The 72089-nt window shown below is 33.7% G+C and overlaps 5 protein-coding genes across 9 annotated transcripts in view; 2 read left to right on the top strand and 3 right to left on the bottom strand.

Moving 5' to 3' along the window:
• The window catches only part of LOC126666978 (pectinesterase-like), a 2901-nt gene extending 1535 nt beyond the window's left edge, over window positions 1–1366 (bottom strand). The window contains exon 1 of the mRNA XM_050359920.2: window positions 1–1366. This exon is cut by the window's left edge and continues 264 nt beyond it. Within this exon, the coding sequence (XP_050215877.1) occupies window positions 1–754 (754 nt within the window). The 5' untranslated portion in view covers window positions 755–1366.
• Window positions 1367–1468: 102 nt separating this feature from the next.
• On the bottom strand, window positions 1469–6971 carry LOC126666977 (sucrose synthase). Of its 2 annotated transcripts, none has more exons than XM_050359918.2 (14): window positions 6863–6971; window positions 5776–5909; window positions 5184–5310; window positions 4935–5086; window positions 4488–4680; window positions 3989–4324; window positions 3801–3896; window positions 3551–3724; window positions 3345–3461; window positions 3089–3255; window positions 2776–3000; window positions 2128–2691; window positions 1866–2004; window positions 1469–1759 (listed from the first exon to the last, which is right to left on the bottom strand). In XM_050359918.2, exons 2-14 carry the CDS (start codon window positions 5871–5873, stop codon window positions 1730–1732), a joined length of 2418 nt encoding a protein of 805 aa, XP_050215875.1. In that variant the 5' UTR covers window positions 5874–5909; window positions 6863–6971; the 3' UTR covers window positions 1469–1729. The 2 variants fall into 2 exon arrangements, with proteins under 2 accessions (XP_050215875.1, XP_050215876.1); XM_050359919.2 differs by lacking the exon at window positions 6863–6971 and adding an exon at window positions 6013–6034.
• Window positions 6972–34095: 27124 nt separating this feature from the next.
• On the top strand, window positions 34096–40515 carry LOC126669753 (kinesin-like protein NACK2). 3 transcript variants are annotated; one of them, XM_050363302.2, is made up of 15 exons: window positions 34096–34428; window positions 34836–35113; window positions 35192–35281; window positions 35404–35504; window positions 35709–35822; window positions 35919–36000; window positions 36132–36199; window positions 36531–36590; window positions 36672–36796; window positions 37031–37229; window positions 37585–37719; window positions 37852–37941; window positions 38012–38935; window positions 39380–39684; window positions 39961–40515. In XM_050363302.2, exons 2-15 carry the CDS (start codon window positions 34867–34869, stop codon window positions 40286–40288), a joined length of 2868 nt encoding a protein of 955 aa, XP_050219259.1. In that variant the 5' UTR covers window positions 34096–34428; window positions 34836–34866; the 3' UTR covers window positions 40289–40515. The 3 variants fall into 3 exon arrangements, with proteins under 3 accessions (XP_050219259.1, XP_050219257.1, XP_050219258.1); XM_050363300.2 differs by having other exon boundaries at window positions 34825–35113; XM_050363301.2 differs by having other exon boundaries at window positions 34815–35113.
• A 721-nt stretch (window positions 40516–41236) lies between these two features.
• On the top strand, window positions 41237–43721 carry LOC126670415 (eukaryotic translation initiation factor 3 subunit K). The gene is made up of 8 exons (XM_050364130.2): window positions 41237–41542; window positions 41691–41747; window positions 41839–41889; window positions 42008–42070; window positions 42364–42414; window positions 42505–42571; window positions 42872–42954; window positions 43320–43721. Exons 1-8 carry the CDS (start codon window positions 41423–41425, stop codon window positions 43521–43523), a joined length of 696 nt encoding a protein of 231 aa, XP_050220087.1. The 5' UTR covers window positions 41237–41422; the 3' UTR covers window positions 43524–43721.
• A 15468-nt stretch (window positions 43722–59189) lies between these two features.
• Window positions 59190–69722, bottom strand: LOC126667592 (phosphoinositide phosphatase SAC3). Of its 2 annotated transcripts, none has more exons than XM_050360597.2 (16): window positions 69127–69722; window positions 68449–68653; window positions 68198–68363; window positions 67668–67890; window positions 66941–67017; window positions 65428–65615; window positions 65255–65352; window positions 64883–65016; window positions 64634–64762; window positions 64021–64384; window positions 63575–63696; window positions 63183–63296; window positions 62589–62765; window positions 62006–62176; window positions 61039–61150; window positions 59190–60028 (listed from the first exon to the last, which is right to left on the bottom strand). In XM_050360597.2, exons 1-16 carry the CDS (start codon window positions 69271–69273, stop codon window positions 59906–59908), a joined length of 2550 nt encoding a protein of 849 aa, XP_050216554.1. In that variant the 5' UTR covers window positions 69274–69722; the 3' UTR covers window positions 59190–59905. The 2 variants fall into 2 exon arrangements, with proteins under 2 accessions (XP_050216554.1, XP_050216553.1); XM_050360596.2 differs by having other exon boundaries at window positions 62589–62780; window positions 69127–69721.
• Between the last annotated feature and the right edge of the window lie 2367 nt (window positions 69723–72089).

Here is a 72089-nt window from a genome sequence, read left to right as displayed (position 1 = left end):
CCATCCGTGGATGAAACCTGTTTCTTGGAAACCACTTAACAAACTTCTTCCGTTCTTGAACAGTTTTTATATCCTCATCAGTTACACTCTCCATATATGTGATGATTGACAAACAATTACTAATCATACCAGTAATCGGACTAAACAAGTCTTGAATCTTGGACTTCAGACCTTTCTGATTCTTGAAATCGGATCGATCCAAATCAGAGAACCCGTCAATGCAAGTATGCTGATTAGTCATTGCTGCACTAAGCAGAGTCTTGAGATTAGATGCAGAAAAAACCTGAAGATCATCAGGTGCTTGTCCGAGTTCGTAACGGGTTTGATCCAACATCTCCAAGCAATCTCTTAACGCAATTTTTTCTTGAGAAATCAAATCTTGAAAACCAAGAAGGCCCGTTACATGTTTTCTTGCGGTGGCAACAGATTTCTCAGTTTCATTGATTGTAAATTCAAGAATGTGGCCAAAAGTTGCAGAATTCTTGGGAATTTGAATGGAAGATAGAGTTTTGAGGCATAATGAAGGGTATAGAGTTCTGGTACAGGCAAGGTTTACAATTAGATTTGGAGTTGAAGAATGTGTAAATTCTTGTTCTTGTACGTTTCCATTGGAAACAAGAGAGAAGCCTTTAAGGAATGACGCTAGGATTAGAATTGTTAGGGTGAAGAAGATTATAATGAGTGTAACAGTCTTTTTTGGGGTTATTGTTGTTGGATTCTCTGAGTTCTTGAAAATCTTGAAGATGAAAGCCATTTTTTCTTTTACTCTAGGTGCAAAAAGAAACCAATAGTGCAAGGAGGAGTTGAAAAGAAATAACCTTTTTAACTTCTTAAACGGTTAATTTAGTTTGAGCAAAGGGTTACGGCAATACCCTGAATTTATATGTTAGGGTTAAATAACTAGAAGTACTTAATTATTTTAATCAATTAGAAAAAATATCTTTTATTATTAAATCAATTAGGAATAACACTCTTCATTTTTAGATCAAATTAACCCTAAATTGGATCATTGTAGTCTCTGATCGCATTCACTTCTCCGGAAAAAATAATTGGTGTTCCGAATTATATAACATTGATACTTCAGTTCGGTGTTTTAAAATGCTTAAACTAAAAGGATGTGTTAAAGAGGAGAAGTGAAACACATAATGACACGTCATTAAAATGATGGCAATCTTGTAATATTACTATTTAAATGTGTAAATAAGTAATAAACGAATTTATAAAATTACCATCATTTTTATGATGTATCATTATGTGATAGGCTTAGTCTACGGATGACGTGGTAGACTGAGTCTATCTAACAATTTCTTATTAAAGAGGCATATGAGAAATTAGGATAATTATACCACACAACCGTTGCGCCATGCCATTCGCAAATGCTCATTGGCTTGATGTAAAAATAACGTGGCACAACGGTTGCATGGTATAAACACTCGAGAAATTAATATTGCAATAAAGAAAAAGTAAATGACCCAAAAAAAGACACAACCTTTACTGAAATTGAAGAGGCTCAATAGCCAAATTGCATAAAATGCTGCAAAAAGCAAATTGAAAAGGAAAAACAAAAGGAATGGAAAAAAAAGAAGATCAAATGAAGCAATGGAAAGCCTTGGTTTTTTAGCCAATCACAATTGTGAAATTGACAATATTTATTCTTCACAACTTCAAAACTTCCCACTTGAACCTTCAAAACTCACAAACCATCCAATGTTTCTCTCTTGGTTCAGATTTACTCAACGGTTAGAGGAACCGAGTCGGCCTGCAATTTTTCAGACACACAGATAAGTTGGAGTTGGCATTTGTAGTCAAACAATAAACAGAAATGCTTCAAAGTGGAGTACTGAATTGAGGTGACAAAAGCTTACCAGTTTCTTGTACTTCAAGGCATAGAACATCTCAATGTAACGCTTGCTCTCACGGCGGTCGAGTTTAGATACATGTTTCCAGAATCCATATACACCAGTGAGGGTCAATAGCCTCTGAGAATAGATTTTCCATGTGTACCTGTGAATTAAACCAAATAAAAATTCATCAGATCAACTCAAAAGAACAATGCTAGCAACAGAATCCTACGTTTCTGGATTTCATTTCTGTTTCCATAAACACTTCCAAATGCAGTAAGCTTACTTCTCCTGGATACGTTGCAGGCCTCCGTGGGAGATCTTGTCCCAGTGAGACGGGTCAACTTTGCTCTTCTCGAAGAATTCGACAAGGAGCTCGGCAGCCTGATCACCATGGTAAGGGTCGATATGGAATCCAGATTTTCCATGCACAATAATCTCAGCGGGGCCACCATTGCAAGTAGCAAAAGTTGGTAAACCACAGGACATGGCCTCAACAACAGTCAATCCAAAAGCCTCGTATATAGCAGGCTGAACGAACACTCCCTTGCCATCACAGATGTATCGGTAGAGTTCACCATTCCTCACCCGGTTCATTTGGGAAGAAATCCATCTGAACTGACCATTCAGATTATATTTCTCGATAAGACCGTGCATTTTTTTCATCTCAGCTTGCTCTTCAAGATCTTTAGACTCCTTTCTTCTATCGCCACCAACGACAACTAGGTTAGCCAATTCACGAAGCTTGGCATTCTTTCCATACCACTCTACAAGCCCACCTAAATTCTTAACTCTATCCAGCCTTGCCATGGTGAATATGATTGGCTTGTTGCGATCTTTTAGCACGCATCTGTAGAATAATAAAGCATCAGTAATGATCAACATGCATACTATCTTTTTGTCCAACAATTTTCTGAAAAAAACATTTACTCACAGGTGTTCTTTATTCTCAACAGGGCTGTAGAGAAGCTCTTCAATTTCCGGATGGAAAGCAGTCAACCTACGGTCTGTCTCTGTGTAGGGGTAGTAGATTTCCTCATCAGCTCCGGGGGAGACAATGTTGAACTTGGGATCAAACACATCTATACCGTGAACAACTCTATACAGTCCCGGAAGTGTAAAAGCCGTGTGGCTCTCGTATTGACCAACAGTGTCTTTGCTGCAATTGCGGAAAGGTACAATGTTAAATGGTGGATGCGCAATTGAGGCATTTCACGACATTCCGAGTAAAGAAATAGAAAATTCACCTTCCAGCGATTTCTTGGAAAGTACTAGTGATGATGAAATCTGTGTGATTCATGGCTATAAGATCTGCAGTAAACTGGCAAGAGAAATGGTACTTCTCGTCCATCGATTTCCAGTAGATGTCTGATTCCGGGTATTTAGTTTTTTCGAGAGCATGGGCAATGGTACACTACAAAAAGAAGTGGTTGTAATAGTTGAAGTAGGAAGAAACAAGTAGAAAAAAAATCATGATTTTATAATCAAGTTAAATCAACAAACCTCTGTAACACCTAATTTGTGCGCCAGCAGCGTAGCAACAATGTTGCCATCACTGTAATTCCCGATGATCAAATCAGGCTTGCCCTGAAACTCCTTGCTAATTTCAGTGGCAACATCCTGAGGGCAAAAGCAAAAGGTTACTATTATGTCAAAATTCATGATCTTCTATAACGAAGAAGATAATTATGTGAAAGTAAATGTTCAACCTCGGTGAAAGTCTCTAGATAGGGCCAGACTTCGAAACGCGAGATCCATTTACGGACAATTCCCTTTTCAGTTCTGAACGGAATACGAAGGATATCTGAATGCTCAGATCCATCGACTTTCTCTAGACGCTGACCACAGGTGGTTCCAACTGCATCAGGGAGAAGTCTAGTGATCTGCACACAGAACACACAGATTTGAGCAAAAAGATCATAAAACAGTAAATGATAGACATAAAATTCAACTCCGTACAATGAGAATACGGGGAATGATATCAAGTCCTTGTTGCTTAATACGCTGAAGCATTTCAGTCTCCAAGGCACGAACTTGATCCAAGATATAAACAACCTAATGAAATGAAATACGCTGAAAAAAGTTAGTTACACATTCAATCTAGACAATCAAATAGAAATGGTGGCAGACTATGCTCGTGAACTGACCTGGCCTCCAGTATCAGGATAACCCAAAACATTGTCCTGCGCAAAGTATCCGTGAGGCGACATAATCACAACATTGAAAACCATTGGGATTCTACCGAGGAAAGTTTCTAGAGTGCATGGGTCAGGAGCCTCAAGGAGATCCAAAAGAAGTTGGATCATTTCAAGAACGCGCTCAGCGGTGTTACCCCACCCTTTCTCCAAGCCAATTTCCTGGAATTTGCTCTCAAAGTCGGAGCAAGGAGTTGTGGCTGGCAATGTAATGAGATACTCCTCTGCCTTCCTCAGAACATATTGCAAGGAATCCAAGTTCTGAATTTTGTCATTCAGCATCATGTTCTGCACAAATGAACAAAACTACTTAGACCTTAGGAAAATATTTATTAGACCAACGTGGTCCAAATGATTTTAGCTCGTAACTGAGAAAAGTATTAGCTATTACTCAACAATTAGATTTATCCGAAAAGAAGTTCTGAAAATTGAATTATGATGGTGATAATACCTTCCCCTTGTGGCAGTGGACCTTCAAAAATTCAAGCAGAGGATGGAAGCTCTCCTTGTCATGAAACAATTTCGCGGAAAGGTGACGGTTGAGGAACTCAACACCATTTCCGATGTACTTCGAGAGTGTTGGGCGAGGGAAAGATGCATTGAATGGTTCAAAGTCCAACTCAAGCACAAAGTTGCCATTTTGACTGGGTAAGATCAAGCAACACTATCAGAACAACAAAATCTAGAGAACGAGAAAAAAAATATGACAAATTACGATATGCTGTAGGAGAACTTATGGAATCTAGTTTCAGCGTTTTGTTTCCATTTTCAGAAACGCTTCTGAAACCCCGAAACTCAATGTTCATAGCCTTTCTTATAAAAAAAAAATATAGTTTCCCTGTCTGACTTCAAATATTTTAAATTTGAGCAACATTACGATTTCTCAAGTCCGATTTACCTTGGGTCAACAAGTTCCTCCTTGAAGTGAAGATACTCGGCAACTTTCAACTCCTCAACAGCAAGAGCATGAACATTCACTCTGAGATACTCCCACACACCGGGCCTTGGGCGCACAGCAAGGGCAATCCATGGAGACACAACGATTGCTTCCTGTAACATAATTACACAAAATTAACTCGAAAATCGTCAAATAATTTTCATATACAGATCAAACAAACGGAAAATATGCAAGTATGATCAAGCTCACCTGAGCTGCTCTCAGAACTTCACCAAAAACACTCTCCAATAGTTTCTTTCTGCTATCTTCAGGAATTGCCTCAAATTCAGCAATGATCTGGTGGTGTTGAAGAATTCCTTTTCCCTTACCTTCAATTCTGAAATATATATAAATATAGTCTTAACATAAGTCACAATTCTATATAATTATAAACCACTCTATAAACATAAATCTTTTTTCTGATAAAAATTTTAAGCAAGATCTCTAGCTATATTAACGCCTAATTTTCTTAATTCATAGTTTAAAATACTAAAACTATATACCAAACTGTACAATTATTGAAATTGGCTAAAATTGCTTAATTTTTTTCAAAATTGAGACAGAATTACTGAAATTAAAAAAAAAATTGTCAGATTTGCAAAACCCCGAAAATATTGAATATTTTAGACGATTAGGTCCAATATTAATGCATACAACCTTTGAATTATACACTAAACACTTATTGAAAGAAACACAAAACAAAAACAAAGAAAGTGAATTTTATTATACATTAAATTTGTTCGAACACGAAAATGAAAATAACCGAAATACAGAATTCGACAAGTTTCCACAATTTTAATACCTTGTAAGTAAGGCCACAATCTCATTGCGGTTAGCAGCAAGTGTCTCGTCGAGACGTTCACGAATGCTGTGAACCCGAGTGATAGCTCGTTCAGCCATAGCTTCTTCTGATCAGAAAATTCTCAGCAAAAAAACCTTCAAGACAGTAAAAATAACAATAAGAAAAATTTAAGTAACACAAATATAATATAAAATCAACATAAAAACTCTAATATTTATAGATAACATGATTCATCACCTTAGAGTCAAAAAATAACACAGATCACATTGTTCTAGAAGACTCAAAATAGAAAAAAAAATCAAAACCTACCACCTCAACCGCCTCACTAATTTTTTATTAATTGAGTGTGTTCTTGAACTAAGATTACTGTCTAAAATAATGCAACATAAAAAATTTAAAGATCTCTCAGTCAGTAGCCACATGTCTGGCCATTTTTACAAGAAATATTGTCCAACAGAACCAGAAACTTGTGCAATTTAGTACAATATAATTAATGGGATTATCTATAATTACACCTGGTTACTTTTTAATTGCTTTTAATTTATAAAATATTATTATTGATTAAAAAGAAAAGTCTTCTCTGTAACAGGAATAAAGCAGAGGCTGAGAAAGAGAGTTCTACAAGAAACACATGATTATTCATACAAAGAATCAACAAAAAGTGGTGGGTGGAAAATTCTTTTGTGGAAAAAATTCAAGAAATTTTTTAAATTTGACTAAACAAAAAAATGGATAAGAATTCAGAACTAATTAAATAAACTTCTCCATCATTCTATAAAAGCTAGAATTTGACCTTTCAAAACCAGAACAGCTTTTCATTTAAAAACAACAGAGCAGGAAAAAAAAACAGCAGCATGACATTAAATAATTCATTTTTTTTAGAACTTTCAGCAGAATTACATGCAGATTAGTTCCTGGTCGTTAATTTATATGATCTGCATGATTTTCTCAGGATCAGCTTAAGCCATGTGCACGATCAAGAGAAACAAAAATTACTATAGACTAACAGATCTCTGTATAAGATCACTCAAGAACAAGAGAGGAAGAACTTAAAAAAAACAGAAGAAAATGAAAGAATTTAACTAACCAAACGCAAAAATGGAGAACAGAGAAGGGATACACAATGAAGTGTTGTGATTGAAAGAGTGGAATTGCTGAAAATTTATAGGAAAAAATGGGGTTGAAACAGAGTGGGGGAAATTATGGAAAAGGTAAAATGTAACAACCAAGAAATAATTAAAAAAAAAGGAAGCAGATAGGACCAGTTAATTGCACTGTAAAACTTTAATATCTTTTGTCTTAATATCTTTAATAAAGATTTTTTAAACAGGAGTGATTTAAGGGATCAATGAGGGTATCGTAATAATTTAGCGAGAAATTTTTAGGTAGACCATAGACCAAACCATTCATAATACAGCACCTCACTAAAATAATGACAATATTATAATAATTGTGCAATAAATGCATTCAAATTTAAATGGTGAGATTATGATATTGTCATCATTTTAATGAGGTGTTGCATTATAAATGGCTACGGATGACGTGTCAGACTCAGTTTATCTAAGAATTTCTCTAATTTAGTAACCAAAAAAACTCATTTCAAAATTTAAATTATATTCTAGTAATGAATGGTGTAAATTGATTCATTTTAGGAGAAATTTTTAGGTAGACTTAATCCACCGCAAACTAAAATTATTATATTATGACACATCATTGAAGTAGTGATATTATCGTAATTTTACAATTCCAATTATGAAAAAATTATAATAAATACGTAATAATGTGTTCAGATAATAATATAACAATTTGACATTATTTTAATGAGATGTTATAATATAATTGATTTAGTCTGCAAATATTATTACAATCTTACCATTATTTTGGTGAGATGTTATAATATAAGATTTACCCTGCAAATGACGTGATAGATTGAGCCTATTTAAAAATTTGACCAATCCGCGTCTTAAAACACTGAATTAAAGTCAAGAAAGTAGTGATCATCCAAAGCCCCAACCGAACAAAATCAACCTAACATAACGAGAAATGGAAGGTGTACATTATTGGCTTGCCCGAGCAAGCAATTTCCATTTTCAGCTACGAACTTGAAGATCAAGCTAACAATTAAAGCAAGCATTATTTTCTAGATTTTATATGGTATTGTAGGGACACTCAAAGATCTTAATGCAAAATTGGGTCACTATAATTAGTGAATCGATATTCAAATAAATTAGGATAACTCTAAAAATATTAATTTAAATTAACCCAATTAATTAAATCTTATGACAACGATATCAAGAAGGTGGCACCTGTTTTATTTTTTATTTTTGTTGCTTTCTTTAAATTTGCTGGGGCCTAGTCAGCCAACCAGCTCGTTAATTTTTATGCAATGTGACATTGGTACGTACTAGAAGAAAAACAATGTTTAATCCAATTATATACATTGGTCCGACATGTACCTCTACATAGTAGTAGTATTGTTCTAAGCAAGAGTGAGAAAAGAATAAAACTCACATAAGGATCTTGCAGGAATATGCGGCAAACCACTAAGTAACTATTGCACATAGAAGTGAGCACTTGTTTGGTTCGGTTTTATGACTGAACCAATTAAATTATTTTAGCTCTTTAACCGATTAAATTAGTCAGTTAATTTGAATAAACTCATAAAAGTATAAAAAATAATTACTATAATATAAATAATATTTGGTTAACTGTAACTAGACTGACTGAATTATCAAATTAATGGAAAATGAATCCGTTACTTAGATTAATTTCGGTTGATTTTTTTTCATCTCTAATTGTAAGTGTTGTTTGCTTACATAGCTAGAGCCCTACTAGTGCCACTGATGTATGTATATATGTATGTATAATATATACACACATTTTAAATATTTCAATATTTAATTTTTTTTAACTATCATATAAAAGGAACTAGTAAATCAATCACACTCTAACTGATATACAAAAAATGAATAATTTATATGGTTTGATCGATTGGATTTGTATTTTTGTGGTCGAACCGGCTAAACCGGCCAGTCCGATTGATTCTTAAAACTCTACACATAACAAATGAAACAAGCTAAAAAAATTGAAATAGCAAGAAATTGAAGCTTACCTTGTAAAAAAAACTTCAAGAGACTCGAAATGTAGCGTAACCAAAGCAAGATTAATAATAGACAAAACGAGAGAAATGCAAAGAAAGGAAGATAATTAGAAGAAATGGGGATGAAGATAATGGTAAAATACAAAGAAGTATTGAGTATTTATATACAGAGCTTGTGTGTATGAAGATGAAATTAATATTGAATATTAGTATCTCTGTATGTGTGAAGAAAAAGCATGATCGATGGACGATCATCATTATTATAATTCAACTTTCACCTTCCTGCGGTTTTATTCTTCCTTCCTAAAACCGCTTCCTTTCTTTCAACAGGGTCCCATTTTTCTATATAATTAAGCCATTCCTTTTCTTGTTTTTTTAATTCATTCATGCTCCATTTTCTTCAATGGAAATGTTTTTTTAAGCTCTAAAAACCACCATCCATTTGTTTAATTCATTTTTTAGGCAAAAATTTTAGGACATGATAGCCCTTTTTTGAATTGGTGGTTCTTAGGAAATTTGTAGGACTTTCTTAAGTTCGCATTCATCGTAAAATTGGCGTTATATGACAAAATTTATGTCTAATTCAGTATGTATCAATGGTTTTTATTTAGTGCAAACATCCGAGTTTCGTTACTTTTTATTTTAAATTTCTTTGGTTTATGTTACTATCGGTGAGCAATAGGTGAGCATTCGGTCAATTTAAATAAAATCTAGCCGAATTATCCAATTAGACAAATTATCTTTGCTCTATAGAAGAACTTATAAAATTACTTGAATTAACTAAAATTTAAAAGAATAAAGTTGATCTGATATGAATAGTTTGTTAATTTAGTTAAACCGATAGAACATAAAAAAAATATCTAAATATAAATTAGTAAAATGTTTGATTAATTGTAATGAATTGATGTTTTTTGTTAACCGTTCCAACCAAACTATCAAATTAATAGAAAACATTTAACCAACTGGTTATTAGATTAATTAAAAATCTTTAACCAAATGAACTACTAAATTAATCAAAATCCTTTAATAAAAATAAATCAATTATGTTGTGACCGGATTGGTTTCGATTCCGCTCAGTATATCAATCCGGGCACAATAGATTAGTTTAATTTAACTGAATTTACATCACCCATATTTATTTCCCCTCTTTGCTCTCTACTTGTTTAAATTGCCATTTTTCCATTTCCAAAGATAGATATTTGGAAGGAAGGAAATAAGATGACAGGTAGCTTTTTTTGACGGGTGTTAAGGTCTGGCTGGTCTGGCCACCATCAGAAATTGGATGATAGGGGCCATTTTGTAATTAATGATTATAGACTATATTAATATAGACACTTAATTTGTTAAATGAGAAATACTTATGTAAATCTATTTCGACATATAAAATTATGTATCCTCCATTAAATATATAACACATAGTATAATTAAATGTAATTAATCAATTAATAGATATGATATTAATTAGTAAACTTTTAATTAAAATTAAATACTCTTCGTATATATAACGAACAATTTTTATAAATTTACGAGGCGAATTAGATTCACATAACTTTTTTTTATAAATAAATGCACATGCAAAAGTCTTTGATGGGCGGAGGTAGCTCCAGACGTTACGGTTGGGTGATACAAGCAGGGGAAAAGCTAAGATTCTAGTTTTATGACGTGGCAAATGATAATTGGTACGTTGCGTAAGGTGAGGTAACCGCAGAGTGATGTTTTTGATCGCATCAGAAAGCAGATTTTTATTTTAACTGATGGAATGGAATGGTGGGCTCGCATGACAAAAGTGCGGGACAGCGAAGTCTTCACTCCTCAGTTCCATTGGCTAGGATTTAACGTCTGACGTGGCACAGAAAACCGACAAAATATTTTTTTTACACTTATGCAATTTTTTAAAATAAACAAATAAATGGATAAGATTTAGTAGCTTGTTTAGTGCATAATTGCACAGACCTCACAAATTAGTCTTTGAATTAATTTGATACTTAATTTACTAAACAAAACAAAAGACAAAGGGGTGATTTTTGAAAGGTAAAAATATAATCATACTGAATTAAAATATTATTTCTCCATCTTAAATTAATAGACATAATTTAATTACAGTTAATCATTCAACAATATTTATTTTATTTTATTTTTTTATTTATAGTCTAAACTTTTCAAATTGCCAATTTAAATTAGTATGTTCTAATTTTCGATTTCGATTTTAGCCTTTTGTTTAGAATAGAGTGGAAACAATATTATATTCTTCATATAGCTTCATTTGTTCCAAATAAAAAATTACCATTAAAAATTTTAAATATAAAAATATTTTTGAAAATATTTTTCACCTCAATTTGAACAAATAGATACAATTAAAATTAAAAAATTAAAACATTGATTAAGATTGACGAGTTAGAAAATTTTATACAATTAAAAAGTATAAAAAATAATATATTTTTCAATGGTTCCGTCATTTTATAGTTATTATTTTTATCGTAAATTGCAGGTATTCAATTTTTATTGAATTTAAATCTTTTTGTTCATTATAATAGGAAAGTTTATGTTTAATGTTAATATTTACATAGTCAAGTTTTTAATTTTTTATATAAAACAAATTATTACATATAAAATGTATTAGTAGAGGAAAAACCGCTAAAGATACGAAAGCAGTATGAAGAAAAAAAACCTATTGGCCAACAGATTGTGGTTTTGAACAAGGTATTTTGTTGCATGCGATAGCTAAAGTTCCATCACATGCATTTCAAATATTATTTAGGCATTGGGATTAGAGTACGATTAGCATTTTTCTTCCTTGACTTATCCCCTCTAGGCTTTACCTAATCTAACATTTGCCAATTTGACTCAACTTGCTCGCACATTAGGGTAAAAGACAGGAAAATCAGGCATAGAATTCAACATGGAAAAATAAAAATATCCAAGCTATATTGTCGATTTGGAGTGAAAATTATTTTTATTTTTAATTTCTAATTTTCAAAAATTTATTTTAGTTTATATACTGTAAATTTAAGGGTTTTCCATAAAAAGTCATGATCTTTACACGAATTTTCATTTTAATCACGACTTTTAAAAATTGCCATATAAAACCACGACCTTTCATTTTTTTTTAAATCTATCACCGACTATTTTCCGGTGAATTTTACCTTTCATTTTTTTCAAATATGCCGGATTATGGCGCCCACGTCATCAAAAATACACCAAAAATTGATTTGGTGATAGATTTGAAAAAAAATGAAAGGTCGTGGTTTTATATGGCAACTTTTAAAAGTCGTGATTAAAATAAAAATTCGTGTAAAAATCGTGACTTTTTATAGAATTAATCCTAAATTTAATGGCAGATTAGACAACACAAATATTTTTATTGGGGGATGATGGATGGATGATAAATCGTCATTTGATTTTGACATTATTTTTTGTCTGAATATATATTTGGGCCCCTGAACTTGTACCCTTTTACCTATCTAACCCTTAAATTTAACGTCTCACCTATCGAGTCTCTGAACTTGTTAAATAATCCGATTTGACCCCTGAACTTGATAAATACGTAAACATTTAATTCCTCCGTACACAATTTCTTCTATAATGTTTCAGGTGACATGTGGACACGAAGGGGTTTAATATTTATGTATTTATTAAGTTTAAGTGTCAAATCAAATTATTTAACTATTTCAGAGGTTCGATAGGTGAGACGTTAAGTTTAGAGGTTAGATGGATAAAATGATACAAATTCAGGGATCAAACTATATATTAAGCCATTATTTTTTTATCATTATTGGAGAGTTATTTTTTAAAATAGAAGATGGTTTTATTTATAGATTAGATAATTACTACAAAGGTTCAACACCATTAAAAACTATAAGTTATACTAATTGACACTTTAAAGTGTCAGACAAATAAACATAAAAAATATAAATTTAAACATAAATCTAGCCAAATTACATAAAAGAAAGAGACTAAATTTTTTAACAAATCTAGACAACAAAATTTAAAGTGTAAAATTTAAATTTTTAGACAAATCTTCCAAATGGAAAAGAAAAAAATCAAGGCAGCACACTTATTTTGGTTGATTTTTAAACGAAAAACCACCAAACAATCTCAAAAATAGTGTAATAATAATAAAATTTAAAATTTTGTAAAAATACAAGAATTGTCTTGCAAAACTTCTAATTATAAGAAAACACAATTCATTTAGAGTGGATAAAAATCCATATGGTATATATGAAATTGTTGAGAATGGGAGTAAAATAACAGATAATATAGAATAAAAAAACTGACTATTTGTCGAGGGATAGGGAAATTTAGAAGGTAAAAAAATAATTTTTATTAAAAATGCTTAAAAACATTCTGTACAACACTAATTAGAACGGACTCAAAATTGTAACCAAACATTGCCCATAAATTCTATCCCTTATTTATAACTAAAAAGTTTTCTCGGCCTTTTATTAATTGGGGATAAAAAAATCCGGCAATTAGTAATGCTAAAATAGGAATAACACTTTATATCATTAGAAATATCTGGGAGTAAGGAGAACATGCTAGGTTAAAAAAGAAGAAGAGAGACTCATCCATTCTCATATTATTCACACTTCACACTTTATTTAATGAAATTTTAATTGTAATTGAAAAAAAATGAGTCATTCAATTTAAATTAAAAGCAAATAAAAAAGTTTGAGAACTGGATATCGCTAACTATAATGAAGTATTTAATATATTTTTATCATATAAATATAGTTTCAACTATTGAAATTTCAATTGTTAGCTCACAGTCTTTAATGTGATATTTATTGATTGAATATAACATCTAATTATATCACGTGTAATACATTTAACTAATGGTTTATAATTTTAAACGACTAAATATATTAACATAAGAATTTCTCGATGTTGCATTTTACAAAATTGTCATGCAAATATCAACTTTAAGACAGGTTGTCTTCTAAAGACGTACGTGTAGGTCTTTCAATTTTGTATTTAATTTAGGACTGGTCCATCTTTTATTTTGGATAGGGTCATTGTTTTTATCTGTTATGGATAGGATATTTTGAGACGTCATATGTACCCAAATAATTTGTGATGCAATAGTACAAAACATAATAATACATATACGGTATACATAGTAGTCTTCAATAACTCTTTGCTCAGTTGATAAGCATCAATAATTACGTATAATTATCTACCAAAATTATAATTCATGCGTAATCATATTTAAATCAATAATTCATATCATAACAAAAATAAATTATTGAATATTTCTATTTTATGTACTAACTTATATGCATGTTGTCAGCCACATTGGTATTTCATTTTTCTATTATTTCTTTTGATAAATTTCATTTTTTTCTAAATTAATAGATAATTTAAATAAATATAAATATAAAATGATGTTGTTTACAACAAATAAAATGAGTTATTTTATATAATAGAAAAAGTTAACAGTGATTTTGTGTATTTCAATGATTTTTAATACATTTAAGTATAATAAATAAGGATATATATATATATATATATATATGATTTTTATTAAAATAGAATCTATTAATTGGAATGGAAAATATTATTTTCTAAAAATTTAGAGTTATAAATTTATTTAGACTTAACCGATGACTACCTAAAATAACACAAAGGGAATATACATAGAAAATAATATTTTAGGAATCTCTGAACTATTTACTTGATTACTTTTAATACTTCATTTTAATAGATAGATTCTTTTATTTATATAAAAAAATTTAATCAAATTTAAATGTAAACTTCAATTCAACATGTTATATAACCTCAAATCATAGTCTTCAATTAGAGAAATTCTTAGATAGACTCAGTACAACACATCATTCATAGACCAAATCTATCATATTATGACACGCCATTAAAATATGACACTATCGTAATATTATAATTTAAAAGTGTAAGTAAGTAATAAATAAAATTACGATAGTGCCATTTTTTTAATGACGTGTCATAATGTAATAGACTAGTCCACGGATGACGTGATAGACTAAATCTACCTAAAAATCTCTCCTTCAATTGGTGGTGGGCAATTGTATGAAAGGGATATTATTGATATAGGTCGAAAACTCAAAGATCGCCTTTTGAGTAATTCTTGCACAGAGAACAAAATAAGATTAAAGGACCTTTGATTTGTGTAGCTTGAAAGCCACTCTGATATTTAAGTCAGTAAGAGTTTTTTTGGTAGATAATATAGATAATAAGTGTTTGAGGCTCATAGAATGAATATTTTTTTCAAACATCGATAGACTTCTATTTATAAGATCTTTGGTGGCCAATTACCTGACTGAGGATCGTGGGTATAGAAAACCACTACCTTCTATTGGTTCAGGGCTATGTTCTTCGACTGTTCAGGATAGCGAGATAATGGGGTCCACACGCCTTTCCGTATGATCTCAGTGGGCGAACCGTAATGCAGAATAAGAAACTAAGCATATTAGAGAAGAAAGAGAAAGATATTCATTGAATCTTAGAAATTATGATTACAATGAAAGAGAGAGAGGAGCTCAGCTTATATAGCATGAGCTAAGAAAACAACTGAAGAAAAAACACACGCAGTGTGTGTTGCTGCAGAAGAAGAAAGAAAGGAAAAAACAATAACAGAATGCCAGGCTGTAATGCCAGACTGTCAAACCAAATATAACTGCAATACCCCCCCCCCCCCCCTCAAGCTGGATCATAGATATCCTGAAGATGCAGCTTGGAAATAGCAGTTTGAAAGAAAGCAGGAGGCAATGGCTTAGTCAGGCAATCAGCAAGTTGATTTGCAGAAGAGACAGGAAGCAAATGAATCAGGCCAGAATGTAACCTTTCTCGAACAACATGGCAATCAATCTCAATATGTTTTGACCTCTCATGAAATACAGGGTTGTGAGCAAGTTGAATTGCAGAGGCACTATCACAATAAACCTGAGCTGGAAACTTGACTGAGTGATTGAAGTCTGTGAGTAAATACTGAAGCCATTGAACTTCACAAGTAAGAGCAGCTAAGGCCCTGTATTCTGCCTCTGAACTAGATCTGGATACTGTTGTTTGCTTCTTTGATTTCCATGAAATCAAAGAGTGGCCCAAGAAAAGACAGTAACCAGATACAGACCTTCTAGTATCAACACAGGAAGCCCAATCAGAATCTGAGAAAGCTTGAATGCTGTGCACTGAAGTAGCTGGGAAAAATAAACCTCTACCAGGAGCAGCTTTAACATACTTAAGAACTCGCATCACAGCCTTCATATGAGTATCAGTAGGACAATCTAGAAATTGAGAAAGCTGCTGGACAGCAAAACTCAAATCTGGTCTAGTGGTGCACAAATATAGAAGTTTGCCTACCAACTTCCTGTATAAAGAGTTGTCTGAAAGAAGACCATCTGAGGACTTAGTCAACTTCTGAGATGTAAGCATGGGAGTTGGTGCTGGTTTGCAATCAAGCATGGAAGTATCAGTAAGTAAATCTTGGTTTGCAATCAAGCATGGAAGTATCAGTAAGTAAATCTTGGTTTGCAATCAAGCATGGAAGTATCAGTAAGTAAATCTATGGCATATTTTCTCTGGTTGAGATTAATACCAGAAGAGGACCTGATAACTTCTAAACCCAGAAAATACTGAAGAGGACCAAGATCTTTGATGCTAAAAGACTGGTGAAGAAATTGCTTAATTGCAGATATAGCAGAAAGAGATGTACTGGCCACAATCACATCATCAACATAAATCAACAAGGCCAAAAAATAATCTGCAGACTGCTTAACAAGTAAAGAAGGATCAGCTTTGGAAATCTGAAAACCTTGATCAAGTAAAGCCCCAGTGAGCTTAGCATTCCACTGTCTGCTGGCTTGTTTCAAGCCATAAAGAGACTTCAAAAATTTGCAGACCTTAGTACTTGACTTAGTGGATGAAAAACCAGGAGGTAACTGCATATAAACATCCTCTTGCAAATCCCCATGCAAAAATGCATTGTTAATATCAAGATGATGTAAATGCCAATGTTGACTGGAAGCTAGAGCCAATAGGGTTCTTACTGTAGTCATCTTTGCCACAGGAGAAAAAGTCTCCATATAGTCTAAACCTTCTTGTTGGGTATATCCCTTTGCCACCAATCTAGCTTTATACCTTTCAAGACTGCCATCTGCCTTATATTTGATTTTATAAATCCATTTACAACCAATAGCCTGCTTTCCAGGAGGTAAGTCAGTTACTTCCCAAGTCTGGTTGGCTGCAAGAGCTTGAATTTCTGCAGTCATAGCTTCTTGCCAACAAGGAAGCTTAATAGCTTCATTATAGGTTTTAGGTTCTTTAAGAGCAGAAATGGAAAGAGCAAAATGTTTCTGAGTTAAAGGAAGGTTGGAATAAGAAAGAACAGAAGAAATAGAGTGAGGTGTAGAAGTATTTTTAGCAGGTAAAGAAATGTGATAATCTTGTAAATGGGAAGGAAGAACAGAAGCTCTCTGAGATCTCCTTAGAACAGGAAATTCAGTGGCTTGAAAAAGGGGAACAGAAGTAGTTGCTGGGAGAGGTGGCGTGGACCATGGAGAAGTAGGAAAAGAAGGTGGTGTTATGGCAGGAGAAGAAGGAACAACAGTAGACTGTGGTGGTGGAAAAAAGTCAGTGTCAAGGACTGAAGGAGTATTTGGAAGATGAGAAGAAACATTTTCAACCTTGGCAGAATAAGGAAATATTTTCTCATAGAATTGCACATCTCTAGACACAAAGACCTTTTGAGCAAGAAGATCATATAAAATGTAGCCTTTGACATTGGGTGGATAACCCAAAAATATACACTTAACAGCTCTTTTATCAAACTTTGATCTGTTGTGAACCAAGACAGAAGCAAAGCTCAAACTACCAAAGACCTTGAGATGGCTATAAACTGCAGGCTTATGATATAGAACATGAAATGGAGTTTTATCAGCAATAACAGGAGAGGGCACTCTGTTGATCAAATAAACTGCATGGAGAACACAGTAGCCCTAAAATTTCACAGGCAAAGATGACTGAAACTTTAATGCTCTGGCAACATTCAAAATATGCTGATGTCTGCGTTCTACAACTCCATTTTGCTGTGGTGTATAAACACAACTTGTTTGATGCAGAATACCATGTTTGTGATAAAACTCAGGAAATACAAACTCAAGACCATTATCAGATCTAATGGTTTTAACAGAAGTTGAAAAATGATTTTGCACATAAAGAACAAAATTCTGTAAATGAGTTCTAGCCTCAGACTTAGATTTCATCAAAAACAGCCATGTGTATCTAGACAAATCATCCACCAAAGTCAAAAAATACTTATATCCACGCAGTGCATCAGTTTTGTAAGGTCCCCAAATATCAGCATGAACCAAATCAAAAACACATTTACTACTAGAAATACTCAAAGGAAAGGATGATCTCTTCTGTTTTGCAAAATGACAAGTATCACATACATCAATCTTAGAAACTTGAACAGATGAATCAAAGTTTTGAATTATTCTCAATCTACTAGGAGAAAGGTGACATAGTCTAAGATGCCATATATCCAATGGATCTTTCTTATTCTCTTTCTCATTTTGAACAACACTATTACAATTTGTAATCTGCAGATCTTGTTGTTTCAAAATGTACAGTCCAGCTTTTTTCTCAGCTAAACCAATCACTGTCCAAGTAGTCAGATCCTGAATAAAGCAAGAATCATGGTATAGAATTAAACCAATAGTCTTAGCATCTGTGAGTTTACTTGCAGAGATCAAATTGAAAGAGAATGTTGGAACATGAAGTACATTATGCAGAGTCAGAAGAGGAGACAACTGAATTACTCCTATATGAGTTACTGGAACAAGCTGTCCAGTAGGAAGTTTCACATGAACATTTTGAACTTCTTTATAGCTTTTAAAAAAAGATAAACTGCATACTATGTGATCTGTAGCACCAGTATCTAATATCCATGTATCTCTGTATGAACTTGAACTAAAGAATACATTATGAATAGTACCTTGTTCATTTGGAGATGCTGTGAATGTAGCAGATAAAGAGTTAACATGTGCAGTAGTAGCATTAGTTCCAGGATCACTATCAGTCTGAATAAGGTTCATAATCCTTTGACATTGCTCAGTTGTAAAAGGAAAAACAGTACCAGTAACATCAGAATAAGAATGAGAGCCTTGCTGATTCATATTGCCTGGATCAAACACATCAGAATTTGGAGAACTATAACTCTGAGAAGTATCAGCAACAGATCCTGCATATTCAACTTGATGAGCAAAAACATTATCTGGTTTCTGTCTTTGTTGAGAATTCTGGTATCCTTGAAAACCAGGTGGATATCCATGCTTTCTATAGCAAATATCTATAGTGTGTCCAGATAAGCCACAATATGTGCACATTTTTGGTCTTAACCCTTGCATAGGATAATTACCAAATCTTCCACCTCCTCTGAAATTACCTCTATTAAAACCACTGCTTCCTCTTCCTCTAGCATAACAAACACTAGGTTCATAGCTAGTATTATACATATTAACTTCTAAATCATAAGTACCTGATCCATAGCCTTTAGTCATGAAAACACTGGAGTCTACTCCATCTTTTTGTGCTGCTAAGCCACTGAATTGCCTTTCATTCTGTATAACCATGGAAAATACCTTGTTCATCACAGGTAATGGTTCCATCATTAATATCTGCTGCCTCACACCAGAGAATTGATCACTCAATCCTTTAAGAAACTTAACCACTTGATCCTGAGAGTTGTTCTTCTTCATTATCTCAGAAACATTACAAGAACATTTAGGAAGACATATACACACAGGGAATGGCCTCATACTGTTGAGTTCATCCCATAGAGCTTTTAAATGAGTAAAATATTCAGTAACAGGTAAAGAATTCTGTTTAAAACTGTAAATCTCTTCTTGTATATCACCAAGTCTATAAGAATCTCCTTGTGAAAATCTTTCTTTCAAGTCATTCCAGATATCTAAAGCAGTATCAATACTAGAAACACTATCAGCAATAGCTGGAGTAACAGATCTATATAACCAAGACATTACCATTGTATTGCACCTCTCCCAAGCTGGATACAAAACATCATTGAAATCAGGAGCAGAAATGGATCCATCTACAAACTTATACTTATTCTTTGAAATCAAACCCATTCGCATGGATTTAGACCAGGAATGATAATTGCTACCAGTTAAAACATTAGAAACTAAGATCAACGAAGGATTTTCATTAGGATGCAAGAAAAAGGACTTGAAAGCATTTCTTCTGGCCTGGCCGCCATTGAAGTTGCAGAAAAAGAACTTAAAGAAATAATGAAGAAGAAGAAAGAAGAATGAGCAACAATGGCTCCGATACCATAATGCAGAATAAGAAACTAAGCATATTAGAGAAGAAAGAGAGATATTCATTGAATCTTAGAAATTATGATTACAATGAAAGAGAGAGAGGAGCTCAGCTTATATAGCATGAGCTAAGAAAACAACTGAAGAAAAAACACACGCAGTGTGTGTTGCTGCAGAAGAAGAAAGAAAGGAAAAAACAATAACAGAATGCCAGGCTGTAATGCCAGGCTGTCAAACCAAATATAACTGCAATAAACCGTGTAGTATGATAAAGTTTCAATTCAAGATGGGGAGGACCTAAAGAAGGGCGTCCTTGAAGTTTTGGGGGCGAATGAAGCGGAGTTGGGTTGGGGTTCAGATATTTTTTAATCGGTATGAAATATTTTTGCCTATAAATAAAATTTAATTATATCAGTTGTAAAAATAATTAGTGTTAAATGCTATGTCGATCTTAAACATTTAATTTTATTGAGACTCAAAATTAAAACATACAGAAATGTGAAGGAGAGTTTCCATAGTAGATGAGGGGTTTGGTAGGAAACATTAAAGGTGAAAGAGACGACAGAATGTAGGGCCCTTTATTGGACGCAATCGAATTTGGATTGGATATATTTAGGAAAAAATGAAACCCAATTTCATAGTTTGGTCCGCCTAACACCTTTAACTTCATAAAGTCAAGGCTACACAGTTCTTAATCACTCAAATAGTACTTTATATGAACAACCTTATCCGTATTAAACATTATGTGTGTATATATACACAAATTCAATTAAATCAAATTGATCTTTATTTTATATAGTTTGGTCGGTTAAAAAAATCACTATGATAAGTATTTCTAAAATCATATTAACCATATTAATTAATATTTTTAGTATTCTTTATTCTAAATTTAATTAAATAAATAAATTTATGCAATCAATCTGATTTTATATTTTTAAATTCTTAATTAATTCGATATAAGTTAATTCAAAATTTTAATTAATTAATTTAATTTGATTAAATCAATTGGTTTTTAATCAAATACTTTTTATATTTTTTTTAGTCTTTACTTCTGGAGGAGAGAGTGATATGGTATATTTATGTTAATCTTTATTTTGATATTCAAATTATATTTTTCAGAATCACATCTATATTATATTTATTTAATTTCTTAGCTAATATTTTAAATCAAATTCAAAGTTTTTATTTTTTATTTATATACTCTCTTATAAAAAAAGTTATTACTTTGACATTACATGTCATTTTAAAGTATATAACTCACGCATTTTCGCTCATTTTTGTGAGAACCATCCATGTATGTTATAATATCTAAAACTCTGGAGGTCTTAGTTTCAATTCACAAAAAGAATAATATATTAAAGAGCTGAATTTTATAAAGAGAAATGCTATGAGAGTCAAGTTACGAGCGTTAGAAACATCGACTACGACGGCGTACCATCGTGATAATAGAAAATATATGCGATGTATTCAACAAAACGGCGTAAAAGACGTAAGTGGTGTAGAAAATTTGTAAGTATCTGTAAATATTTATATAGACTTATATATAGGTGATACACTGAAAATGTAATAGTTCCATTTTATATATCTCCGGGAAAAAAAAACTATTTCTAATTTTATTTGGCATTAGAAGCAAATTAATTAATGTTCATCATATGCATATGAAATAAACTATATTTACAGTATATGACCAATGCCAATTCTATTAAATATTTTTTCAAGTCAAATATAGACTCATTATATTATCTATAGATTAAGAATATTGATCGACAGAGTGAACTTTCAACTAAATAAAATATGAAGTAAGACATTAAATGTACATTATATAATTTTAAGATATAAATTTATTATATTAGCTACTTTAATTAAAAGATATGATTTGATATTTGTTATGTTATCTTTGGAACTACTGTTACTCTTTTTACTTTCTAATTTTTACTTACTATTCGTTATTACACTAAGTTCAATAAATATAAAGTTACAACAATTTTAATATTGTATAAACACTATAACTAAGAATTCTTTTTTATTTTACAATCACATCAATTTTTTATATAAAAGATGCTGAAAGTTCAGGATTAATTGCAAATAAAGTTACGAATTTTGGTATTTTTAAAATTATAATACGAACTTTAAAATTTAATAATCAGTCATCAATTTTCCTATTTGGGCAATTTGGAACACCGATCTATTTTCTGTTGAAAAGAAATGATAATATGGTTCCGGAATAGTGTATATTATGATGATTGTGTTAATATTTTTTCAACAGAAAATTACTCATTGTTCGGATTTGTCAAAATATAAATATTGGTGATTGATTCTTTTAATTTATATTTTATTTGCAAATCATGTTAAATTTTGTAATTTAATTCATATTCAACTCAAAACCTAACAATGAGTGGTACAATACGTAAAAAATTATCCAACAATAGTTAAAATATCTACTCTCACTTTTATAAATAATTTACAATGAAAATAAAACCAAAGAGCAACTAAGAATTTTTAAATATATTATTATCCTATCAACAAAAAAAAAATTATTATCCTATTAAATAATAAAAGGCAAAATGTATATGTTATCCACAATTTTAATATATTTGCCAATATACCATGTTCCAAAAATATTATCATATTTATCATCATCTTTCGATTTATGATAAATATATTTACAATTTGTTTAGATCTTATGTGGCGCAATGTTATCCATTTATGTGAATAAAATTAATTTTACATGATATATGTATCATCTCACTACATCAGATAAAAATCGATTGTCTATTTGAAAATGTCAAAAAGATGATGGTATACATGACGTAATTTTAAAAATATGGTAAATATGATAAAAATGATTAAAATTGTTGATATATAAATACATTAGGATGTAGAGATTATATTATAAATTATCAAATTGTAATAATAAATTATTATATTATAAAGATGATTAATTCATTTTGTATTAATGTATAAAGATTAAATTGTAGGTTGCTGAACATCATTGATTATCTCAAGATTAATTTAATTGAAAAGTGAGTAAATCAAATAAATGGGTTGTTTAGTTGGGTAGGGACACTAAATTTGATTTGATGAAATTGTAATTAGTTAGTTGTAAAAAATGGCTTTTCTTATACTCCAAGAGTCTCCACTTATAATGTACCTTTTCCTCACTTTTTTGTTGGGAGTTGGATGGATGAACTCACTACTGCTGCCTTGTAATTTTCTTATACAATGGTTATTGATAGCAAAGAAAAAACATAATATAGAAAACCTTTTAAATCTAAGGTGGCATGGCCTACATTTGATTTCTTTTATGATTTTATTAGGTGACAATAGTTTTATTAAAAAAAATGCCTAATAGTGCAAAAAGCAAAACTTGTCCTACTTTTTAAAAATTCACCCAAGCTATTTAAAAGTATAGTTATAAATTTAACTAAGTTTGATCAATTTGCTAGAAATTTATTATATTGTGGCTACATGACAATTGACAAAGATGAATTATCAATTAAATGTCACGTGATTCAGATAAATTAAGTTTAAAAAGATATTAAATCAATTTTAAAAAATTAGATAAATTTCTTTTGAATTGGTTAAATTGGATTAAATCTATTTCTTTAAAAAAATTGGATAAATTTTTAAAAATTAAAAAAATTGACTTTCTAACACCATTAGACGTTAAAAAAAAAAGACGGCACTATTTCAAATACATGTTCCAGCAATGCAATAGCAACCATGTGCATTTTTATTCGCCGAGGCTCAATGGACCGTGAGTCCTATAAACAAGGGATTTTTAGACAAATGTATACAAAACAGCAAAATAATCTCACAAGTACCTGTTGACTAAAATTAACTAAAATATACGGATTGACCGAGTTTCTTTGCAAAAGTATATTTCCTAGTTTAGACAAATACGATTCCCTTAAATAGGAAACAAACTCAGTTCAAAAGCATAATCAGGAATTCCATCAAACACAGTCGACGATTTCTCTCAAAATTTCTCTCAAATTCAGAGAACGATTTCTCCCAAAACTTCGATTAATCACAATTCTAACACAATCAATCAAATAACAGAGCATCGATCAATCGCAGTTCATGAAAGTCAATCAAATTTCAGCAAAAAGAGGATAATCAATCCGAAACTCAAAGAAAAAATGAAGAATCACGACGGCATGGGTTTTCCAAACGATTCTGGTGAGTGTAATCAATCGCAATTGTGTTTACTTTCAATTGTAGTCATGATTTTAAATTTATCTAAATAACTGTATCAATTTAGCTCAAATGTGTTAATTTAGCTGAAATTTGTTCAAATTTACTTCAATTTAGGTTTTGATTGATTTTTAAGATGCTTCAATTAGGTTTCTGATCAAGTACGTATTATTAGTTTACTAGAAGTTCTCTGTCAGTTTGAATATGTTTAATATATGTGTATGAGTTAATTTCAACTTTTGAGAATTTAGAAGCTGATATGAAAACAATTATTTCTTTTTGAAGGCACAATATTTTCCAATGATCATTGTATTATTAGTTTACTAATAGTTCTATATTTTGCAAAAAAATTAACATTGTGTTACATATTAAGCATTTAAAATTAATTTATCTATACTCTTAGAGACTCATTTTTCTGATGTGAAGACTAAATTAGGTGAATTGAAAGATTTGATAAGTGATTATATTTGTAGACTGCATGTTGAGGTAAACTCTTAGTAACTATTTAGTATATAGTTAGTTAATTTTTTTTGCTGATTCATTTTAAATATATATTTACTTATTCTTTTTTCTTGATATATTTGATATACAGTTAGTTGTAATCCAATGCTCAGTCAAAATAATTGGGATATACCTGCTAAAGTTGAGATAATTGAAGTTCTTCCACCAATAGCAAAGATACACCAAGGAGACCAAGAAAAAGAAGAATACATGCATCATGGAAGACACAAAGTACAAATAAGTGCGGAAGATGTGGGCAAAAAGGACATAACAAGAAGACGTGTCGAAATCAACCAAAATAAATATAAATAGAATGTTATTTTTCATGAACAATTTAAAAATTCGTTTCTTTTAGATTTTAACAAATTTCATTGATATATTATTCAAAAACAAGGATAAAGGATTACCAATGGTGTACCTTTGGTAACTGTTTGTTAATAAGTTCAAATACTAACACTGTAATGTTTGTTAATAGGTTACTAAATTGTTACCATGATAATCAACAAATAATATATATTCATACTCTCAGTGCAAGTTTGTTAATAGATTTCTAAAACTTTACTAATAGTATATCAATCCGTTTTCTATAATTTCACAATAAATTAATAGATTAACATTAGGTAATACATACTCTCAATGTAAGCTTACTAATGACATTCTAAATAGTTACTAATGGTATACCAATAGGTTACTAATAAAAACACATTATATATTCAAATTTGACCAATAAAATTTATTTTATCCAAAATTTAAATATTTTAATAGTTTACTTAAAAGTTTACCAGTATTACTATTATTAAAAATAAAAAAAACTTTAAAAAGTAAAATAAATTCATAAATGGTAACCAAAGGTTTGCTAAATAGTTACTGAAGGTTTACCATCAGATAACACAAAAGTAATAATAATCATTTGACAATTACTATAATTATTAGTATACTATATAAAAGTTTATCAAAATATGTATCATAAATTTACTATTAGATTACCAAATATTTACCTATAATTTGTAATAAAGTAAAATATATACTAAAGTACAGTATACTACTAGTTAACTAACAACGTACTAAATAGATACTAAATTTATAAAACTAAACAAAAATAATAGCCAATATTCATAGGTTTATAAAACAATCCTATATAACAAAATAATCCAAACAAACAACTAATACTGAAAATTCATATACTAGACAATCACAAGTTTAAATATTTTTTCTTCATTTTTTCCTTTCTCGCTTCTGCATTTGTCTTCTTAACTTCAACCTCTTCATCACTCTCAATATTTTCAACCATTTTCATGTTCCTAGATTAGTAAACCATTAGTTAACCAACCACAAAACCATTACAGATACACAAGTGAAAAAAAAATTACATAAAAAACAAGAGCATCATCAAAAAATAATTATAAATTTACCAACGGTTAACTTAAGGTTTACTAACGGTATTATTAAAATTAAAATTATTGGTTAACTGTTAGTGAACCATTGGTAAACCAACAACAAAATCATTACAATCATAAATTACAAAACAAGATCACATAAATTTAAATTTGATATATATTAGTTTAAATTTGATATCCAACAAAGAATGCAACATAAATTTAAATTTGATATATATTAGAATCACAAGATTACAAACTTCATTGTATTTACTTACGATCTACTATCGGTTCACTTAAAACAATGTGCACCATTTATAGGTTTCTATTCTACACATAAATTTAACAACACAAAATACATTAAGGTAAATCTTAATTAAAACTAACCTAAATCTAACTTGTAGTTTACTGTAAGTTCACTAACAGTTCACTAAATAACTGTAGAATTTATAAAACTAAAATAGTTAACAGTCTAAAAGCCTTCTTCTTGAGCTTGCACCAATTCTCGTAGAACTTTACTTTTTAGCTCCTCAATGTTGTGCCCATATCGTGTTCAAAGAATTGAGACCTATTGGTGTTCTCACATATCCAACAACTCCAACAGTCACCATAGGAGGAGTCTCAGTAATTATAATAGCCTCATATGTCTCCTTCTTGTAAATCTATATACATAACAATTGATAAACATAAGAAAAAAAATTATATACACATACCAAGGTTCAGGCATCATTGCAACTTATATTCCTATTCATGAATAATATTTCCCCACTTAGAATATATATCCACCAAATTTAGCAAACCCACCAATTATTACACTCCAAGAATAAGTATCTCTTTATGACATTTTATCAAACAATAGATATGCATAAGCTAAATAGCTGATATTAATGAATGCCTGTTCAATCATCTTGCAAAACAATTCAAATCAACAAATATACAGTCAATTAAAAAGACAAATATATACCTAATTTAGCGATGACATTGAGGATGGCGGCAAAGACGAAGATGGCGATGAGGACGGTGAAAATGGCGACGAAGGGGATGGAAATGATTGTTGTGGATGATAAACATTTGAAACCAAAAAAATTGGGTACAACAAATCCATATGAGATATCTGTTCGAATAAATTGTCAAGATAGTAAGAACAGCGCCTTACCTATTCTAAGAAGAAGAAGTCGTAAATTTCAATATATTAAGTAGTAGAAACATCAAATAAAAACGTGAAATGGAAAGGAAAAGGAAGACTGTCGTATATTTGTGGCGAGATATGCGTGTCCGTAATTGTGAGATTATTTTGGTGTTTAATGGTGCTCCGTGTAATTTCCTCTATAAACAACATAAAGCATCAACCGCTAAAATAGATAAATATTTCTCTTTTAAAAAAACTTGAGTAATTAGAGGATTTGTATCAAGTTTACCGAGATGAAGCTTTGTCTTCAAAAGCGTTTACATCGAGGAAGCCTTTGAGGGTTATTGAGTGCCAACAAAGTGCATGTGTTGTTGGTTAAGAAAAACATGAATTTCGATAGGCTAAAATATACTCCTTCCGTCCCAATAGAGTTGTCCACTTTGCCTTTATCACATAGTTTAAGAAAATCAATCATTGTTTATAGTTTTTGTAAAATTTTCCTTACTTTTCTTGTCATACCCCTATTTAATGTAGGGTCCACTTACAATTTACTTTTATTAGTGGACTTTAAATAGGGGTAATGTAGGAAAATTAAGTGTAAAGTTAGTTACTTTTTGAAAATGGACAAGAGTTTTGGGACAAAAAAAATTCTCAAAGTGGACAACTCTATTGGAACGGAGGGAGTATAATAATATGCCTTAATGGTAATAAATTCTCATCCAAATAGATAAATGTGTAGCATGAAACATTACATTTAATTTTTTTGATAAAATAATAATATCAATCAGATTATTTTTGACTAACTTTATTTTTTTAAAATTACAATTTCTATTAAAAAAATTAAATTTAGACCCTCTCAAATTCTAATGAACGTGAATTTAAATTCACTTAATCTATATTAAAAAAATAATAATAGATCAATTTAATTTATACACTTTTAGTTTAAACTATTTATTTTTTGTGAATAGTATAAATTAATTGAATTTGATCTCTCATTTTATTACAACTTGAGAAGATTATAATTCAAAGTATTTTCATTTTCCTTTAATTGGATAATTGACATAATGATATGAGCTTATTTAAATATTCTATAAGTGATGGATTCATTGCTAAGGTTTTAAAATGTTTAATTTTGTTTGAAATATCGAATTTGTGCATTGACTTGTAAAATGCAATTTTGATATATAGTCTTATCCATAATTGTTGCTTAGCTAGGTTCGTAATCTAATCCTACCGATGTTTGCCTAAATAAAGAAAATTGCATCTAAAGATGGTAGGTGTAATTATTACATATATGTAAGTCATCATTACATATAAAAAAAATCAAGATTGTGATCGACTTTTTATTTTGTAAGTTAAATAATTTTTTATGACTTTCAGAATATAAAATAGTATTAATATTACATTTAAATATTCCGACAAATAAGGTTTAACAATTTATAAAATCTTTTATTTCTGTCTAGTGGAAGATTTATAATCTTTTTGTTACCATGACAACAAAAACACACACTTTTTATTACCACGTAAAATTCAGATTTTTTTTTTCAAAGGATAAAGTTTTCATTAAAAATAACAAAAATTACATGAACGGTTTCTCAACACATTGAATCAATTATTCTATAAAAGATGATGAGAGTTATAAAAATATAGTTATCGACTAGGGTTAAACTAATCATCAAGGGTCACCATGGCTTAATTACTTAAAAACCACTCACCTTAATTTTTTTTTTCGTTTATACCCTAACCTAAGAAAAAATTCATTTATACCATGACGTATGTATTTATGTTTCACCTCTACCCCGAGGCACTAAATTAACCTCTTTTCATTAAGAAAAAAGTTTAAGATAGTTCTTCATTTTTAACCTAAACTAATTAGAGTTTAATTAAAAATGAATTTTTCTCTAAATGAAGGACTATTTTAAACTTTTTTTTAAATGAAAAGAGGTTAATTTAGTGTTTCGGGGTAGAGGTGAAACATAAACACACACGTCAGAGTATAAAATGAATTTTTTTCTAAGTCAGGGTATAAATGAAAAAAAAGTTTAAAATGGGTGGTTTTTAAGTAATTAAGCCCCCAATTATATAGGCTAAAATGAAGTATTTGAGTGAAAATAAAGTTTTCTATAAAAATCTATAAGTCTTGCGCTAAATTTTCATGTACAACAAAATTTGGAGTTATTAGTTAGAAAATGACCTCATATAGATTGAAGTCTGATCACTCAAAAACAAAACCTGATTGGTAGAATCTCTCAACCTTTGCAGCCCAATTAAACCTCATCAAATATTCTAACTTTTCAACAACAATAATTAGGCTAATCACCTTAAAAACTACCGATTTTTTTTTTTCAATAATACCCCGACTTTATAATTTCGCCAATTGCATCCTATTTCGTATTTTTACGTTTCAGTAGCACCCTAATTTAGAAAAAATAGATGATTTTACTATTATAAGGATTAAAATTTATAAATCAAACAAATTGAAAGGTCATTTTATACCTTTTTCTACTTGGACAAATTCTAATAAGTTCTTTAACTTAAAATTTTTTCAAATAAATCCTAAATAAAAGATTTAATTAAATACATATATAATTAATTATTTAATTCAAAATTAAATAAATATTTAAAACGGAATCCACCATCCCCGCCGGCCGCCACCCGCCGCTCTCCGGTCTCTACCGGAGACGAGCTGGTCGTCTTCCATGGAAGATGAGATCTGCTCGTCTTCCATGGGGAAGACGAGATCTGCTCGTCTTCCATGGTGAAGACGAGCTGGTCTTCCACGGAGAAGATCAAACGGAGGTGGTGACGGAGAGCGGCGGGGTCTGAAGGGAGGCGGTGATTTTTTATTTAATTTTTTATTTATATATTTTTTGTTATAGAGAAGAGGGTTTATACATATAATTTAAAACATCATATGACATTTAGAGTTTCATAAAAAATATGAAGAATTTGTTTTGAACTTTATCCAAACAAAAAGAGTTCAATTTAATACTTTAGGGTGCTATTAAAACATAAAAACACAAAATAGGGTGCAATTGACGAAATTATAAGGTCGGAGTGTTATTGAAAAAAAAATGAAAGGTCAGTAGTTTTTGAGGTGATTAGCCTAATAATTATAAAAAGAGATAGTTATACAACACAACGGTTGCGCTATTTGTACAACAAATTAATGAGACGATAGCCATGCACTAATATTTAATGATAAAAAAATAAATAATAATTAAAGATTTCATAGGGTTTATCCGCTATATGTCTTATGTTTCAAACTTAATTCCTTCTTTGCACCCCAGAAATTCATATTTCTGGGTTTGTGTCTTTTTTTATGGGCCGTCCGTAGAAAACATCCGCGGACGGACCATTTTTGCATGCCGTCCGCAGATCATTTATGAGGACGGGCTTTTTGCTCCACGTCTGCTCCTACGTGGAGCAAAAGGTTGCTGACAGTGTCGTCCGCGGAAGTATTCCGCAGTCAGGGAATTTATTCCCTGCTTGATATAGGGAATAAATTCCCTATGACTGACAGTGTCGTCCGCGGAATACTTCCGCGTACGCCACTGTCAGCAACCTTTTGCTCCACGTAGGAGCAGATGTGGAGCAAAAGGTCCGTCTGCAGAAATGATATGCGGACGTCATGTAAAAATGTAAGATTCTGAATTGAATATCCTGATTTTTAAATATAGATACAAAAATTAAATTTAGCTGCTGATTGATTGTGATATGTATGATTAATTAATTTCTTAGCTAAGTACAAGCATGCATTGTGATGATCTTAAGAGGAATATTATTGCTTTCGCATATAAAATATTCTCCCATAAATTAATCTGATTACCTCCACTTAATTATTAGTTATTAGAGACTCTATAACGATATCTTACAAGTTACAAATGTAATATCTGAACAATAATATTAATAATTTAGTTTGGATGGATTAAATGCATACTACAATACTAACTTTAGAGTTAAGAAGAGAAATTGAACGAAATATAAATGAAAATTTGTTGTGAAATATAAATGCCTTAAAAGATGAGACATAAAAAAATCCAAAACATAATTTTATAGAGGAACTATACGACCTTTAGTGATCCCAATCAGTATATTGATGTGCAAGTTGGATTAAAGTAGTGTAGAAATGGAATTGATTTATTACACTAAATTTTGTTTATCATTTAAAACGGAGAAATTTTTAGCGTTTGTGAAATAATTTGATTCCATAGTCTTAATAGAATTCTGTCCAGCTCAAATATATCATTATATTTAGCTCATTAAAATGATAAAACAAGAAGACGTTCATATCTAGCGTAGACAAATATTTATTTAAATTGGGTGTAATTGTTTTATTTTTTAAGATTATCTCCAACCTATAATTTTATTTTAAAGTACTTTTACACTAATATAGCGTCATCTATGGTATTTTTATTTTCAACCAGTAATCCTAGTAGAGTTTATATTAATATTCTACACTATTTTATTATATTATAAGTTATATTGAAATTAAAACTTTTTATATTTAAGAAAAAATGTATGTTAAAATTTATTAATAGTAAAGTATAAAGTATAAATTATTTTTTGAGGGATTAAAGAAATAAAGATGAAATATTAGAGTGATGAATAGGAAATTTCAAATTAAGAGTTTCTTTGGGGGAGATGTTACTGAGTATAAATTACTCAGATCACATATTACACATCCATAATTTTCAAGTATATTATTAAACTTTTAGCAAAGCAGAAATAGAAAAAAAAGTAAAAAAATGAAAAATTATTAGTAGAATGTGAATCTTGTATTCCTTTTCCTATTAGTTTAAATTTTGTATGCTACACACTCTGCTCATTTTGAGAAAATAAGAAGAAAAATTTCAATATATTCAATGGTATTGAAACTTATCTAAATGCTTTTACCTATTTGTGAGCCGGATTTGACCGAACTTGAACGGATTTAAATTTGTTAAATGTAAGTTCAAGTTTGGTTTTGGAGTATAATCCAGTTTGAACTTTATAATCGATTTCTTCAAGTTTCAATTGGATTTTTTAAATTCACATTTAAAATAAACCAATTATACATAAGTAAGATCCATTTTACATCATATCTAAGGGACTTCTTGGTTCGGGCCTGAATAAATCCTCCTAAGTCTGTGAAAGAAACAGACTTGAGACAATTTCAAACTCATAAAGCATATGACGTAAAAATTTAGCGTTCAAACGCAACTCAAGCGAGCCAAATTTGAGTAAGCCGGACAGATACGCTGATCAATGATCAAATACGCAAGTGCTTAATGATATATCATCGTTTTCAAATCTAAAAAGTGCCTTTCATAAATTCTCTTTTTGCCAAATAAAAACTAAAAAGAGTCTAAAAAGGCCACAAATTCGAATAACTTTGTTGGCTTATAGCACGTTTTATGGTTGGTTGGTATAAACCAGTCGTTATTTAGGAAATGATTCCTACCCACATTTCATGGCTTGGGATTTAAGATGTGACATTCTCCACTTATCAAGCAAAATGTTACTACTTAGCTATCCATTTTTTGGAATTGGGGTTATATGACTTTAAAAGTGTGTCGTTTTGTATCTCCTTTTATAGTTTGTTACTCGATTATTGGGCTTTCTAGTTCAAACGAATCTAAATTAGGCTTTCAATTAAGCCCAATTTTAGAATGTGACCAACAAAATTAGAGATGAGCGAGCATATTATTAGTAAGTTGGCTAAAATTGGAAATTTAAATTTTTGTGAAAGGTTAAACTTCATTAGATGAAGAATAATATTTACAAAAATTTAACCCTAATTCAATAGTTTAATTTCTTTTCTAAAAAGGGTTTAATTTAGAGTTTATGAAATTGTTTCCCAAATCAAACTGTGCATACCTGCCGTTAAAACTACAAACTTACAGATTTTGACAATAAGTAATAGTTAATTAATAAATAAAGTAAAAAGATTTATAAAAAAGAATTAATTACTATTATCCCCATGAAATTTGCTCCGTCATAATACTTGTCTCATGAGTTATAAAAAGTCAACTGTTTATCCCCTTATATTTGTGTTTTCTTAACTGATACCTTCCTGAAGGGTTTTTTTAGGAGGAAATCAATTTTTAAAATTTATGTGGAAAGTAGTATTTCAGACCAAATATTATCGGGGCAGTAGTAATTAACCTAAAAAAAGAAAAAGGATTAATTATGTCTTTTAGAAAAAAAAATTCAATTAGATGAATTCACTGATGGATCATGGATTTGATCATGGATTTGGGTAGACATGTTGCAGGGCCGGGGCGGGCTAAGCAGCAGGCTGATATCCAGATCCATAGTCTAGTTTTGGGCCTATAGAAAACAAAGCCTGCTTCCTCCATTTTTTTAATACAATATTTATTTCGTATAATATAAGAATGCACTTGTCAATTCATTTGGTTTATTTGGTAAACACTAGTACTGATTTAAAGAGAGTAATAAAAAATAAAACCAATTTTATAAAAAAAAAATCATCAAAAATAATGGCATACATGAATAAACATATAAAGCTCGATTATAGAACTATTACTATATTTATTTATAATAAAATTATTATTTTAAATTCATTAAAAATATACATAATTTGTATATTTTTCTTTTGTGGAGGTAAATATATATCTTTTGTAGATAATTACAATTATACACTGTAAATAAGGCCCCAGTTCAACACTATATGTGTACACGTTTGCATGATAATGATGGCGGTGGCCATGAACCAGGCGACGAGAATCTTGAGTCAAAACAAAATTGAATGCTTACGCTTTTAGGCGCGTGTGCCCACTGAGCGAAAAAACATAAAATAAAGTTGAGAAGTAGCCGTTACATTTTCTCCCTCTCATTTCAATCCCTAACAATAACTCTGAAATTAAACCCCAATTTGCTTCACATTTCAATCTTCTTCTTCTTTTTTCTCCAACATTGTGCTACCAGTTACTATATTTTTCTTTAAACTCCATCTTCAGTGTCTTATACCAGTACCGCCGGCGCCGGATTCTTGATTTCCCGGCCGCATTCTCACTTTTCAAGAACGCCGACGTTACTGTAAGTTAGTTACTCCTTAAATTTGTTCTGTTGTTATTTCATTATGATTTGTTTCATGTAATTTTTGTTGTTTCCTTGTATATATTTATATTTTAAATATGGAAAGCAATCATGTCCCTTAGCTTTTTTTTTTTACTTTTTCTATTTTCACTTTGATCTGTCATTAATCTGATATAGATAATTAATTTCCTTTTTCGAGCATGTAAGATTTTTATTTTTGCAGTTTTAGTGAGCTTAGGGTTTCTATTTCAAACTTTTTCTTTTCAAATTTGAAACTAATTATAACTGAAATGACAAATAACGTTACCCTATTTAATCACTAATTACTTATCTACAAATCAATAATTACTATATTGTAAATTAAGTTATGTTTGTCTTATGAACAGAATATTTTAGTCTGAATGCAGGAGAATTGATAGTAGAGAAGATTAAACAAGAATGGTAGGGACTCCGACCACACCGGCGTGTAAGATGATGATACAGAGAACACCTTCCACAGTACCTGGTAGTGTTGGTGGTGGCTCGAGAGCTCGCGAGGAGAAGATTATGGTCACTGTTAGAATTAGGCCATTAAGCAGGAAGGAGCAAGCAATGTATGACCTTATTGCCTGGGAATGCCCTGATGATCAAACCATAGTTTACAAGAATCCTAGCTATGCGCGTCCAGTAGTGCCGTATACCTTTGGTACATAGAATGTTAATTTGACATCTTCTTTTATTTGTGCTTTCAGTTGCATTGATTTGATGTTTGTACTTTTGACAGATAAGGTTTTTGATGTGGCTAGTTCTACACAGAAGGTATACGAAGAAGGGGCAAAGAATGTGGCTTTGTCCGCTCTAACGGGAATGAATGGTAAAATACTATCGATTTAACAGTTAACTGCTTGTGTTTAATTTTACTTGTGTGTATTTCTTTTTAATATTTTTTCCTTGCAAGAGATTTTGAGGTTTGGGGTATTAACTTTTCTGTTGCAGCTACCATCTTTGCATATGGGCAAACTAGCAGTGGTAAGACGTATACTATGAGAGGGATCACCGAAAATGCCATTAAGGACATCTATGAGCATGTTAAAAATGTAAGTTTATGTTTTCCCCTGTTTTTTCATATTTTTTGGCAGCCTGTGCAAGTTAAATTTGATTGAGGTGGAAAAATAAATAAGAGAAAGTGATTATAATGCTCGCTAAAATGCATAGCTATATTTGATTAACATTATACTGCCATTTGAGAAATCTTCAGTATTTGAGAACTGTTTGACTTTATATGTGTTCATTCTATATAGACTCAAGACAGGGAATTTACCTTGAGATTATCAGCCTTGGAGATTTACAATGAAACTGTTATAGATCTTTTGAATCGTGAATCTGGCCCCCTTAGGCTTTTGGATGACCCTGAGGTATGCAATAATACGTCAATAATATATAATATGAGAATTTTGTATGTGGTACATTTTTTATTTACAATGTGAAATTTTTCCCTATTGTTAAAACAGAAAGGAACTATTGTTGAAAAGCTGGTTGAAGAAGTTGTGAGGGACACCCAACATCTGAGGCACTTGATTGGAATTTGTGAAGGTAATTTCTACTTTTATGTTTTGAAATTCCTCATCTTAGATGCATTCATTATATTGCAATAGTCACCCCTTGCTTTTTGCATGGAATTTTTATTTATTTTGTGATTTATCCTTTGATATTTGCCTCTGCAGCTCAAAGGCAAGTAGGAGAAACTTCACTAAATGATCAAAGCTCAAGATCACATCAGATAATACGACTGGTGAGCTTAATTAATGTTTTGATTTTTCTTAATCATGTTTAGAAGGTGGATTTTCTTCACTCTTTTGCTTAGAAGTCAATTCAACTGAGCCTCATTATATCTGGCTCTTTGTCATTACGCTAGTCTTCTTACAAGTTCAAGTTTTCCTGGTATTTAGGTCTTTACCAGTATCCCATTATATCAAGAAATTGTTTCTTCTATGTGTCTTATAATTTATTTAACTGATTACTGGAATGGATGCTTTTCTTTTGCTTGTGATTATTTGTATTTTTAGTCAAATGTTCAAGCCTACACTAACTACTCAATGCATCACTTTTTTTTTTAATTACAGACCATTGAGAGCTCACTTCGAGGAAATTCAGGATGTGTAAAGTCTTTTTTAGCAAGTTTGGTATGTTTTAACTTTATCTGCACTCTGCAGTCAAGAATTTGGATGGTAAAATTTATTTACAGAAACGGTGGAATTTTACAGAATCTTGTGGATCTTGCTGGAAGTGAACGAGCATCTCAAACAAATGCGGATGGCACAAGGTTGAAGGAAGGCAGTCATATTAATCGCAGCTTGTTGACACTCACAACAGTGATTAGAAAACTAAGGTTTGTTAGCTTACTCCATAATTAGGACTTTCTATCTTGAACCATAGTTCTGGTCATATTTCTCTACTGTTCTTTTTCTCCAAGTAAGAAATGACTAAAACAATTGTTTGTTATTATCTTCTTATTTTCTGTATGATTGGCAGCTGGATAAGTTTGTAATGTATGATGAGTTGGTGACTAGTTAATGCTTGTTTATCTAGAATTAACTATTTAGCCCCCATTTCTTTTTTGCAGTGGTGGAAAAAGGAGTGGTCACATACCATATAGAGACTCAAAACTGACACGGATATTGCAGCATTCATTGGGGGGTAATGCCCGAACAGCTATCATATGTACCATAAGTCCTGCTTTACGTCATGTGGAGCAAACAAGGAATACACTTTCATTTGCAACTAGTGCAAAAGAGGTCACAAACAGTGCTCAAGTAAACATGGTATGCTGTTTCTAATTCATTATCAAACTTGTTTTGTAAGAAACCTCACAATAGATACAGTGGCTGGATGGCCAATGATGCAATTACCATGAATTAGAACACCTGTTTTTTTTTTGTCAAAAACAGACAGCATTTATTCTTTATCTGCTGATTCATAGGCAAACTGTGAGTTCTGACTTCTCCTGCCCTTTGAAGATCATCTTGTATATAAAGTGTTTTAAAATCTGTGGATTCATGTTATTATTTCCATCATGTACAAGCATATTAAAGTTTTGGGAAGTGATTGTATTTCATGCCATAAATACAATGGTCAGTATGATAGTTGGCTTGAACTCAAACCATCTGCTCGTTTTAGGTTGTTGCGGAGAAGGGTTTGGTTAAGCATTTGCAGAAGGAAGTGGCAAGACTTGAATCAGAGCTGCGAAGTCCGGAGCCTTCTTCTTCTTGTTTAAAGACATTACTGATGAAAAAGGATTTGAAAATTGAACAGGTCTGTCGGTCTCGATCCTTGAGAAATGTGCTCAAGAAATTTAAATTGGCAATCCAAGATCAGAAAGGTGTTGTGCATATGCTTTTACCAAATGTATATGAGTTTAATATTTAAATATCTTCTGATGCACAGATGGAGAGGGAGGTGAAAGAGCTGAAGCGCCAGAGAGACCTTGCCCAGTCTCAGCTTGAACTAGAAAGGACAGCCCACAAGGAGCTCAAGGTACTATAGCAAGTCATGTTGCAGTTTTCTCCCGATTCAATGATCTTCTCTAAAATTATGACATTTTCAGGGGCAAGACCAGTGTGGGCCGTCGAGCCAAGTGGTTCGGTGCCTTTCTTTTTCAAATGAAGATGAGGCAGCTATAGCTAAACATAATCCAGAAGTACAGCTAAGAAATGTAAGTGGACGGCAGGCAACAATTAGGCAGTCGATCACTTCTACAGATCCATCTTTACTTGTTCAGGAAATTCGTAAGCTTGAACAGTTGCAGAGGCAATTAGGTGATGAAGCAAACCGAGCTCTTGAAGTGCTTCATAAGGAGGTCTCTTCTCACCGACTGGGGAGTCAAGCAAATACACAAGCAACTACAGAAGCCATAGCAAAGATGCTGTCAGAAATTAAGGATATGCATGTTCTTAAATCGGTTCCTGAAGAAGTTGTGATTGGAGACAAGGCCAGCCTAAGGGAAGAGATCACTCGGTTAAACTCTCAAGAAAGCACTATTGCATCTCTAGAAAGGAAGCTTGATAATGTTCAGAAATCTATAGAGATGCTGGTTTCTTCTTATGCAAGTAATGAGGAGACTCCAGAGTTCAAGTCCTTGTCAAAAAAGAAGAAAAGCTTTCCTTTTCCATTGAGTAACAGTTCAAACAGGCAAAATATCATACGATACCCATGCTCACCCTCGTCTTCTTCTCAAGGAGTAGTGGATAATGAAATTGAGAACAGAGTTCCAGAGACCAGTATTCCTTTTAGCGGCAATATGGCTAGACCATCTGAGGTTACTCCCCTGAAAAGTGATAAAAGTGGTTACAGTTCTGCATCAAGGGAGGGAACTCCAAAGTCGCAATCAAATTCAGTTAATGTAAGAAAACTGCAGAGAATGTTCAAGAATGCTGCTGAAGAGAATATTCAGAGCATTAGAGCTTATGTTACTGAATTAAAAGAAAGGGTGGCAAAGCTTCAATACCAAAAGCAGCTTCTGGTTTGCCAGGTGATTATTAAACCTTTGTCTTAGAAATCCCTTATCTCTGGGTTTAAGTTAACATCTAAAGCAGTAGCTTGACTTTATTTCAAATATCAAACAACAACCTGTACATTTTTCACCTCTAATAAGTAGTTTAAGGCTGTCAGCTCTCACAGCAGAGATCCACTAGTTCAATCATTTTCTCTGATAGAGTGCCGGCCTGAATTTCCTTCATATATTTCTTAAGACATTCTTATTTTAAATAATATTTACTGATGTAGTCATATACCCAGTAAATAATAAGAGCGAAAGTGTAGATTTATCTTTAGGTCATCAAATTATTTATTTTGAGGCTCCAGTATAAATACTTCTAGCGTCATTGATTTGTTGATGTTATGTCTTCATTTGTTGTTCGCTAACTATTAAGAAGCAAAATGTAGTTATACCTTATCTATATTTTTTCTTCATCAGGTGTTAGAGCTAGAGGCAAATGAGACTACAGCTGATGAGATGGATAATATTGATGAGTCTCCCATGCCATGGAACTTGATTTTTGAGGACCAGAGAAAGCAAATTGTTATGCTATGGCATCTATGTCATGTTTCTTTGATACACAGAACACAGTTTTATCTTTTATTTAAAGGAGACCCTTCTGATCAGATATATATGGAAGTTGAGCTTAGGCGATTGTCATGGCTGGAGCAGCATTTATCAGAGCTCGGCAATGCGAGCCCTGCACTTTTAGGCGATGAGCCTGCAGGCTCTGTCTCATCGAGGTATCTCAAATGTTCTCAGAGTTTAGCTTTTTTTTAATAAATAAAAAAACAACTTTCAATAAAGCCATATTAGAAGCGGTTCTTACGCAGATCTCACATAGAACGAGATTCTTGATTAAGAACATATGTAACATTGTTGGCAAGTCACAATATTCGACAAAAAAAAAAAAAAAAATTCGACAAAAAAAACAATACTGTTTTTGAGAAAATGATCGTCTAGTTAAAATGTGCTGTATTAAATTGCTGATTATTTGTTTCCTGGTAATGAATATACAGCATAAGAGCTCTGAAACAAGAAAGGGAGTATCTAGCAAAGAGAGTGAGCACAAAGCTAACAGCTGAAGAAAGAGAGAATCTTTACACAAAGTGGGAAATTCCACCAGTAGGAAAACAGAGGAGGGTGCAACTGGTGAACAAATTATGGACAGATCCTCTTAATATGCAACACATTAAAGAAAGTGCTGAAATTGTTGCTAAGCTGGTCGGGTTTTGCGAATCGGGAGAACATGCTAGTAAGGAAATGTTTGAACTGAACTTCAAGAATCCATGTGACAAGAAGACATGGATGGGGTGGAATTTGATCTCAAATCTTTTACATTTATAGCTAATATGAAACTGACAAGAAGACGCTGACTCGAGTATTATTACTACGTGTAGATGAAAACTAAATTGATGATTATTGTCAATCCTTTTGAGGTTCATATCAGCTATAATCTGTACATGTAGTGTAAGAAATGGCTGATGATTCTGATGATGCACTTTTGTAATATTGGACTCATGAAATTTCACTCCTAATTCCTGAGTTTTTAATCAACAAAAAGCTTTGATGTGTCTCGTCTTGTATAATGTGGAATTATGGTGGCTTCTGAACTTTTTTTTTCAAGGTAAATGATGTACTATGCCTATGAGATTTTTGGTTGATATCTTAAGGGGAATTTTCATTTGTCGGTCTTTATCTAATTAATTTATAGAGATACTTCCTTTAAGAAAAAACAAACTTGCGTTGGATCAATTTATTTATTTTGTATATATTAATTTCATTTAACTAAAATAATTTTCACAAGAGGTTTGACTTGTGTAGTATTAAAATATTAGAGGGTAAATGATTTTTTGTCAAAGTATAAAAGAAAGTATTAAATGTAATATAATTTCAGGTGTTATGTAGTAATTAGGTTAAAATTGTTATTCTTTATATTTGAATAATTATTATTAATTTGATATTTTTAATGTTAAAAATCATATCTTAAAATATGAATAGAAAATTGAACAACATTTATGAAGGTGGTCAAATAACTATTCCAAATATTTTGTATTTTTTACAAGCAACACAATAGATTTATGTGGCCATTTATCCCTCAACTTCCAAAATGAGAAATACATAACGAATCATATGTAAAAATAGGATTAATTGATAAAAGAAATCCAAATATAGGACTAAATCAACTATAAAATTAAAATTTGTATTAATTATTCTTTGCTTGAAAGTTGAGGAGTAAATTATCACTTAAGCCAAAATAATAGCCAAAGCGTGAGAGAGAATGGCATATGTGTCTTTTCATACACGTCGTCTTAATTCGTTTGCCCTAAAAAAACACAAACCATTTCTCTAGTGGTGAGACTGTGAAGGAGAGAAGCAAATCAACCGGAGATAACGTAATCGACGGCGAAACATACCAGTATTAGAAACAGAACAAGAGAATACTAAAAACGCAATCCAAACAGAGCCTAACAGCGGAAAATGGGAAGAGAACGAGAACCGCAGCAGCAGCAAGTGGCCTACACAGTCGAACAGCTCGTCGCCGTCAATCCGTACAATCCCGATATCCTCCCCGATCTCGAAAACTACGTCAATGAGCAGGTCTCCTCTATTAACAATTTGTTTAGATTGTTTAAATAATGCAGGTTGTGTTTTAATTGAATTTTTTTATCTGTAATTGCACTTTTTTTTGTTGCTTTATATCTGTGTGATAAAATGCTTACATGATTTTTGTTTGAAAAAAAATTAGGTATCATCGCAATCGTACAGTTTGGATGCAAATCTATGCCTTCTTCGCCTCTATCAGGTATTTTAAATTTTTTATTCTTTTAGTTTACCACTTTAATTTGAAATTATGTATTTAGTTTTTTAAAATTTGTTACTGTTTTTTGTTGTAGTTTGAGCCTGATCGAATGAGCACTCAAATTGTTGCTAGAATCTTGGTTAAGGTTTATATCTATTTAACCTATTTTTTCCTTGCTTCAATTGCAATTCTTAATAGTTCTATGCACTTTGTTATTGGCATCTAATGTGTTACTGATAACTATATGTTTTTTTATGCTAAAGGCACTGATGGCGTTGCCAGCTCCAGATTTCAGCCTTTGCTTATTTTTGATTCCTGAAAGAGTGGTATGTTCTTATCATTTTGTACTTAATTTTTTATTTTTTGCGCGTACGCAATTAGATACACCGAGATTAGACATTCTATCTAAAACAAGTTGTCTAGGAAGTTTGAAGATGTAGATAGATGGCGAATACATAACTTTGTGGTTGGTCGTGTAATGAGGTGTTACTTTTAGGTTCAGCTTGTTTTTTTATCTTGTGCAAATGTTCATGATCTTGAACCTGATTTTAGAGTTCAGTTGCAACATTGTCACTATGACTAATTTTTTGTGTGTGTGTTGTTTTTCTTTTCCTTTCAGCAAATGGAGGAACAATTCAAGACTTTGATTGTTCTATCACATTATTTGGAGGTATATTCACGTCTCTACTCTTTGTTACTGGACTCATATATACTCGGTGGAAAGTTGAAAGTTTTATATTGCTAACTTCTTTGTCTGCAGACAGGAAGGTTTAGCCAGTTCTGGGCTGAAGCAGCTAAGAGTCGCCACTTAGTTGAAGCTGTGCCAGGTAACGATTTACTATTGCTCTTTGCGTTATATCATTCTTTTTAATGAAGATGAAGCTTTTTGAGGAAATTGAATAGATTTTTGGATTTTTTTAAATCTTATTGATGCTGGGCATGCGGCCTTTATACTTTCTGAATGCTTTTGACACATTGTAATTGCAATCGTGGTCCAGTTGGAACGTACATTTGACTGATGTAATTATTTATCTACATTGACCCCTGTTCAAGTTATTTAGACTGGAAATTGTCATGCATGATTGTTTTTGTATTAGCCATGTGGCTTACGAGAATACTAATTGCAGGTTTTGAGCAAGCAATCCAAGCATACGCGATTCATATGCTTTCCTTGACTTATCAAAACGTTCCTCGGTCTGTGCTGGCTGAGGTATGCTTCAGTTTCATTCTGGGTCATGTGCTAAGCTAGTTTGTTATCATTTTTCTATCTAGCATGTTCTATTGTTTGTTTTTTTGCACCGAGTTTCTGGCAGGTCTCTTGTCGAGAATTGCTGAAACATGGAGTTGTTTTTTTGTTTCCTTTAAAAAAGGCATACAAGAGTGTAGGTTACATTTAGTCAGACATTTAATAAATGAAACAACTAAATGACATTTTAATAAGAATTTGTTATAAATATGAAGTTTTGGAGTTTCAGAATTGTTTCACGCCAAACTCTGAATCATTTAACGATGAGATTCATGTACATTTGTTGAATTTATCACTACGAAATGTCGTCTGACATAAATATGTGACAGGCTATCAACATTGAAGGTCTATCATTGGACAAATTCCTTGAACACCAAGTGGTCAATTCTGGTTGGATAATAGAGAAAGGGCATGGCAAGGGTCAACTCATAGTCCTGCCCAGCAATGAATTTAACCATCCCGAGCTAAAGAAAAACACAGCAGATACTGTACCGTTAGAGCACATCACTAGAATCTTCCCTATTCTTGGATGAAGAACTCTCTGTATGAGCTAAAGAGTTTTTCAATCTGCTTTGTTTTCTAGCAGAAGCTTTGAGTGCTAAATTGTGACACCTAAATCTAGCTTCTTTACTTGATTCTAATGTCGGCTGCTGTAATCTGTTTTGTTACTTCTGAATTTAGTCGAAACGAAGAGTACAAGAATTCATAAACATGATAGTTTCTTATTTGAATTCAGTGACGCATATGCCCATTATATATGAAAGCTGGAAAGGTTCGAGCTTGATCAGTCTCTGCTTAAGCTTGATTCTGTTCAACTTAGCTATGTTATGAGCTTAATAGTTGCCCTTCAAGCAATATTTTTGAATATAAAAAGAGAGTAGAATAAGCTTTTTTTAGGAAGAATAGTGGAGCATGAGTTTATCTATTAATTTATTGAGTTACATTATTAGTCTCTTTAACATTCTAATTTATATAATTTTATTTATTCACTGTTTCTTTTCAATGGATATTTATTTTTGAACATTTGATGTTAGAATGTGAAAGTAAATTATTAGAGATTCTAATTGATATGGATTTATTTTTCACTGTTTCTTTTTAATGTATATTTTTATTTTTGCAAATTTGATGTTATGTGAAAGTAAAATTATGAAATCAAATTTCTTGTCATATCTTTTCAATTAGATTGCAACATGGTATAGAACACATTGATTAAAGAAAAACAGATTGGTGTATATTTGCCTGGACCTGGGTTTGGATATCCGCTCGGCTCCTAGTTCCGCAAACTGGGATCCGAGCCTATAAAAAAGTATATATCAACAGCACTTGGAAAATTAATTTAAAACCTGAATCAGACTTGAGCCGTGCTTGGACTAGCATGTTAAAAAGTCAACCCCGCCCAAGTCTGACCATAACCAGGTCTAATTGTCCATGTATCAGCTGCTTCAATGCTTGCAAGGATTACAATTACGGGGTATTTTCGTTTTTTAAAAATCAATTTTGAGCCACTTATGTGCCGGTTTTGTTCAATATACGAGGATAGTTCATGAACCGGGTTTAGATCTCGTACGAGACTGAACCAAACCTAATACTTTTAAATGCAAATTCAATTTAAATCCAGTTCAAACTTCATATATACTATTCAAGTCTAGCTCGCATATTATAGTTGTACTGACCTTTTCAAACTTATATTAAAATTGAAATAATTATTAAAATGTAAACTCATCCATAAAAAACGAAGTTATAATAAGTTCGGACTAGGTTAAAGGAAAAATAAAATAAGGAATATCTACAAATATACCTAAAAAAAAATATTTGCAAAATCTAACCTAATTGAAATATTTTAGTCGTATTCTAAAATATCTAAATCTCTACATTTTTACTTTGCAGTTTCAAACAATATTTTAAAAACACAATTTCAAATTGTTTTAGAAACCATTTCTTAAACAGTTTCTAACTGGATTTCGAATGGTTTCAAATAATTCTAACAATACAATCTGCAACTACTTTTTAAACAGTTTCTGAAGGTTTAAAAAATATTTCAAACTGTTTGCACCGGCCCAGTGGAATCAATATAAAGCTGGGCGACATTTTGGCCCATGACCAGAAAAGGTGTTTTGAATGGGCTCATTAAGGGATTTTAGCCCAACAGGAGCTATATTTATTTTTAGCCTTTTAATTAGTTTTTCTTCATTAAATAAGAGATAGTATCTCATTAGAATTAGGATTCTTTATTAGGGTTTGTTCCCTATAAATAGTCAGTAGTATTGTATTATTTTCGGCATCAACAAATCATTAATCAAAAACCAAAGCTCAGGCTTTTTATCCCAATCTCCGGATTGAATTTTAGTTTAGGAGTAGAATTGACATTAATCTCGCTTGGATCTCAGGATTCCCAGATTAATACTGTTAGTTTAATCGAACGGCGGCGACGTCATTCACAATTTGAACAACGTTACTTGAATTCGGGTTACGTCACTTGAATTAGGGTTACGTCATTCAGATCCTGTTTACCTCATCTAGAATTATACCGGTTAAAGCATCAGTACCTAAAGTTACCCATTAACAAATTCAAAGGTTTGAGCAAGGTGAAAATCTAGCGAACATCTTTTGGCGACTCCACTGGGGACAGTTTATGGTCAGCACAAAAACCGGAGTTTTTCCAGACGATTACAGGGAAACTCGGTCTCAAAGCCGAGCGAAACTTCAAAGGAAATTCGGAGAGATAGAGCAACCAGATCCAGAGATCATTACCGTCATGGCTAAGGGCGATAAGCAGTCACAGAGCAAAGGGGTTCAGAACACTATACCCGATGTGACTTCTGTAAGCAACAAATCCATGGAAGGCGATGACGTGGAGAAGGAGTTCGACGAATTTTCCCGAGAAATACCACCCACTCGCCCGTCGCTATCTAGGGCCGATTTTACCATAATGAGAGACGAAATAGCTCAGGAAAATCGGCAGATGTTTGACGGGGCGATGCAACAGATGTCCAACGCTTTCAAAGGAATGTTGGCCGACCAGGCGGTCGTTCAGCAGTCGATCGTGAAGAATTTGAACAACTTGACAAGTTCAATGGACAATCTGGGGAAGATCTTTTCGGGACAATCAGTGACCGATCAGAATCACCGAAGGGCCGATTATACTTCGACGACGCAGAGAAATGGCGGTCTCGGTAGTTCGGCCGATGCAGGGCAATCACCAAGTAAAACCGGTTTCGCTTATGGATCGGTACGACTGTTAACTCGCCCAGAAGGAGACACGGGTGTTAAGACCGATCCTTCTTCGTCAGGAGCTGGGCGATTTCACATGGGCGATCAGCCATCTCCAGGAGCCGGGCGATTCCAAGGGGGCGATGGTACTGGTACCGGGGCGACTCGATACCAAGGCAACGACCAGTTGCCAGGACAACAATACCCAAATCTGCAATCGCCACAGGATAATCCCTACGGTAGTGACAACGCCCCCATGGGGGAAAACAACTTATACAATCGGGGGCAGTTGCTAGATGAACTGGAGAAATTAGGGGTCGACGTCAGGCCAATGCCTCGGCCGTCGTACATGAAGCCATACCCGGATTGGATCGACAAACTGTACCCATTCCCTAGGGGGTACAAAGTGCCCGAGTTCAGTTTATTCTCGGGAGAAGAGAAAAGCCAATCCACGGTGGAACACATTGCGCGATTTTCTGCCCAATGTGGAGAAGCAGGGGCCCACGACTTTTGGAAACTACGGTTATTTGCCAGCTCTCTCACCAAGGTGGCGTTCACGTGGTACTCTCACTTATCGCCCAACTCGATCGATACGTGGAAAGACTTGGAAATAAAATTCCACGAAGAGTTTTACAGAGCACCACCAGATGTTACCTTGGCCGATCTCGCTAGGATTTCGCAACTACCCAGCGAATCCGTTGAGAAATACATCGGGCGCTTCCGGAATCTAAGGACGAGGTGCATGACGCACATATCAGAGGGCGATTGCGTGCCAATGGTCGTAAAGGGGATGAATTTCGCGATGAGGGAACATTTCGAAGGCCATCGATTTAGGGACTTGTTCGAGCTCACCAACAGGGTCACGGGTTACGAACGATTACTCCAGGAGAAGGAACAGAGGCGAGGTTCTTCGAAAGGCACCTATTACCGCGATCAGTTAGACGTGGCCGTCATCTCCGATAGTGAGGGCGATTCGTCTGATGATGAGATATGTATGGCCGAATTCCTCGGAAAGAAACCAACAGAATGCGCAGCGTTAAGGAAGCCAGGGTATGTGAAGAAAAATAAGATGGCGGTCATCCAAAAAGAATATTCGTTCGACTTGACGAAAGCCGACGATATATTTGACGCTTTGTTAAAAGACGGGCAAATATCCCTATCTGAGGGTCATGTGTTGCCAACAAGCGAGGAACTGTTGGGCAAAGACTACTGCAAATTCCATAACTCATGGAGACACAACACCAATAATTGCGTGGTGTTCAGAAATGTAATCCAGAAAGCAATAACGGAAGGGAAATTGTTATTCCCGTCAAGAAGGGAGGCCGATGCGAAATGCGTCTCAATTAATTTGATTCGGCCCAACTTAGACCAAGTATTGGGTATCGGGAAAGTTTTAGAGAAATGGAGTGCTAAGAGACCTCGACAGAGGGTAGCGGTGAATGATGCAGTAGGGCAACGTCGAGTGACCCAACCAGTCACATCAGAGCCGATTTGCCAACATTGCCAGCACTGCCAGAAGCGCCCCGAGACCAAGTACGTACGAAAATCGGTCAGAGCAAATCCAAAAACTTTTAAACCAAAGTCCCCCACCAAGGAGTGGCAACAGCACATGCCATCCGGACAGAAAGGGAGGTCGGTTTTTAAAAGGGTGTTCAGGCCAACGGAGGAGACCCCTCGTATGACCAAGACACAAAAGAGACGGATGCAGAGAATGCGACAGGAGTCGCGACTGATAGCTGCAGGGTCAGAATCGGCACCAGAGAGCCGAGTCCCAGTTAAAAATCGTTTGACCGGTGCTGCACCTCCTTCCGGGACTAAAAGACCGATTCAGGAAAGACTGGGGGCACTGGAAGACGATTTGGACGCAGACCAGGGCAGACGTAGCCGATCCGAGACCGAGCCCTTTGAGACACCCAAGCGAAAGCTAAGGAAGGTTTGGGTGGAAAAGAAGCGACATCAGGATAGTGACCTACCCTCTCATACGCACGCAAGAGATGAAAAATCGCCCACCAGGGATAGGCGATCTTTCAGGGACGTAGTCCTGAGTCACGCAGACGGCCAGTTGAAGGCCTGGGTGCCCGTAAAAAAAGAGTTGGTCGTTGTTCACCAAGACGGACAGCTGAAAGCGTGGATTCCTAAAAATGATAACCGAAAAGAGGTCCAAGTAGTTACTCTTCCGGATTCATTTAGGAATAAGCCGGGGCAGAAGTCGATTTTAGACGGGGATGTTATAATCCCGGACGAGAATAGTGTGGATGCGTCGGCAGTTGTGTCTCTAAGCAAACCACCAGCACGAATGACAAGGCACATAAGGCCGTTGTACATCAAAGCCGAAGTAAATGGCGTCGCCATTGGAAGGGTTCTAATCGACAACGGCGCGGGAGTAAACATCCTGCCTTCCCGGATGCTTAAGAAGTTCGGTATCGAACGCACCCAGCTGGAGACCACCGACGTTTATATGACAGACTTCGCCGGAGGCGAGACCCCCGCCGAAGGGTACATCACCCTTAAGATAAAGGTGGGCCGAGTAGAGACCGAAGAAGGTTTCTTCGTTGTTAATGCCAGGAGTAATTACAATGTGCTACTCGGCCGAGACTGGATCCATTCCAATATGTGCATCCCATCAACCATGCATCAGATGCTGATACTATGGCGAGAGGCTGGAGAGGCCGAGATAGTACAAGGTGATCCGAGCCCTTTCGGCGAGGATAGCAACGTTCTAGAAGCCATGATGTATGACGAGCAAGTAAGGAACATCCAATCTCTAAGTCATCGAGATATCAAAAGTCCCAAGATCCTTATCAATGCGGATCGGCCTGCAGACGTTACCCTCGGGGGCAACGGCCGATCTACGATCTTACAACATTCTGATGGATAGACGACATACAGAGTTGCGAAAAAAGGTTCTTGACTTAGCACTCAGTTTCGGAGTGTTATCCGCGGAATGCATATACGAGGATCAAGATCAAGACCCAACTGGTACCTTGAGAATAGAAGATCTCAAAATAGCCACCGGAAAATTGGGGGATGATCCAGCCCAAGTTCAAGATACGCTCTTAGAAGTTAATTTAGGCTCGGAATCGTCACCAAAACCGATATTCATCAGCGCGAACCTCGGTGCCACGTTTAGGGACGAGTTGATTGCGCTCCTTCGGGAATATAAGGATTGTTTCGCTTGGTCATATGCAGACATGCCGGGTCTCGACAAATCAATCGCTGAACATAAGTTGCCTCTGAAAGATGGCTTCCGACCATTCAGGCAGCCTCCTAGACGAATGTCAAAAGAGGTCGAGGAGTTGATCAGAGAAGAGATCAATCGGCTTAAAGAGGCGCACTTCATACGGGAAGCTAAGTACACAGAATGGTTATCCAACATAGTGCCCGTCATGAAGAAGAACGGCAAGCTGCGAGTATGCGTCGACTTCCGGAATTTGAATCTAGCGACACCCAAAGACGAATATCCGATGCCGGTAGCTGATATGCTGATTGATGGTGCTGCCGGACACAACATCCTTAGTTTTCTAGACGCTCATTCTGGATATAATCAAGTGCCGATCCACGAAGCTGATATCTCAAAAACCGCTTTTCGATGTCCAGGGCCGATTGGAGCTTATGAATGGATTGTAATGCCCTTTGGCTTGAAGAACGCCGGTGCAACTTACCAACGGACCATGAACAAAATGTTCGAAGGGTTAACATGTCTGGAGGTGTATATCGATGACGTTGTCGTAAAATCGCCGAGCGATGCGGCTCACCTGGCCGATCTGAAACAGGGCTTTGAGCGGATCCGGAGCAACGGTTTGAAGATGAATCCATTAAAATGCGCTTTCGGTGTATCGGCAGGTAATTTCTTGGGTTTCTTGGTTCACCAGCGGGGGGTAGAGGTAGACAAAAATAAAGCGAAAGCGATAATCAATGCTGAACCACCAAAAACCAAGAAACAGCTACAGCGGTTGATCGGACAGATAAACTTCCTAAGGCGCTTCATTTCAAACACAGCGGGCCGATTACGCAGTTGGAGCGTATTATTGAAGGGGAATGATAATGAGAAATTTGTATGGACCCCCGAACAACAACAAGTGTTTGACGAACTGAAAGCATACTTAGTAAAACCGCCGATTATGATGCCACCAAAGCCAAATCAGCCTTTGTTACTGTATATATCGGCAGCTCCCCAATCTTTGGGATGTATGCTTGCACAGGAAGACCAAGGCGTGGAAAGATCGGTCTACTATCTCAGTAGAGCCTTGACCGATACTGAAACACGATACTCGGACATCGAGAAACTATGCCTTTGCTTGTATTTCACTTGCTGCAAATTGAGATACTACATGTTGCCAGTGGTGGTTTATGTCCTAGCACAAACCGACGTCATAAAATACATTCTATCCCGACCGTATCTTAGGAATCGGATGGGAAAGTGGGCAGTGGCAATGTCAGAATTCACGCTCGTGTACGTACCTCAGAAAGCAGTTAAGGGACAAGTCCTTGCCGATTTTTTGTCGGATCACCCAGGAGTCAAAATAAAAGAGGGAATCGGTTGCATGGAACTACATCCATGGAAATTGTGGTTTGACGGATCAAGAACAGAAAAGGGTGCCGGAGTAGGAATCGTCATTATCTCGCCCTCGGGGGCACGGTTTACAATGTCTTGTTCTTTGGCGTTCAAGTGTACCAACAACCAAGCCGAGTATGAAGCTCTCATTTTAGGCTTAGAAATCTTGATGGAGCTGGGGGCAAAATCGATCCAAGTCTGGGGTGATTCGCTGCTAGTGATAAAACAAGTCTCCGGAGAATACAAGTGCGAGTCGGAACTTTTGATCCGATATTGCAACAAGGCTAAGCATCTTATTGGCGGTTTCTCGGATACATGGTTAGAATACACGGAGAGAAGCGGCAATATGGAGGCAAATGATCTCGCCCAGCACGGTAGTGGTTATAAACCTTGTTACGAGTATGAGGCGATCCGGCGAGATACACCAAACTTGGTAACAGGAGACGATGCGGTGTACAAGGCAATCCATTCCGTGTACCAGTTGGATTTTTCCACAGATTGGAGGAAAGAGATAACTAAATGGTTTGAATCGCCAGATATGTCCAACAGAAGGTTACGAACTCTGGCTCTCAACTATGTAGTTCTAGCCGATGAATTGTACAAAAAAGGGAGCGACGGTTTGCTATTTAGATGCATCGGCCCGAAAGAAGCAATGTTGGTCATGGCCGAAGTACACGAGGGAATCGCCGGTGCACATCAGGCTGGTCCGAGAATGCGATGGCTGATCCATAAATACGGGTTTTATTGGCCCAAAATGGAGCAAGATTGTATCCGATACTCCCAAGGATGTGAGGCATGCCAAAAGTGCGGTCCTGTTCAGCACGTTCCTGCCGAGATGCTACCCTCGATAGTTAAGCCTTGGCCATTCCGAGGATGGGCAGTTGATTTAATTGGCAAAATATACCCGTCATCGTCAAAAGGACACACGTTTGTGATTGTCGCGACCGATTACTACTCTAAATGGGTTGAAGCCATACCTTTGAAATCACCAAGTCAAGAATCGGTCATAAAGTTTTTCAGAGAATACATTATCCTGAGGCATGGGTTACCAGAAACTATCACTACGGACCAGGGAACTATGTTCACTGGAAGTGAGATAACCGATTATGCAAAGGAGATGGGCTTCAAGTTGATACGTTCCACCCCGTACTACGCACAAGCAAATGGCCAAGCCGAGGCGACTAACAAGGCGATTAAGGGCATCATTCAGAAGATGATAGAAGACAACCCAAAACAATGGCATCAGTTATTAACTGAAGCTGTTTGGGCAAACCGCACAAGCCAAAAATCGGCAACGGGCACTACACCTTTCAAACTTGTGTATGGGCACGATGCGATGCTACCTATGGAGTTGACGGTAGCGTCTACGAGGCGAAAGATGCAGCACGTCTTGACGAAGGCCGACTATCATGATAAAATGGTTCTTGAAGCTTTGGACTTAGATGAGGAGCGATTATTGGCACTCGACCACTTGGAAGCTCAGAAGAGAAGAGTAGAACGAATTTACAACAAACGTGTCAAAAGTAAGAGTTTCCAAATAGACCAGCTCGTTTGGAAAGTCATTTTGCCCATTGGAGCAAAAAAGGAAGGTCTAGGAAAATGGTCTCCGAACTGGGAAGGACCATACAAAGTTGTCCGAATATTGGGTAACGGTGCATATATACTCGCTGACATAGATGGTCGAGTCCATGACCGATCCATTAACGCACAGTATTTGAAGAAGTACGTCCCGAGCTGCTGGGAAGGAATTGACAGACGCATCTTCGAGAAGGAAGAAAGGTAATTTTCACGAAATCGGACTCTTGACCGATGGGTTGACGGTACGGAATTGATAATCGGAAGCAGAGCCGATTCCACATAATTTAGGCTTACCTTATAATTTGTACTTGCACTAGACATATATGAACTTCGGAACATCAGCCGATTTTATTTTGTCAATTAGCACGGGCACCTTTGTGGGTAACAATCGGAAATATAGCCGATTAGAATGTATAAAGTTGCCAATCATTAGTGTTGGGACCGTGTAAATTATACTTGCATTGAATAAAATTTCGGAAACTACAGCCGATTTTTCTCAAACCGATACCTGTTTGAAGTATGATCAATCGGAATGCTAGCCGATTATCGTTACACTTAAAAATAATATGAACAATCGGAACGATAGCCGATTATTATACTTTCAAGAATAAAATGTGTTGGTAATGTGTGCGATTCTGAACAAAATAAATATGACCAAAAGACGTTAAATTTCGGAAATAAAACCGATATAAAAATGCCCATTCAAGAAAATGTCTCAACGAAGTGTACACACGATTCCAAAAATATGGAAAAATTGTTCAGGAGTTACAAAAATTAGCCAAAATGGCTGAACAAATCGCCCATGGTGCTGCGAATGTCAGAAAGCTTTTTGACAGCTTCCGAGTATCTTTTTTCAGCACTCGCCAGTTTCTTCTTCAGCTGATTACGGCGATCCTTCAGGTCAGCACCTTGAGCGATGAAGTCATCAAGTTGTTGCTCTAAAGGGACAGCGATGTCCTCTTCAGCTTTGAGCTCCCCTTGAAGCGCCTCAATCTTGGACTTCAGCTCATCCATCTTGGAAGTATGAGGAGCGAGTTGGTCTGAGGTCTTCTTCGCCTTCGACCTGAGGGAACCAAATTCATCATCAAGCTTACGCTTGGTCTCCAGCGATTGCTCATAAGAAGATCTGGCGGGAGCAGCCTCAGCATAGGTCTTGGTCAAGTTTGGAAGCTCCTTGACGACATTGGCGATGGTTTCCTTCGCTCTCCCGGTGACCTTACTCTCATCCTTCACCAAGAGAAGCGCTTCCAGGGACGTCTTCAGGGACTTCGCCTCATCTTCATCGCCCAACAGTTGCACTCCTTTTGCCTTCATCGCAGTCAGATTGTTGAGGTGCACATCCACATCGGCTTCGGAACCACCAACCTCGGACTCATCGGAACTAGAAGAACTCTCGGTAGAGCCTTCAGCATCACTCTCCGAGTCCGAATCAAAAGCCAGGAGTTTCGTCTGCCGAAGAGAGAATTAGTACATGGCGTTATTACACTTAAACGAATGTGATAAAAGGAAAGATACCTTCAAGGCTTCGGTACGAGTCATATCTGGCTTTGAGCTGGAAGGGCGAGAAACTGAGACGGTCGCTGTCGCCGAATTAGAAGCAGGCGATACCAGAGGAGCAGAGCGGTCAGCCGAACTCCCACTCATTTTGATGGATATCTTGGTGGTATTGGCTTTCTTGGAAGTATCGGCCCTTGTTGGTTTCGGAGCAGAGACCTCTGTCTTTGTCGGCAGTCTGGTGCTGACCGATTTCGGTTCTTGATTGGAAGCCGATTTTGTCGTAACAGGTTTCTTTCCAGCTCTCTTCCTCTTCAGAGGTTGTTCATCTTCTTCTTCCTCCTCATCCATGAAGATCGTCCCGTCTATCTCCGCCTCTACTTCTGCGATATAGAAAGGCGATTTTAAGATAAAATTATATTGAAGTGGCAGTTATAAATTTATGTAGTGCTTACCTGCGGGAATCTTCAGTTCCTCAACAAGAGAGGCGATGTCCTTACAGTTACCTGGCACAAAATAACCAGTAAATGTTACCTTTTTAGGGCGAGACTTTGGCTTTTTATTGGCTAACATACATTCAGAATCTGGGACTAAGGGTGCTTTATATGAGAAGGAAGGGCGAATATACTGTTGGAAGATGGGGTAAGGACGATGCCGATATTTTTTCTCCCATACTTTCCTCCATTTGAGTATGTATTTTCGCCAAGCTTCTCTTCTATGGTTTTCCATTTTTAAACTAAGAAGGGGGCGATTGTTGGGTTCGTATTTGAATTTGTAAAAGCGTTCAAATTTAATAAGTTCAAGGTGATGCTCGTGGTTACCTTTCCTTTTCTTCGGCTGCGGAACCTGTAAAAGAAAAACATCGGCGTGAGTACGTTTTCGCTTTGTTTCAGGCAACTGAAAAATATTCAACTTAAGGATATCCTCTGCCGATAGTCCGAAATTGATGCCGATCACGATTTCCCACCACTCTTCGAACTCATGTGTAGAAGATGGGTTTCCGTCTGGTATAGGTAGCTCGTCGGGCGATGGCAAATAACCCTCGTGGAGTTGTCCAAGGAATGCTATGTGACGCGATGTGGGCAGTGCGGGGCGATCAGAACCATATTCGTTGCGGTCTATCAGAAAAGGGCAGGGAATCGCCTGTGTGTAGCCGAACTGTCTTGATAAATAATTGGGGCAGTAAGCCTCTGACCCGCTGTGTTTGAAGCTGTTGCCGATCATGAGGTTGCGGCTGATCAGTGAATTGCTCCAATTATCCCACCACTTAGAGTGGAGTTCCTCGTCTATATCAGAGTCTTCGGTTATTTCCCAGCCATAAGATATCCACTTGGGAGGATATTTGATGTTGAGAACAGGGCACCATGGATTTGGCGATTGTTCACGAGTCTCTAGAAAGTAGCCGATTACTTCTTTAAGGTGCGGTAAGATTGCAACTCCTTGAAATATTGTATAACCGAAGCATTCGTCTGAGGTTCGTTCTGGGAGTCTGACGATGTCAGGAAAGTACATGAACATCCACGCTTGGATTATCCACATCGGCCCGCTAGGGCAGCGATGCGTCTTTACCTTGGCGTTTTTGATCATGCTATGGAGACATCTGTAGACCGATCCAAGAATGAACTCTCCCATGTTCAGGGGATGACCTTCGGCTAGGGCAACGGCGATACGGAGGCATTCTTGCGTGACTCTGAAAGAAGCTGGACAAATGATGAATTTGGCGAGGAAATATGCCAGGAAGGCGATGTGTTCGTTGGCGGTTGGAGGTTGATTGTTTTGACCGATGTTTTTGTCTAAGAAATGTTTGAAGCTTTTGGCAGATTTTTCGGGACCTAGGTGAAGATTTGGGGATGTCTGGCAATTGAGAGGCGATATTCTAATGCCAGTGATATTTACATTGAACATAAACGCCAGGTCTAGCAGAGTTATGGACATCGGTCCTCGCCGGAAGCAGAAAGTGTTGGTGGTATCGGACCAGAAGAGGGAAGCTCCGAAGCAGTAGTGCTTGGCGATTGGAAAAGTGTTTTGGCTGATTCCAATAAGGTCATATAGACCTATTGCTTTCCAAACATCGCCATAGTAACCATGGAGTCGCAAGATCCAATTCTTGTAATCGGCGTTAGTGCTGGGCCAGTTTCTGAAGGTTTCCCCGGTCCACACAGACGAATAATGGAGTTCAGAGAAGCGAGGGGGAGCGTGATCTGGAAAGGGTACGGCGGTTTCACAGAGTTCTGAAGGAGTGGTGAGAATCGGACCTACGGAGTATCGGCTGTCTTCTAATTCTGTAATTACCTCAAACGCAGTCGACGGAGCGGTAGAGCGAACTACGGCGAGTTTCTCAGTTGCTTGAAGAGCGGCTTGTTCTTGTTGAGCCATGATGATTGGACGATCTGTGTTGAAGAGTAGGCGATTAGGGTCTAAAGAATCGGCTAGGAGTCAACGGATTTGAGAGAGTTTCGGGAGTCAAAGATTCAGGTAAATCCAAAAAAGGAAAGTGAAAGATATTTTATACCTTGGAAGAAAAGGGCGGTTACTTGGAAAGTTTTACCGCATGGGCCGAAATAGTGACAGCGCAGCCCACTTTGGCATTGAGGCCGGCAATAACAAGCCCAAAGTTTAAACCTTAGGCTTGTTGGGGGCATTGTTTGCACCGGCCCAGTGGAATCAATATAAAGCTGGGCGACATTTTGGCCCATGACCAGAAAAGGTGTTTTGAATGGGCTCATTAAGGGATTTTAGCCCAACAGGAGCTATATTTATTTTTAGCCTTTTAATTAGTTTTTCTTCATTAAATAAGAGATAGTATCTCATTAGAATTAGGATTCTTTATTAGGGTTTGTTCCCTATAAATAGTCAGTAGTATTGTATTATTTTCGGCATCAACAAATCATTAATCAAAAACCAAAGCTCAGGCTTTTTATCCCAATCTCCGGATTGAATTTTAGTTTAGGAGTAGAATTGACATTAATCTCGCTTGGATCTCAGGATTCCCAGATTAATACTGTTAGTTTAATCGAACGGCGGCGACGTCATTCACAATTTGAACAACGTTACTTGAATTCGGGTTACGTCACTTGAATTAGGGTTACGTCATTCAGATCCTGTTTACCTCATCTAGAATTATACCGGTTAAAGCATCAGTACCTAAAGTTACCCATTAACAAATTCAAAGGTTTGAGCAAGGTGAAAATCTAGCGAACACAAACAATTTCTAATTACGTATTACAAAAGTTTCTAAAAAAATTCAAACAATTTCTAAAAAAACAGAATACTTTGATAATTTTTTAAGACATAAGAATAAATTTTAAAAAGAAAAAATAAAAAAAAAATTCCAAACACAATATTTTTTGCAAATATTTTCAAAAATAAAGTACTTTTGACAAATACTCAAAAGTAAATGCTTAAACCCAGTCTAAGGGGAATGGGCCAGCAAAGGTCGAATACATACCCAGGCACATGTCTAATGTATACTACCTAAAACCAAGTTTATTCCAATGCGTATGCATCCTAGATGCGAAAATTATAGAAAAAAGAAATTTACACAAAAGACTCCATTTTTAAATTTATTTGCACTCAATATCTCATTTTTAAAAATTTATATTTTTGAATTCAAAAAAAATATTATATTTTTACCTCATTTTTCTGTTGTTTTTAGTTGTACTTTCAACTAATTCAACTTATTAGCATTTTTACTTTCCTCATATATAACACATGTCCACTCTTATTTTTCTCTTTCTTCTCTTTTCTTTCTTCTTTTTTTTTTCTTTTCTCTTCTTCTTCTTCTTTTTGAATTTTTTTTCACGTTTTTTTCATTTCAAGGAAATTTCTTAACAAATTCTATCTAAAAGTACAAGATAAAGAAGAATCTGCGATGCAAGATTCAATCTAATTCGTCTCAAAAATAAAAATAACAAAATTTCCGCCATTGCCATCGCTGATCTTTTTATTCTTTTTTTTCTTTTTATTTTTCTTCATCTTCTTCTTCCTCTTTTTATATTGTTTTGAATTATTTTAGTATTGTTTTCTAGTAATATTTTCAATTTTATTTGAAAAAATCATCATTTTCTCCATTAATAATTTTTTGTTCTGGTTTTTAAACGTTTTTAAATTAATTTTAGAAACTGTTTGAAACTATTTTTTAGAAAATATTTTAGACTGTTTGTAACCTTTGTAAACTGTTTGAAACTGTTATTTTTGAGACTGTTTGAAAGTGTTGTTAAAAAATGTTTTAAACTGTTTGAAATATTTGTAAACCGTTTGAAACTGTTTTTAACCATTTTAAACCGTTTGAAACCTTTTATAGACATTTTAAAACTATTTTTTTTAGACTGTTTGAAAGTATTTTTAGAAACCATTTTAAACTGTTTAAAATCATTGTAAACCGTTTTAAAATATTTTAAACCTTTACAAACCGTTTGAAACTGTTCTAAACTGTTTTTATAACTAATTTGACTTTTTTTATGAAATGTTTGAAACTGTTTTTAAAATCCGTTTAAATCTAGTTGAAACCTTTGTAAACTGTTTGAAACTTTTGTAAACTATTTTTGAAATTTTTGTAAACTATTAGAAAATGTTTTTTTTAAACTGTTTGAAACATTTGTAAATTGTTTGAAACATTTTTAAACTGTTTGAAACTGTATTTAGATAAAAGTTGAAAATTTTATTTTATGAAACTGTTTGAAACACTTGTAAACTGTTTGAAATTTTTGTAAACTGTTTGAAACTGTTTTTTTTTTTTTGAAACTGTTTGAAACGCTTGTAAACTGTTTGAAGCTGTTTTTTAAAACTATTTGAAACGCTTGTAAACTGTTTTGAAACCATTGTATAAACTTTTTTTAAATGATAATAAAACTGTGTTTTAGAAACTTTTTGAAACCGTTTGAAACTTCATTTGAAACTGTTTGAAACCGTTTTTAATAGATTTTTAATGTGACCAAATAAATTAATAATTTACAATTTTTTTGTTTTGGATAAATTTATGATCGTTGGATTTGAGTTCGATGTAAAATTTGAAGCGATTTCATAACGAATTAAAAATTCAAGCGGATCAGAAACTATTTGAAACTCACAAAAAAATGATGATAGAATTAGAAAATCAATCTATTTAACTGATATAAACTGAAAATTTTGATTTATTTATTGATTTATTTATTGAATTATTAGTTGTTTTGTTTGGATGAAATGAAAATAAAAGAGGAGAGTAAAAAAATAAAAATGTAACACGCTGAAGTATAAAAAGAAAGTTGGAAAATTATAGTTAAGAAATACTTATATATATTTTTTTAGGCATTCTCCTGATTAGCCCCATAGGAAAAGAGTAAAAGTAGCAAATCCCAACAAAGTACGTCGGCATGTTTCCGACTGGCTGAAAAATAAATCTTATACTTCAAATGGAAAATAAACAGTGACAAGCTGAACTTTGTTAAAATACCTTATGGTACAATGAACTACACAAGAGACTATCTAGCTTTTACCAGTGCTAACATAAATTTCAAAAGCAACCCTACTGCTAAACTATCATACTTTCTCATATCTCAAACAACCAATAGCAATCATATCTCCAAGAAAACACTAGCCGCTGCATCTCTGAGGTTTGAACAACTCGTAATTGAAGAACCAGCAAATCGAAGCTTAAAGAGAACATCAGTCCTATAATTGTAGGTATTTCCTCCAAACCGTTAGTATCACACTTCACCATAGATAAACATGAGGGGCAAACAAAGAATAACTCTTCTAAGAGCGGCACGGGGATATAAATTATATTTACAAAGATCGAACCTAAGAAGCAGATAACTAGTACAGGGAAGATCGAAAGGAAGAGCTCCGGAAAAATTTTGTTTTTATCTTTCACTTAAACCATTTCATTATGTACTCTCATTATACGTCCGGAATGTGGTCCCTCGAGATTTCGCTAAGGTGATATCTTCTCGTATGTATTATGCAAGGGACTGCCAGAGCATATGTTTTAGTTTTCTCTCTAGTAACCTCTCTCGAGTACGATCAGAACATTCTGTAAGCAGGTCGGGGTAATTGAGGGAACGAAAAAAGTCGGTAATCCATGGGGAAATGAGCTAAACTTCAGTAGCAGAGTGTTTCTCCATATGTTACCCATTCCACAAAGCTATCCGAGTATTCCTCGAGAACGCGGGAATTCTGTGGATTATCCAGCACAAAAAGCTCTGTTCCCATCTGTTGCCTTCCCTGCAAAAGACAAAAGGTCAAATTAGCATGTTAACTCAAGTGCACCTCAAAATGTACAGCAATATGACACTATAGTTGCAAACTTGCAATTGAATTATAAAAGACTAGCAAAATAATACCGCATAGTCCTAAATAAAAACTTTGGATTATGGAGCATGGAGTGTGTTTATTCCATAAAAACAATTCAGCTAGCCAAAATCCCTTAAATTCAATAAGTATTTTTTATCAACTTGGAGAACATCAATAGTTCTTAAATGGCTTTGTCGAATTAAATAAGGCTTTGTCGAATTAAATAAATACGCTTATTCATATATCAGCCGATTGTTTAAACAGTCCGCATACAACCAAATATCCCCTTTTCAGTTGGCTACAAATTAGTAAATTCCATTACGCCAATGGAATTTACTACTAGTTTTACTTATTTTATTGTGACCATTGGCCAAATTTTCTTCTCTGTTTCCTTCTACTTCCTATGCTCATTAACAGATTATCATAGTATCATCTGGCCATCTAGGGTTGTGCATTCAATTTGAACCAAAGTGAATCAATTTAGTTTTTCAAAATTGAACCAAACTGAATTTATAAGGATGTACAATTTTACCGGTAGATTTGATTGATTTTTTGGTTTAGCTTGGTTTTCCGGTTCGGTTCTCACTAAATTTAGCTGAAATATTTTACAACCAAAACCGAATCAAATTGAATATTTTTACAATATCAAACAGAACTAAATTAAATTTGTTGACTCGGTTTGGTTATTCAGCTTAGTTCAATTTTTTCACACGCCTAGTATCATCCCATAGATCCAGAATTAATAACATTAGATCTTCAGAAATCCATTTAGGGTAATTTTTCAGCAATCTTAACCATTTATTGTTTCGTCAAAAAAATAACCATTAAATGCAGTAATTTTTGCGCTTTTCTTTTTAGTATATCCAAAGCTTATAGTTAGATTTTGGTTTTGTCGATAAAGACATTATGAGAAGAGCCACGCATTATTAGAAGGTACTTACCTTCATACTGGATCCACATTCACTAGTGGACGGGGTTGATTCACTCATTATGCCATTGACAACATTCTCAGATGACAACCCAGCAATTGGAGAGCCCATAAGCGCAGATGACCTGCACAAACAAGAAAAATAAATGAGAAAACTAGAATTGCTTTACCTTGTTATGATTACCAGAGTGCTAGATTTTGACTTTTGATGCATAGGGTCATGTAAAAAATCTAACATCACAAAGTGCACTGTGAAATGAACTTTTGGCAAAAAGGATCCAATTTCCGTAATGATGATATCTCTTTTAGTAAAACGACTTGATTGATATAAGTGAAGAAAAATTTAGTCGTTCAATTTATTTTCAGTCCAAATATAAATAAAAACATACATGAACAGATTATAATATGATTTATTTAGAATTATATTTATTTGGGCCCACAACGTTTTTAAACGGTAAGTTTTTCCGAAAGAACACATGAACCCTTTTAGTTTATTTCTTTGCCACTTAACCCTCACGTTTAGTTATTTCTGTAGTTTTTTTGAACTGTTTAAATACGTTGAGAACCAAATGGCCAAGAAATAATTAAAAGGGCTCATATGCTCTTCCTAAAAAAATTGAAGGATTTTTTTGTACTTTCTGCCTATAATATAGTAATGAATTTTATATCTTCTATTTATATTCGAACTAATTTTGACTATAAATAAGTTGAGCGAATAAATTGAATTTTATTTATATCAATTACGCCCTCCAACCGATTTTATCGACACAATTGGATCATTTATCGCAAAAATATTATTTCACAGGACTCTTTAGGATGTAAGAAACTTCACATGGCCCTTCATGTCAATAGTCGAAAGTCGAAACCACATGATAGTTAAATGAACTATTAGAAAATAATCTATGGTGTAAATGCTCTTGTATTTGGGAAGAAACTCCACACAAAGATTATTTTATTACTTGAAAATGTATCTAATATACCTCTCAAATGGCTCTTCTTCACATGAAGTTCCTGAGGAAGACAGCCAGTCCAAGTCCACAAAGTTGGAGCAATTATATGTGTCCTCAGAAAAGTATATATGATCAAGTCCAAGATATCTGTCTCTTTCCACATTCCCAAATAGCTGTCTGCGAGGCATTGTGGGGGTGTACCTACACACAAAAAAACACAGAACCTAATGAGAAGATTGTAATAGGAAACAATACAAAACATCAGTATGTAGTATCAGAATAGGCGTCTGCTTGTTAGAAGCAGAGAAGTGGATACAAAAAATATGCCCAAGAGTCCATTGGGTCATTACCAACATGAAAAAAAAAATGTAACCAGACATAAAGTAAAGAAAAAAGGCTGATGATGGAAGACCACAAAAGTATGCAAGGAAAATTTAAGTTTTATTTTCACTGAATATCTGCTAAAAAAACTCTAGAAAGCAAAAGAGAGAAAGAAAATACAATTTTAACTTAGAGAAGTATATGGAGTTATCATTATACATAAACATGTATACAACAAAGCAACAGAAGGGTAAATGCATACAACAAAGACTAGAAAGAGATGCAAGCAAACCTGGAATATGCTATGCCACTTTCACAAGTTGATATCTCTGGTGATGACTCAGATAGGATGCTGTTTTCTGCTTCCCATTTATCTGGCAGAACGGAAGTGGAAAACTTCTTCTGCTTGATATGTGTGGCTGATATAGGCGAACTGCTGTCACGAATAATATTTCCATCTGACATGCACCTTTTGAAAAACGACCTAAATGTAAAGAACATTGGAGTGTGAAGATAATCAACAGAGACAGATTTCTTCAAGTCATTTTCCCCTTCTTCTGATCCCCTATTCTTTCCACTTCTTTTTCTTATGGAAGCGGAGAAAGGGGAAGTAACAAAATAGACAGAGTGAAAGACTGAAAAATATTTGATAGAATCATAGAAGATATAATTCGTCTGATCTTCTATCGTTTTAACAGCAAATGGTAACCTGAATTCATTCACTCTGGCCAAAGCTGTGTGTTACAGTTAAAAAATAACAGATGGAGAAGTTGGGATAGAGAAAAAAAAATCCCTGGCACGGAATTTCTGTTTATGAAGGAGAAATTCATGTGTTTTATTCCATGACTGATTTATGGAGTTCAAGGTGTTTCATTCAGTAATGTACCTTCCATCTTCATCCATGTATGTTTGCCCGTTCCTTCCCACACTGTAGTGCTGGTCTGAATCCAGTTCCCAAAGAGCAGGTTTACCTTGTTGGGGTTGGAAGTGCCCCAAGAATCTGCCAATATGATAATGAAAAGAAGATTAGAACAAGAAAAATGTCATTTATAAATAGAATACCTGAAACAAACTGCTCAATTACGAACAATGGTCTCATAGCATATAAGGGAAAAAAGAGAGTGCATAATCTCAACAATGAAATTGGCCATATTTTTGACATTTGCAACTCGTAATTTCAATGGATCAAAATCTAATAGGTTAATTAAACTTATGGGCAGCTTAGTCTTGAAAGAGGAGCCTTTTTCTCATCTAAAAGGAGGTCAATTCACAACTTACATATTGATAGCATCTTGTTTTTCAGCATCCATGTAAGCATTGCTGTAATACCGCTGTAGAGTTCTGAAAAATTCCTGGGACTGGGTTGCTGCTCTCCATTGACCCCGTCTCTCAGAGAATATCTATACAGCATTAATAGTATGGTCATGTTAGAAAGGAAGGCTCATAGTAGCATTAGTATGAAGGAATAACCATTATCCTGTTTGCAATCAACCCAAAATATAAGTAGCTCTCCCTCCCTTCTAGATCAGACAACTCAATAATAAAATATGCAAGATAAACGGTAAAAGCAGTGAAGAATAACACAGGAGAAAACTAACACGTTAGGAACTGCTGATTTATGGCTAATGTAATAATCACCATAAACCCAAAGAAGTGAAAAAGTACCGATATACCATCATAAACTTGGAATCAAGGCTTAGTTTAGTTGGGTATGTCAAAATCACCTTGTTATGTGCAGCTGATCCACCATATTGATGAGCTAATGTGTCACCCATTCTTTCATAAAATCCCATCAATTCATCTGCCAAAGGTTCATCAAGGTCTATCTTTGGTGTGTCTACTATTTCTAGTGCATGAAGTTGATGTCCAAGTGCAGCCAATCCATATGCATACTGTGCAACATTTGTACGATCTAAACAGTCTATGCAATTGGTCCTGAGCACACCTTTTTGGAGCATTGGACGTTTGACAGAATGATTTCCATTTGCAACACCATTACCACCATTGAGTTTCTTCTCTAAGTCATTAGCATCCTCATCATAATTCCCGCATGTATTCTGGGGAGTTAGATGGCCATTCTCAGAATTCCTGCATTGCACTCATCATGTCAAACATTCCATCTAAAACATGATTAACACCTTATTTAAGAAATAAACTAAAGATTAATAACGAAAGTCTCAACATGACTTCATCGTAAAGCCATAATAATCACCAAAGTCATAATACTCTAGCATTCAAGCATATACACCATTTGGCGGCTCAAACAAGAAAAAGTTGATTTCCATAAACAAAAGGATAAATCTGCTACATATATCAAAATGTGATGAAAAGACTTACTCCAAGAGAGGCCAGTCTATACACCCTTCAAGGCTCAAGGCTGGTGTTACTTGACAGTAAAAGAAACCTGTCAATGTCAGAGCATATGTAGCCACTTTTCCCAGGAGTAACAGAACATTTGTTGCTTTGCTGAAGGCAGAAACAAAAAAAGTATCCCGTCTAAGAATCAACTCTTTGGGAAACACATCACAAACAAAATATGGCGTAAAAATGTAACTTAAAAACATTAAATCAAACTATACAACATACTTTCGAGAATGCTTGTGTAGATCCCAGTGAAGGAACCTTAATTGGTTCTCCTCAGCCAAATCTTTATTGATATGATCAATAGCATTGGCAAACTCTGCACGTAGAATCGACTCCCGCGGCTTCTTCTCCCGTGTCTGTGAATTAGTAATTAAATAATAGCAATATCAAACATCAAGAAAGGGTAAGACCCAAAAATAATTCTGAAAAGAGATAGTTTTAACACCATTTCAAAACATTTACCCCAAAATAATCACTTGCGATATTATTTAAAAATCTTTTAGTGCCTATAACACCATTTAAAGACATTCACAGCACTAGCAACTAAAAGGACAATAAAATAAATAGAGAAGTAACCTGATCAATAGAAATTACCTTAATTAGGTTCAAAATAATGATAGGGTTTCCATATCTCTTGCCAAGATTCTCAAAATGAAGTCTTGTTGCTTCATAAGTTTGGTCCTTCTTAGACACTAGGAGAAAGAAAAGGTTGTGTAAAAATAAAGAGATAAATTAACTACCATGAATTTCACAGTCCAAATACTTACATATAATATCTGGTTTGATATTCAAACGTGATGTTTCCTGTGACCAAAATAGTGGTATGGAACCACGGTTTTGGACAACCGAACTTATTTGGAGGGGAAACCCTTCAGGAACTTCCTCAAATACAATCTGTTCTGTCTCGACATCATTAGCCACTCTGCCCTTCTCATTGACACCACGTTTCAGGTACCTAAATTAAAAAACACATATACTCGTATCAAAGATGTAATGACTATGAAATATTATTATCAGAAAGTCAATCACAAAGGAAAACTAACTTCGTAGTCCAAATACGAATTTGAATTACTTTCTGAAGAAGGCATATAACCTTATAGCTAAAAAGTACAAAAACCATAAACAAATGAGGTGCCATTTTCGGCAGCCAGATAGCTATGTATTGCTGTTAACCTCTTATCTCACTTGAAACACTTAAATCAACTAAAGACAACGCCACCCAAATGTCAGAATTTCTTATTTTGATCATTTACCATAGGTATTCCTAGAGGTCGCATGGGGCGACCTTCACAATTCAAAATGTCCTTGATGCTTTTCTTTTTTTACTATCTTGAGAAATAAGATAGCATGAAGGAGTTGTTATACTGTTTAGTGTGGTGCATATGAACAGTTTTTATCAATTTTTCACGAAAACATTTCCTCATAGCGTCACAATTAACAATTTGGCATTTGAATACTGTTATTGCATACTTTTTCTAACCAAAAAAATACATAAGGAGGCCAAGCCTGTAGCCAATTGATGTTGTTCCTTCGGTCAAATGAAGTCACAGGTTCGATAATTTTTTTCAAACAATCCCTGGATGCAGGTGTATTTTCTATTCATGTTCCTAAACTTAAGTTTGTCCCTTAAAATACTGGAACTCTGAATTTTATTGCCCCAAAATTTCAGCGAATATCCCTTTAGAAATCCAACATGAAAAGAATGATAATAGTGAAGTTTACCAGAAAGAGGTAATAGGTAAGCATGATTATAGAATCTTACATCCGCCAGTTCAAATTTTAGTGAAATGTTAGCTAAAATTAGGCAATATGCACTTTTACAGTATAAAAGATTGAGTCGCAATTTTTAAGAGGTTCAAGGCATTGAAATAGATTGCTTAGAAGAAGGCTTACATATATTCCCACACTACCCTGACCCTGCACTATCCTGTCAGTACTTTGCACACAAGGTGAGACCTTCTTTGATGTGTATATGAATAAAAGAAATGATTACTTTTAGTATTCAAAGTACAAAAATAAGAGCCAATAATTATGTGTTATCAAATTGTCGCGTCTTGCAAACGGACTGACAGGTGAAGTAAAATAATTTGTTTAAGTGAAAGGTATTTTTAGTCACAGTTAAGTTTCCGCCGGCTGGTTCAATAACTAACCCATTTGTCCGATACAAAAACTAATGGCTCTGGTCAATGGAGTGATGCCCAATCCCAGTTTGACAACTACGAGTCCCGTACTAGGCAAAAAGAGACTTCAAAATTTAAAGGAAAATATGTGCTACCCTACCTTGTACCAGCAAAATGGCGTGAACGTCTTGCAATAAGGGTGAGTTTGAAGTCCCGTCCAGATACAGAAAGTGTAGCCTACACTCATAGCATGAGGCGATTAGTTTAAACAAAACTACAAACTTAGTGAATGTGATTATATAATTATCTGCAAATTACAGAAAGAACAATAAACGCAGGAGTTTACCACAACAGCAATATGCTTCAATTGTTAGCCTCAGTGACAATATCCTAAGTCTTAACACTCTTTGTTTTGCTTAATGCATGAGCTTGTTTTGGCACAAAAAATTAGTCTGCTAAAGAACTACTCCCTCCATCCCATTTTAGAAATCTCATATGATTCTATAAAAGATTAAGAAAGCATTTATTATGATGGTTTTTCCTACTTTATCCTTATTAATGGTAGTGGAGTTTTCTGTAGAATTTATTTTAATTTTTAAGTTTTAAAAAAAAAAATAAGAAAGAAAATTTAATGTAAAACCACTTTAAACATTGAAATAAGACTTCTAAAATGGGACAAAGAGAGTATTAATAAGTAAAACAAACTCAAACAAAGAAGCCTCAGCCTAACAATAAAATTGAATGAGAAACAATTTTTAGAAAATCAATCTATGAATTAAAAATAGGAAAGCATGTAATCCAGCATATTAACCTGAAAAACTACCATAAGCAAGCTTGCCTCAAATATGCAACCAATGGGGTCTATATTTAAACAACCAATTACTTACCTGTTTAAAAGAGCCATATACTAATGCAACTGTCCAGTGAGTATTTTGAAGGTGATTTCGTACACCACGGGTCAAAAACTCATTCCATACAAACATAGTTTCATAAAGGACCGGACCTGTTTCTTTATTACACAAATTCTTTTGAAGACTGCGCATAACTTGGTATGAGTAGCTAAAAAAGAAGTCCTTTGTTAGGTCCACTGTGCATAGGAGCTTCTTGTATCTACATCACCAATAAAATAAGTATAATTAAATTTACAAAAATTAAATATAAGAGAAAAAGAAAAAAAACATCTCCTAAAACTGGCAAAAAACACTTAACAGGAAAAATAATAGAGAACTGCCACATAACATTATCATAATGATGGGAAAAGGACAACCAACTATTTGTTCCATAAGGATTAAAAGAAAGCCAAAAGAAAGACAAATCAAAAGGAAAGGACTAAAGCATCCTCCTGAAGACAGCATTCACAGTTTTCTCCATAAGAAAAATGGATAAGAAACAGTTACATTTAGGAAGGACTATAGACCTGTTCTCATTCCTAGCATTAGAGATTCTGGAATGAACAGCAGAATTAGGCAGTGGAATCATCTCGCTCTTAGAGACTGCATAAATATCATGACCGCATATTGTACCAATCCGTCTTCTCTTTGTAATAATAACCATGTAATATGGCCCTAGAAATTTGATAAAGCCTAGAAACAGAAAAGGGCATTACGATTATAATAAAAGTATTGGTAGTCCCAAGAGATAAAAAGAAAAGGAAAAAGATTCACTTACCAACAATTCCATAACATTTAGTGACAAGCTTTAATCCACCAATGGCTTTGTTTCCTTCATTAATTCGTTTTAAAAGGTCACTACATTCAATTTCCGTATAAGAGGTAGAATCTTCACGAACATTTAGCTCAGAAATGTCTTGTCTGTCAATCTTTAACACTCTCCAATATGTCCGGCTCTTATCCCACCCTACCATATAAAAATTCTGCAAGCAGAACACGAATAATTGCAAGCAGACAAGAGAATGAGTAAAAACATATGGCTTGCATGTAAAATAAGTCGATACATTATCAAAAAAATCAAAATAGAACACCTACAACAGCTGTTGCACCTTACAACTTCAAATTTTTTTCTCAACTTCAACTAAAGCATTCCAAATAAGCAGGAAGCTAAATCTAATGTAGCTAGTTCATTGTATCAATGCTCTGCCAACATCTAGCATTCTCCTCACTAACCTACATAGCACATTAATAGCTCTTAACATTTCAACAAAATGCAGTTACTAGGTCAACGATTACATACAAAAGCACACCAATCAGCAAACGACACATATACACTGAATCCAAATGCTAATATACACAATTCAACCTAATTTGTAAAAATCACAAGAATAGCAATTAAATAGGAAAAAATAACAGATATCATAACAGGAAGATAACAAAACAAAAAAACACATACTGATCGAGTCTCGTAGAGCCTGAATTTCTGCATATAGACTTGCTCATCAGAACGAACCAGCTTCTCGCCGTCATAAATCCTATCCGGAGATGCTGACGAACAACCAGCGCCTCCGCCGTCACCGCTGCCATTCTCCGTCGACGTCATTTCTCTCTTTAAATTAATCAAACACTTCCTTAATTATTACTATTTTTTTAAAATTTTCTGTTTCCTAGCTCAATTCTAGATCTCGCTGTCCCCGAGCCCCAGGCTCAGGGAATTTCTCACAATAACATGCAATTCCTCGCAGAGAAAATTAAAAGAGCAACAAATTTTATGCTTCAAAACAAACAAAAACGTCGCCGTTGCATCTTTTACGCAAATTGAAGCTCGGCTGCTTCAAATATAGCATTCTTCACCTCCACAACAAACACAGAATCACCTCGATTTCTTGATCTTGAATTATTAATTAACTTTAAATTGAGATTAAAAATTACAGAGATCGATTTAATAATTTAGTCTGGTAATATTTTTATTATAACAAAAAGATTGAAGAAGACGAAGATCGAGCTAAAAAAATGATATTAATGGAAAGAGGTTTCGAGAGAGAGAAGAAATTAAAATGGTTTGTTTGATTGATTTTTATATATAGTTATAAATAAAATTTCTTCAAATACACAGCTAATTATTGATGAGGTTATTTTTTTTAATTAATTTAAGTACCATTTAAATGAAAATGATTAATATTTTGAACTGATTTTGTTCTACTAAAATAAATATGTTATTGTATAGAAATAATAAGAAAGTGAAGGTAGATCCAAAGGGGAAATGAAAGCCACAGCTTAATATGACCTCCCTTATGATCCACACATTACCTTATTTATTTATTTATGTAACAAGTAATAACATTATATGCTATTTATATTTTCTTACCAAATTTAATAAAATTAAAAGTAAATAGTCGCTAGTTCTTGAATTAATGGGTTGATCTTAATATCTTATAAAATTAATTTATTATAGTTTGATAATTTAGCAATTTTCTTTTATCAAATTAAGCTTCCATGTTGATAGATTTAAAATACAAATCTAGCTAATAGTAATAGATATTAGCTATATTTGAAAAATATCTCATTTTTCTTATTTATATTTGAAAAAAAGGCTCAAAAATGATCCTAATGTCACCACTCAAGTTCTTTTAGCGCTTCATATTTTTTAAGACTCAATTATAACCGTCATGTTACTAAAATTTAAAATTTGCACCCTTCTCATGCTAACATTCTAAATGGTATTGTCTTAGATAGGGGTGCAAATTTTAGATTTTAGAAAAATTTAAATTTTTTACTAAGACTCAATAATAATAAAGGGGTTATAAAAAACTGGATGGCAATATTAGGATTATTTTAAGCCTTCTCCCCTTTTATTTTTATGGTCCAATTTTGAAAACCATTAATTGTATCTCATTTTTAGTTTCAATTGCAGCTATTTATTTAAATTAAAGTGAAAAAGATTCAAATGCGCCTTTTATTATGAGAAAAAGACAAACTGAAATCGTATGAAAGGCGTATTATTTTTTCAAAATATTCACTCTAATTTAAATATATTGCTATAATTAAAAAAATAATTAAAAATGAATTAAAATTAATAATTTTGAAAGTTTGAACCATAAATAAAAAGAGTACAATTGATGATTTTAATATCAATATTTAATAGTAATACATTAGTGACCATAATTTCCAAAATTATTGGATGCTAAAAATCGCCTTTAAATAATTTCTGTTGGTAAAAGATACTGATAAATTTTATGGTAGGAGTTCGGGAATATTTAACTTTTAATGGTTATTGTCATCTCACTTAAACCCCTATAAGAATCAAAAATATCTCAAAAGATGCTGACTGACAACTTTGTTAAAAATTTATGTTTATTAAAAATACAAAATATTAATAAATCTTTGTGATCGAAGATTTTAAATTTAACTTCTTATGACCCTTGAAACGAGTACAACTTAACCTCCTTTTTTATATATAAAATAATTATTTTGATTTAATATTATTATTTTGATTATTACAAAATTATTTAAAAATAATAATTGTTATTTTTTCTGTTTAATAACTTAATAATTATTTTTAGTGGTTTTTTTTAAAAAAAAATATGTGTTATTAATAATCAAAATATTTTCATATTTTCTTAAATATTGTGTTAATTTTTATAATGTTATTTGTTTAAATTATTAACTTATTATATTATTAAACAATATAAATAATACTTAACATAATTTTTATTGACACATAGAAAAATTTAGCATAATTTTTAATTTAATAACATCAAGTAAAAAATTATTATAATTACTTAAAAAAATTTTAATTAATTCTACATAAAAAAATTATTAATGCAATTAAATAAAAATTATATTAAGCTATTATAATTATCATAATAATTTTTTTATTTAAATTTTCATATAAATAATATGTTTATTTAGTTTAGTTGCACTATATAAAAAGTTATCATTATATTTTAGTGAAATTAAATAAAAATCATTTTAAAATATTATAAAAAAATATAATATAAGTAAATAATAAATAATGTTAATTGTAATAAATCAGTGTAATTAAACAAAAAAATTGTGCTAATAATTATAATAGTTTTTTTACTTTTAATAAGTAAAAAACATACTAAATAAATATGGTTTTTTATTTTTATAATTAAATTTAAGACAAATTTAAAATAATAATTCTCAATTCATAGTAATTTTTTAATAACAATACAATTATTTTATTCTCTAAAAAAAGAGACTAAATTGTACTCATTTATAAATATACGGGATTAAATATTCTAATATTAAATAACAAGGATTTACTATTATTATTTAAATAAACTTAATTTTTAACATAATTAACGGTTAGATATTTTTTGTACTATTTTAATGATTATAGAAATTTAAGTGAGACAACAGTGACTAAAAGAGTCTAATGTTTTTGATCTAAAA

This window comes from Mercurialis annua, linkage group LG2 (assembly GCF_937616625.2).
Source record: "Mercurialis annua linkage group LG2, ddMerAnnu1.2, whole genome shotgun sequence".
Lineage (NCBI taxonomy): Eukaryota > Viridiplantae > Streptophyta > Magnoliopsida > Malpighiales > Euphorbiaceae > Mercurialis > Mercurialis annua.
Note: the sequence above shows the minus strand (reverse complement) of the source record. Positions and strands in the feature narration are given on the sequence as shown.

Excerpts from the sequence above, each read along its gene's own strand:
- LOC126666977 (XM_050359918.2), bottom strand. The coding sequence starts at position 5,873 with ATGGCTGAACGAGCTATCACTCGGGTTCACAGCATTCGTGAACGTCTC. Across the intron at positions 4,681-4,934 it reads GAGGAACTTGTTGACCCAAG|TCAAAATGGCAACTTTGTGC; the intron begins GTAAATCGGACT and ends GATCTTACCCAG. Across the intron at positions 3,897-3,988 it reads ATCCTGATACTGGAGGCCAG|GTTGTTTATATCTTGGATCA; the intron begins GTCAGTTCACGA and ends TCATTTCATTAG.
- LOC126669753 (XM_050363302.2), top strand. The coding sequence starts at position 34,867 with ATGGTAGGGACTCCGACCACACCGGCGTGTAAGATGATGATACAGAGA. Across the intron at positions 35,823-35,918 it reads GGCTTTTGGATGACCCTGAG|AAAGGAACTATTGTTGAAAA; the intron begins GTATGCAATAAT and ends TTGTTAAAACAG. Across the intron at positions 36,001-36,131 it reads CTTGATTGGAATTTGTGAAG|CTCAAAGGCAAGTAGGAGAA; the intron begins GTAATTTCTACT and ends TTGCCTCTGCAG.
- LOC126670415 (XM_050364130.2), top strand. The coding sequence starts at position 41,423 with ATGGGAAGAGAACGAGAACCGCAGCAGCAGCAAGTGGCCTACACAGTC. Across the intron at positions 42,572-42,871 it reads CTTAGTTGAAGCTGTGCCAG|GTTTTGAGCAAGCAATCCAA; the intron begins GTAACGATTTAC and ends TACTAATTGCAG. Across the intron at positions 42,955-43,319 it reads CTCGGTCTGTGCTGGCTGAG|GCTATCAACATTGAAGGTCT; the intron begins GTATGCTTCAGT and ends AATATGTGACAG.
- LOC126667592 (XM_050360596.2), bottom strand. The coding sequence starts at position 69,273 with ATGACGTCGACGGAGAATGGCAGCGGTGACGGCGGAGGCGCTGGTTGT. Across the intron at positions 64,763-64,882 it reads CTACACAAGCATTCTCGAAA|CAAAGCAACAAATGTTCTGT; the intron begins GTATGTTGTATA and ends TTCTGCCTTCAG. Across the intron at positions 62,177-62,588 it reads AGTGGCATAGCATATTCCAG|GTACACCCCCACAATGCCTC; the intron begins GTTTGCTTGCAT and ends TTTTGTGTGTAG.